At 36.8% G+C, this 72,089-nt stretch overlaps 2 protein-coding genes across 2 annotated transcripts; both read right to left on the minus strand.

Moving 5' to 3' along the window:
- Positions 1 to 3,704: 3,704 nt before the first annotated feature.
- On the minus strand, positions 3,705 to 9,758 carry LOC141634509 (uncharacterized). Its single transcript, XM_074446654.1, has 4 exons — positions 9,313 to 9,758; positions 5,123 to 5,178; positions 4,115 to 4,279; positions 3,705 to 4,035 (listed from the first exon to the last, which is right to left on the minus strand). The coding sequence occupies exons 1-4, from the start codon at positions 9,640 to 9,642 to the stop codon at positions 3,966 to 3,968; spliced, it is 621 nt and encodes a 206-aa protein (XP_074302755.1). The 5' UTR covers positions 9,643 to 9,758; the 3' UTR covers positions 3,705 to 3,965.
- A 21,493-nt stretch (positions 9,759 to 31,251) lies between these two features.
- Positions 31,252 to 31,878, minus strand: LOC141630271 (uncharacterized). Its single transcript, XM_074443116.1, has one exon. The coding sequence runs from the start codon at positions 31,876 to 31,878 to the stop codon at positions 31,252 to 31,254; it is 627 nt and encodes a 208-aa protein (XP_074299217.1).
- Between the last annotated feature and the right edge of the window lie 40,211 nt (positions 31,879 to 72,089).

Consider the following 72,089-nt stretch of genomic DNA (forward strand, 5'->3'; position numbering starts at 1 on the left):
TTACCTGATTTGGTTTGATTTTCCGTTTTTACCCTTTAAATCTATACTATTAAATAATTATTATATCCTTTTACGTCATTTCATCAAAATCAGTTACCTTTTCAGTTAGTTTGCCACACATTTTTTAATATAATCAGCTACCTTATCAGTTCCTAATTTTCAACTACCTTATCAGTTACCTTTTTAGATTTCAGTTAACTTTTCAGTTTTCAGCTACCTTTTCAGGTTTCAGTTACCTTTTCAGGTTTCAGTTACCTTTTCAGGTAATTTTACCAAACAGAGCCTTAATTGCTTACCTTTTTTTTATTCTTGTTAAAGTTATTTTAATTAAATATTGGCAAATAATTTTTTTAATTAATTAAAACAAATAAAATTTCCTATGTATGATAGTCTTACATAAGAAGTTTGTATAACATTTTATTAAGTAATTAACTTTTTATTTAAAAGAATTAAGGTATTTGAATTAATATATTTGTTTTACATAATATTTGTATAAGATGACAAGTACGAATAACGATAAAACGAATTTTGTTGATTTTGTATATCCGATATTGGTTTTACACAAACTGAATTGAATATATATGAAAGTTCGTATAATTGAAACTGCATATTGTATAATATACCTATATGGCAAAGTAAGGTCGATCAACATTTATCCTCAATTACTTATCCTAAAAAGAAAACAAATTGCATTTGAAAATAGTTCACGATTGTTATGGTAAAATCATTTACTCCGTATTACTACTTCACTTAACGAACTCCACTATGATAACTTCCCCACACTAGTTTTAAACCCGTGCATAATTGCACGGAATTGGATACCCAATAATTTGACGAAATGCATAAATTGGGCATAATTATAATTTAAAATAAGAATTAGTATATCTAAGATACCAATTAAAAAATGGACATTAAATGAATATAGTTATAGAACAATAATTCTTTAGTTTTGAAACCAATTAGGGAGTACAACTAATAATAATCATCCATATTTCAAATAATATATAATTTCAAAAACATAGATAACAAATATAACAATCAAAGTTATTATGAACTTATATGTTTCTTGGAAGTTATCGAAAAAAAATTACTTAAGAAATCAATATTCTAGGTTACAAATACAACAACATAATCGGTTGCTTTGAATATAGAAGGGAATGAAAATAGGCCGATTATATTTTCTAACACTTAAAAATAAGGCGCATACATTAAGAATAGGTCAAGAAATATAACTACCAATCTTCATAAACTCGTCTTAGTATATGACCCAATAACAGGTGATGGATCCAAAATCTATATAAAACCATACTAAAACTAAACTCTCTACTCTCTCCGTTTACACCCCACCCCGAAATACCGAACCCGCCTCCGTAAACCTAAATGATCTACCTCATACTCTCTAAAATTGTACAAACTAAAAACATAACTCAGTGGTCTCATTCTTTTAAACCCTACTAATTTCTAAGGATTCTCTCTACTTTTTCTTCATTTTAAACTTTTCTCTTATATCAGTCTCTCCCTCTCCTTATACACTATAAATTATTCAATTAATCAATTCCACAAAACTAAATTCGAAAACACGCTCCTGTTCTTTATTTTGAAAAAAATGGAAGGTGGCTACATTTGATGATTTTTCTAAAGAATGTATTGATTTTTTTTTCTATGGAATCTATACCGTCTCTTATTTCATTTAATTTTCAAAGAAAAAATCAGATTAATGATTATTTTTGTTGATTTTTCGAACGACTATATCGTTTAATTTCACCAAATTAAAAAATATTTTTGATTATTTAATTATTTTGTTTTTCGATTTGTTTAAATTTATATGGCTACTATTTTAAGTTCACTAATTTCCTTTAATTTTCTCTGCAATTTGGTTATATATGAATTTTTTTCCTTTTAAATTTGTGCCGAAATTATTATGTCTAAACAATTTGTTTTTTTTTTTTGTGATCTTCATATTATAAGATAAAAATTTAATTAATTAATCAAGGAATTAAATTAAATCAAAGATCATGGAATCATTCATGTAAGCATAGTAGAATGTAAGATATTTAATTAATGAAAGTAGGAGACATATTAATCACTTAATAAAAGAATGAGAGAGTGTAATTAATTACTTACCAAGTAAGTGGGGAAGTGGGGGACCCCACCTAAATTAAAGTTTTTTTTTAATTTATAAAAATCCAAGGACCAATAAGAAAGCTTGAAATGCTTCAGCTTTTATAGATAGGGGATTCCATTACTCAAAATAATTTAATGAACCCTAACTTAAATGTTTATTGTTGTATACATTCCATTACCCGAAATTACTTGATAATAACAAACCCGAAAATGACCCCCAAATTGACTCGACCCAACTCAAATTCTGATTAATCAAAAAATGACCCCACCCGATTGACCTGTTTGCCAGAGTTTGATAAGAAGGGAGGAAAGAGATGTATTCCGTACATATATGACAATCATAAAATAAAATGAGAGAAATCAATTTAAAAGTGCCAATTTCCTATTGTATAAAACGGATGTATACGGTTTAATATTAACATGGGTCAAATCTTATCCCACTTTTATATGTTAAGACATTTTTTTTTGTTTTCTTACTTGTCTTAAATTTGAGACGAATACACCAATCTTATATGATAATTTAAGATTTAAAAGTAGATGCTTGTAACATTTTTACTTCCCATATACTCCTATTGACCTCTTTATATATGTAACTTAACGGAAGGTAGTGAAAGTTAACGGACAATTCAATTGAGGTCCTCAAAGCTTCTTTTTCAAATGTGTCCTTAAAAGCTTCATAACTACATATCTTGGATCCTCAGAGCATCCTCAACCATGAGGAATGGACTCCTCAACAAATCAAGGAAGAACATAATTGAGGAATAAAAGTGGTCCAATCATGAATTTACTTCAGCGAATTGTTGAAGAAGAAAGCACGCAGCGGAAAAGCAAGGATGAAAGCACGCAGCGTGGAGTATTATTTTAATCAAGAAAGCATCGCAATTGTATATTTTTTCCACAATTCAATGTTTCCAACATGGGCGACCCACTTTTGTGGAGTATTATTTTAATGATTTTTTTATTTGTGGGGTATGTTAAAGTAAGAGAGATAAATGATGAAAGATATTGATGAAGAATAAGTGTTAAATTATTGTTGGAGGAGTGTTTTTGTTATAAGTTGAAAAGTTGAGGAATAACGAGGTGGATGAGTAAGAAGTGATTAGAGAGAGTGAGATGAGGAGAAGAAAAAATCATGGTTGGAGATAGTCTCATTGTTTACTTTACTCGCAACTAATTTTGGAGGGTGGAATTGTGGACCCTCCAAATTCAATGACCAAAATTTCTGAATAATAATACTCCCTCTGTTCCGGTCATTTGTTGTTCTTTTCTATATTGGCGTGTCTCAGTCATTTATTGTCCTTTCTATTTTAAGAATGAATTTGATATGGTGAATGTATTTGGCATGTTTGATTATTTGTTGTCTAAGTCTGCAATAGCTGTTGGTATGGCGGATGTGTTTGGCATGATTGATTATTTTAATACAATTTACCCTTTAGCAAAAAAAAAGAATGAATTTAATAAGCAATTTGATCTCACACTCAATTTGTTACACTTATCACTTAGTAATTGGTTTATTCCTCCTTTCTTGGTATTTGTGCCAAAACCAAAGGACAACAATTAATCAATACGGAGGGAGTAATTATCATAAATCAAGGCACCTGAGTACAAACTAACATTAATTTCTGAATACATACAAAGGGAGACCACTATTACGACCAAGTACTACTGCTCCATCGAGTATTTAGTGTACTAATTAATTAACCCACTGCAAACGATAAGTTATTTAGTTAAAACAATTATCATCAATGCTAATTTATTTAGAACTTACCCTTGACAATTCACAAATAATCTACGATAATCGTGGCGAACAACATGTCAGCATATTGTGTAGCTCGTTGATTTTATGGCGTTATTTGAACCCACTCGTATCGACCTTCTAATGACACATCCTTAACTACGTCAAAATTGTACCTGAAAACAACACCAATCCGTCAGATTAATTAATGAAAGACTAACTAATAAAATAAAAATCATAATATGTGAAGCTTACTTGTCAGAGAAGCGTTTTTGGAGGTTTTTTTCAGCAGAGGAGAAAAACTCGTCGATTTCAGACTCAAACGGCATCATCAATCGATTAATATGGACTCTTGATTTCCTCTCCGAATGATTTAAACTGTCGATTTCTGCTTCTTCAATCTTCTCCATCTCAACACTCCTACAAATTTCCGGGATAAATCAAATCAATTCAAATAATATTATTATTAAGACAGACAAAATGCAGAAATTATGAAGGGAGAAGAATTAGGAATCCGTTTCTAAAATGGGCGATTTTCACTAATTATTTAACGAATAGGTCTATTCCCAAAATAATTGTCGAAAATGGGTCCACGTAGGCTTGGAATTTTCGAAGCTATGGTCAAGGGTCAAATCGCCACGGCGCTTGGCAACTTACTTCGAAGACATATTTCCGCGACTCCCCTCCCCTTCCCAGTTTCATAGCCCCAAATCAGGAAAAAAAAAATTTAGGCCAAGTAGCCAGCCCCTATGGCTACTTTAGGCCAAATCGCCAGCCCCCATGGCTACTTGAATCTGAGACATACTCAGCTATTTCGTCAAAATTGGCCCAACCACTGCCCATTCAAGTCGTCAAGGTGCATGACGACTTTAGGCCAAGTCGCCAGCCCCATGGCGATTTTAAGCTCAATTATCATAACAGCAAATTTTAGGTTTGGTTGCAATTTGGGTATGGTCGCCAACCGAGATGGCGACTTAAATACAAACCTAGGTTCGGGTATGACGTGGACCCATTTTGGGTAATTAATTTCAAAGTCGACCCATTTCGTTAAATAAAGAGTCAAAATCGCCCATTTTAACAAAAAAGAATTAGTGATGTTTCAACATCACATAAAACGATTTGAATTTCGAATTTCCGGTACAATTTCTCGAATTAAATAAATGAGTTAGTTAAAAACGTTAAGATTTGGATAATTAATTGCATCAATTAATCACATTAGCAAAAACAATACTGTAATTAATCGGAGTAAATTTTTGAAATTACCTGGATATTAAAATACAGCCGACAAATTTCGACGACGCTTCACTTTTACTCTCAACCTGCTCACATTCAAACAATAAAAATTACTAAATTAATACATTAACTAGTTTTCTTGCCCGTGCGTTGCACGGATATTAAAATAATGTGTGATAAATTTCACAATAAAATGGAATATAGGCATATTGTACATCGTTCATGTCTAAGATTTTATGTATGCCGTATGACCAACAAATAATTACCGTTAACATAATATTGACATAAGAATAAAAGAATGTTTGGTTAATAAAATATTTTTTTTAGGAAAATAAAACCAATATAAGTTTATATATATGATACTTGGACTGATAGTTTTTAGAATTTGTTCATTAATACCATAGTCAACTCAATGATGCAACAAATATCATTCTTTCGAATAACAACCATAATTTAATCATTGCTAGATCAAATTGTAATTACGTAAAATCATTTAGAGCTAGTTAGAATGTTATATCTCCCGGTGAAACTATAGAAGTAAATTTGAATGTGAACCAAATTCTAACACAATACTACATGGCTAGGGTTTGTTTATGAACCCCCCCCCCCCCCCCCCAATGCTCTCTATAGCAATAATCTTGGCCCCCATCTTCTCATTTGAAACAAAATCTTTCACGCAAACCTCTATTTTTATTCCATATTTACACACATGATCTAAAACAATCTCATCCCTTGAAAGATCGATCCTTGTCTCCGGAATTTATCTCAAATTTATCCAACTAAGTGAAAAACTAAACCCCTACTTCTAGAAAAATCCACCATTCAATGGAAACTAACCCTTACTCTCGACAATGTTTTTTTTAGGAAGATAAAACCAATATGAAGTTTATATATATGATTCTTAGGACTCAGAGTTTTTAGATTTTATTCATTGATACCTGTTCGTTTTTCAATTGGTCAAAGAAAACAATAATATCTACTTTGCATAATCAACTCAATGATGCAAAAAATCTCCTTCTTTAGATTAACAACCATAATTTAATCATTGTTGGGTCAAATGGTAGTTATGTAAAAATATTTAGAGGTAGTTAAATGTTATATCTCCTGGTCAAACTATAGACTTACCTTTGAATGTGAACTAAATTCCAACGCAATACTACATGGCTGGGTCTGTTTATGACACCCCTCTTTAACAATAGTCTTGCCCCTCATCTTTTCATTTGAAACAAAATCCTTTACACAGACCCCTATTTTTATTCCCTATTCACACACATGATCTAAAACAATCTCAACCCTTCAAAGATCGATCCTTGTCTTCGAAACTTCTCTCAAATTTATCCAAGCAAGTGAAAAACTAAACCCCTACTTCTAGAAAAATCCACAATCCAATGGAAACTAACCCTTGCTCTCGACAATGTTGTTAGAATTAAAATTTTACTTTAATTTGGATTGATTGAGTCAAGATTAAGTTTATCAGTATGATCTTTTGAAGTTTATTGTTATTATTCATGGTACTTATATGTTTAATGCAAGCGATATTTTGCGGATAAATAACCTTATTTATTATCACTATCCTCGTTAAACTCATCACCCTCCACAAGTGCACCCTCCCTCCACCCCACTAATTTACCCGTAAAATAAAATATCGGTCACTGTGATTACTTCTTACTACTTGAAATAACCTCCAATCCACTACCACTATCACTACCTTTCTGCCACGTTTTACATCTAACAAGTCATAAATCACATTCACCTCCACGAAACATCAATCTTTACTCCAAATGATATGTATCCTCGTCTCCACAGTTTCTTATTTCATTTTGCATAAATAAATGTTACCACCTCCATCTTATTTTTATTGTTCTTTTTTCTTCACAGTTTCTTATTTCATTTTGCATAAATAAATGCCCACTACTTAATCCCTTCGGTTCACACATAAAACGGTCTAAAATGCAAAACTTTCATCTCTCTCATGAAAAATCCATTTAACTAACAGAAAACTAACCGCTACTTTCTAAACTTCATCATTTTTACATCCCGTAAAGATCAAGTTGAACATGACAAAAAAATGCAGAAACTTAGGTTTTCTTTGATAACGACAGATTGAACATTTTTTTTTAGCATTTTGAGAGTTTTTACACTATTTAAATAACAAATGTGCTATTTTGAGTGTTGATCATCGACATATTAAAATAGTAGATTGCGGTGTAATTTCCTGTTTTACATTATGACCTTCAATTAGTATATTATAAGAAAATAAAAATTGAGTCTTCTTTATCTCTGAGGAAATTAAAGATCAACCTTTATCTTTATCATATTTATAATTAATATTCTTCACTTAAAATATATAAATTTAAGCAAGTTCAAATAAGTTAGCTAAAAGTTATAAATCACAAATTGTGTATAATCATTTTTTTAATTAATATGAAATAAATGTCGTAAACTTCATGAGAATATTAATGCGGTAGAGAACTATAGAAGAGTTGGCAAGTACATGACTCCCTTTTAGGTTTAAATTTTTTCATTTATTTTTATATTTTTGCCTAAAGGTGGTTAAAGCATCGTATTATGCATGACGAATATGTCTCACCCTTCTCCAATTCGTATCTCTCCCTAAATTATAGTGATAATGTGCCCAATTTACACAAAATAAAATTTTATAGCATCAACAATAAGTAGTTTGCTCCATATAATTGAATAATACCGTTTTTTTATGCATGTAAATTTTTCAAAAGAAAAGCTTGAGAGAGACGGTTTTCACTATGTTAGGGAAAGACTACTCTTACCCTTTTATGTGTTTATCATGACTTTTTTTAATGTTGATCGTTGCTTGAATTGAATTTTAACCTTATACATATTTCTATAATAAGTGTATCTAATTTACCTTCAAGCCTCATTAAAATCTATTTTATTACTCTTGGTACCATTTTTACTTTTAATTGTAAAACAATCGCACAATAAAGTTTTTCAAAACATTTACTAATTTGTCATAATATGATATTTCGATTCGCATATTAGCAAGCAACTTTCTTTATCTTTTAATACTCCTTGAAAAATAGATATCAAACTTTGTACTTATCAATAATTTGTGAATATCTTATTTAAATTTTGATTAATATGCTTTTATATAATGACAAATGAATGATAAATAATATAATAATAAATTATCAATAGAAGTTGAAGTGTATTGTGAGGGAGATAACTTTAAAATTAGTAGGAGAAATACATATGACATTTGAAGAATAAACTTCGTATTATGTATAATTAAATATGACAATAGCAATAACAAAAGACGTAAGGGGCATATTTCAGCGTTCATTTTACTCTTACATGAGTATATTCCATGTAGTACGTATTATGCATGCACATCTGTCACAACTCAGTTCGTCCTAGGGTCTTTTAGCCTCATAATACCTCATTTTATCATCGGAAGTTGTTATAAAATTGGATATTATAAATATATCAAAGGTTTTTTTCCTTCTAATTTAATAAAAAGTGAAAAAATACTAATGAATAATTTTTTAATATAAATAAATTGTAGATAATTAATTTATTTCCTATTTCTAATAATAAAATTGTAAAATAATTAATTAATTCTCATTTCTAAGAGGAAAATCATATTCCTAATTATAATAGAAAAAATTTAAATAATTGTTATCTCCTAATTCTAGTAGTATAATTAGGAAAAAAAAGCCTTAATGAATTGGTAATTTATTTCCTATTTCTATTAGGAAAATAGTAAAATAATTAATTAATTCTCATTTCTAATAGAAAAATTATATTCCTAATTATAATAGAAAAATTGTAATAATTATCTCTTTATTCTAATACTAATAGTAGAATTAGGAAAAAAAAGCCTTTCCTAATTCTAATAGTATAATTACGAAAAAAAAGCCTTAATAAATTGGTAATTTATTTTCTATTTCTAATAGGAAAATGATAATATAATTAATTAATTCTCATTTCTAATAGAAAATTATATTCCTAATTATAATAGAAAAATTGTAAATAATTAATTGATTAAAACAAAAGGAAAAAACAACAGTTTTTGTTGTAGCGAAGTAGAACGGCATCCATTAATAGAGATGAAGACAACGCCACAGTAACTAACAGAAATAAATTCATAAAAATATTTTTCATTCACTTTTGTCCTCGGAAATATTAATGGAAGTATTAATTTCAGAAATTCCGTAAAATAAACAAATTTCATAAGAATTTACCTTATCTTTTCCTGCAATTTCACTCGAACTCGTCGTCGCCGTAATATTGCTTGAAGAACATGGAGCAGGTGGAAATTCCGAACTAATCACAATAACTTCACCCCCAGTACTCGGAGAAATTTGATTGATAGTGTTCTCAAACGACGTCGTTTCAGTCCGACAGGTTGCAAAACTACTACGACGTTGACGACGACTTCTTAGAGCGTAGACATTACAAGACGACCTCTTTGAAGCTAGAGTAATTTTCATTCTTTTTGCCACGGCTCGAGTTCGAATCTTCATATCAACAGCCTCTTCATTTTCCGCGCATTTTGTCACATACCTTCCCATCCTAATAATAATAATAATAATAATTACTGAATTTTAATAATAATTAATTACTGAATTAAATTTGAAAAATAATTTTGCATAAATTGTTTGAAATTATTGCTGCGTTTTTGGTTTGGGAGATAGAGAAAAAATGGGATTCCGTATCGACGGTGAAGAAGAGGAAAGTGGTAGAGATAATAAAGTGCGAAATCTGTGGTCCAAACGGCGTTTCAGTAACGGTGGGGGGAGGGGGTAACTTCTGACGGCGCCGTTATCTGGTAATGGGATGTGCTACTGTGCTCTAGCGTAGTCTTATTTTTGGGGTTAAGCTTTTATATTAAAGAAAACTAAGAGGGTGTTTGGTTCACGCGTGGGTATGGGTTTGGAATCGGGAATCATACTTGGGTGGTATCGGGTTGGAACTTGATCACCTCATACCTTGTGTTTGGTTCAATTTTGGGGGTATGGGGTTAGAAATTAATCAAAGCTAAAAACTCTTCAAAATACAATATTTTTAATAATAATTTTTATACTATTAAATCATGTAGAGAAAATTTAATCAAATAAATATATAAAATGATTTTTTTACAATTGTTATTATCACTTTTTAATATTTGTAATTTGATACCATGGGTATCAATCTCATACCCACCCCCTCCCAGGTATGAAAACCCATACCTCGTGGGTTTGAGGTATGGGTATCAAACCTTCAATTTTGTCAACCAAACACATGGTATGGGTTTGGTTCATTCCAAACCCATACCTCATACCTATATTGGGTGAACCAAACACCCCCTAATGGTTAATCAAAATTTTAGCTAATAAGATTGCGACATGTGTTGTTAATCAGTGTGTGATTTTTTTCGAGGGGAAAACCCGAAAGTTAACTAAATTAACGATAAATTTAAAAATGCAACATTGTTTGCAATCGGCGGCAAAACCTCTGATCACACAAATCTACCCACACCTCTAGGTGACGGATGAGCTAACGCATGCGCCACAGAATTGTTAACTCTACTAGTATGCGACCAAATAATAGAAATGAACGAATTACGTAAAATAAAAATGTCATCCAAAACCAACGAACAGATGCTCCTTCCTTTAGCCTTCGACTTCAAAGCTTCAATAACAGTCAAGTAGCCACTTACAACAACGATCCTAGTATGTTCGTTCCGCAAACCCTCCTTTACCCCTTCCAGAACAGCAACAGTCTCCGCCACATGGGGCTCCCATGTCTACTCATGCACAATCGTCATCCCCCAAACCACTTTAGCCGTCCCATCACGGCACACCACTCCCAGCCCCACACCCTCTCCTTCCTTGACTCCCGCATCCACATTGACCTTCACGTAATCCCTCAAAGGCGTAATCCATCCCCCACTCCCGCCAGCCCATTCCCTTCGCACCTCTTCCTTCTCGCGAACAAAGCCCCCTCCGTCTATCTCCTCCACAATATCAGAAGCTCGCCTAATGACACGCCACGGTTCCACTGGCATAGCCGCAAAGATGACCTTGTTCCTATGCTCCCATAAAACCCAACACCCCACCATAAACTTCCCATGTTCCCGCAGCTTGAACTCCCTCCAACATGTTTCAATCCACCTCCGCACATCCCCACCTCCACGCCAGTCACGTTTTCCAACTCGAGCCCCTCCCAAACCCGTCGTGCAAGCCAACAGTCTCTAAACAAATGAAGACTTGATTCAAGAGAGGAATTACATAAAGAGCAAAAAGAAAACTCACCTCGAACTCGAGTAGCAATGTTCGCTCTTTTTCGGCAAAGCTTTGCTGCACAGTTGCCAAAAGAAAAGCTTCACACTGGGCCAAACCAGGACTTTCTAGAGCCTATTCCATAGCCAACGTTCCCTACCCCAATCCGACATCCCACCCAACTCCATCACATCTCCCTCCCTAGCCAGCAGGCAATAAGCCAACTTCACGGTATAAACTCCATCCCTCTCCATACTCCAATACCATTCATCACTAGGATGATTCGAGCTCACTCGAATATTGCTTATGCGTTCCTTTTCGAAAGGTAGAAACAAGGTAGTAAGAAGCGTGTCATTCCACCCACCATCATTCTCCAACAGGTCGGCCACCAACATATCAGCATGCCCCTGAACTCGCGGTGTGCCTGGAAACCAAGCATCATGCCAAACTCTTGTGGATAAACCATCCTTAATTCGCCTTCTCAAACCATATCCAAGAACCCTCATAGTCTCGAGAATACCCCTCCAAGTATAACTTGGGTTATCACCCAAAGTAGCTGACATAAATTCACCATTAGGATAATACTTGGAGCGCATAACTCGGGCTCACAAACTCCCCGTTTCCATCACAAGTCGCCACGCTTGCTTTCCGAGAAGAGCAAGGTTAAAAAGTCGAAAATCCCTAAAGCCCATCCCCCATTCGTTTTGGCTGACACAATTTTCTCCAAGCCACCCAACTTATTCCTCTCTTCTCGACCTCATGACTCCACCAAAAGAGAGAAACCATCGACCTAAGCTCATCATAAAAATTCGCCGGAATCTTAAACATACTCATAACATAGGTAGGGAGTGAATTGGCAAACGCCTTTAACAGAACCTCCTTACTTGCCCTAGACAAAATCTTCCCGTGCCAGCCATCCAACCGTTTGCTGAGCTTATCTCGAATAATATCCATCAGCTCTTTTTTAGATCGACCCACCACCGTAGGTAGACCCAAGTATCGTGCTTGCTCCTCAATCTCAACAACACCCAACCTAGTAGCCAGATTACTTCGTTTCACAATAGGCACCCCTTTGCTAAACGACATAATAGTTTTGTCAAGATTCACTAATTGGCCCGAAGCAGTTTCGTACATTCGCAAAATATTAATAATAACATTCACTTCTTCTACTGTGGTTTTAGCAAAAAAAATATGTTATCATCCACAAAAAGCAGATGAGAAATCGGAGGAGCTCCATTCGAAACCCTTATCCCAGGTAAAGAATTCGTCTCAACCGGCCTTCTTAAGAGATGAGATAAAATTTTCGCACAAAGAATAAACAAGTAAAGAGATAAAGGATCACCTTGACGCAAACCCTGAGTCAGTCTGAAGGTCTGAGACAGATTCCCATTAATTAAGACTAAGAAAGACATTGTAGAAACGCAATCCATAAGTCTGTCAATCCATGCTCTGTCAAAACCCATCGTCGTAACTCGTAAGGACCCGGTCCAAAAAAGACCATTTGACCCTATCGTAAGCCTTAGCCATATCCATCTTAGGGGCCATGTATCCCTTCGTATTTCTCGAATTTTTCATAAAAAGGAAAATTTCAAAAGCATTTTAAACATTATCCGAGATGGCCCTTCCCGAGGTAAAAGCGCCCTGGTTATCCGACACAATCTCACTAAGGAACTGCTTCAGATGATTAGCAAAAACTTTCACGCCAGCGTATATGCCACATTACACAAACTAATGGGTCTAAAATCACGAATTTTATCCAGGTTTTTTTTTTCGGAATCAACACAATATTCGTTTTATTGAGCTCCCGTGGTGACTTTTCTCCTCATAAAATAGCAAGAATCGTATAAACCGCCTTCGAACCGATATCCTTCCAATCAGTCTGATAAAATAAACCACTCATACCATCCAGTCCCGGAGCCTTCAGAGGATGCATTTGATTCAGCGCTTCTACCACCTCGTCCTCACTGTATTCCTGCCTCAAAATGTTGTTCATTGCCCCTATTACTCGCACTCCATACCCTGCAAAACCTCATCAAAATCTCTTGAATTCGAAGAAGTAAAGAGGTGCTAAAAATAGTCATTAGCCACGCTTGACACGGCTTCATCCTCAACTCTAGTAACACCATTATCATTAATGAGTTTAACAATAAAATTCTTCTTTTTTTGCTCACCAGCCCGAATATGAAAGAAATTCGTGTTTCGGTACCTATCTTTGAGCCATAGAGCCCTAGGCCGTTGCTGCCAATATTGCTCTTCTTGTCACCTCAAATCAGAAATTTCAGCAACTAATTTCCCCCTCCTACTCACACTAACATCAGACCGATCACCCTCATTCAACCTCGCTAACTGTTTCCTCTTCTTCTCTATATCCCTCCCAATATTATTAATACTAGTCTTCTTCCAGCCTCGCAACTCCTTAGCACACTCATCTAATACCGCCACTAGGCTCCTTCTCCCTCTATCAATATTATAACCTCCCCATACACCAAGGTGCCTTACCAAGACCACACTAGCATGTCAAGGTGCTACCATTTCGGTTGCCCGAGGTAAAGTATATCAAATAGACCATCCAATAATGTTTAAAAGATAACAAACTGTTTATCAAAGTACAACTCAAAGTTTAGCCAAAACTGTTTACAACCAAAGCAACCAAAAAGGAACTAATGTAAATATGTCAGCGGAAGCTAGCTAAGCGATCGGTGATGACTCGACCCCCTTCAAACCTGCAAGCTATCCACAGCCATACCTGCTCAATCAACTGCTCACCATCCCTGAATAAATCACCACAGTTTTGAAAACAATAATGGGGTCAGTCAACTGCATAACCAAGACACTACGCCAATTAAGCATTCGAACAACGGTTAAATATGGCCAATATCGTTTTTAATAAAAAAAAACGGACCCGTTATAAAACCTACCGTTGTTAAATATCGACAACGGTTTTTAAAACACGGAACCATTGTTAAAAGTATGACAAAAGACAACGGTTATGCAAGAACCGTTGTAAAAACTTTGACAAAAGACAACAGTTCTTGCATAACCGTCGTTAAAAGTGTTCTAGCTACGAAAATGCTATTTTTTCGTTCAGTAGCATTTCAGCATCTGAATATACACATAATGCCTTCACTAACAGAAAATTCTACACAAAAGTTATAAAAACATTCATTCCTGCATCTAAACATTAGTGTAATTTTTACATAATCTCAATTCTCCATACGCAGGTCTCTATGCACATGTTTTCACATAACATCTTATTGATTAAAATGGTACATTATTACATACCTATCTAGTTTTGTACTCCCTCCACAAACCTATTTTTACCCCATTTGTTTTATTGCGGTCTCCAAGACGACACTTTGACCGTGTTTTTCGAAGTCTATATGTTAATTTTTTTCTTGAATTTTTTTTCGTGAAAGATGTCATAAAAATAAGTGTAAATGTTTTTGTTTTATTTATAGTCTAATAATTTTTATTGTCCAACTTATTTACGGTCAAAGTTCGGAAATTTTGACCTCCCAAAAGCAAATGGGGTGAAAATAGGTTTGTGGAGGGAGTATTTCATTATCATATAAATACTTACTCCGATCCTTCACATTATTAAAAGTCTTTCTGTGGACGTAGGCCACCTGCACGCCAATCCGTGGACATGCAACAGTCGGAAAGCCACGCTCGGTGACGTAGAAATGCTTTCTACCGGATCGCTTTATATCGGTCGGTTTCGTCTCGGTGAAGTCTCAAAACGATTGCTAGAGATGTTCGGAGTTGCCACTAAGTAATTATGGGATGCCTGCAAACCATTCGAATCAACTTTCTACCTCGGTCAAACGAAGCAAAAAGCGGTGCTTGATATAGGTACTAAAGATAAGGAATCGTCCCTCTTTAGCATCCCATCGCTAGAATGACTCTCGTTTGCCCTGGATAAGGTCGTCCACTATCTAAAGTTTCTAAGTAAGAGGTAAAGGTACGTATTGGGAAGCTCTTTAATCGAACACCAAATCCCGCCCGCGGTAGCAGCCTCTACTGATCGATCTTGGTTAGTTAAGTGCAAAATTTGATAAAACGGGTTAAATGCATGAATGCACATCCACAAGTTTAAACCTAATAAGTGAGATTTGCTATGTCGGTTGTTTATCCAAGTATCAAGTAATTGATATCGACTTGGATTTAATGTTGATAGAAATTAAACATCCATTTATCAAGTTAGGTTTATGGTGCTTAACATGATCCATTTGTCTTAAAAAAGTGTTTTAGAATGCAAAGTGTAAAATGCAAACTCATCAATATGATCCATCCTGTATTCGGGTTAACTGAAGTCAGGATCGTCCTCGATGAGTGCCGAAAGTGGGACAGGAGTATTGCCAGGCAACCATTGAGGCGCGAGCCTGCTGGCGATGCAAGGAGGTCTGCCCAGGTTTGAAAACTGGAATTCGGAGAGCTTGTTTAGGTGCGAGCTAGGTGATGACCCAAAGGGGTGTCTCCTGGTTGTTGAAAATGTTTGTGAAATCGTTTGTAAAAGGGTGTTAAAACCTGATTTTGTTGAAAAGGTCGTCAAGACCTTTTTTGTGCTAATATGAAGAACGTGACTCGGAATAATTATCATTGTCTTGATAATATTCGATGTCGGGTTCGGTTTTGCAAGCTTGACAAGAATAGTTTTGTAAATGAAAGGTGTAAAAATGCTTGATATGAACTAATTATATTAAGTTCATTGCTTTGTAATTAGTCAAAATTTATCATCGTACTCGGGTTAAACCGACATGGTATGTAGAACCAAGGATGATTACCCATGTATGACTAATGTGGTTTTTTGCAAATGTAACCAAATGAATAAGAGGGCTTTTAAAATACTTTTTAAAAATGTAATTAACCAAATATTATCACCGAGTCACGGGTTAGACCGTCATGACATGAAGAGCCAAGGGTGAATATAATTCATGGTTTAAAATGTTCATCATAAAAATGATTTGAAATATTTAAAATGGTAAAAACCGATTGTAAATAAGAAATGAAATAGAGGAAAGATGAACTCAAACACATTTGAGTTCTGACTAGGGATGCCTAAAGAGGCACGAGGTTGGTAGTGGTGACTACCAGCCTCTACCTCCAGTTAAAACTCGGTTTTGGCTCGATCAATCTGTATTGGATCATGTTATGTATGTTTTATCATGTTAAAGTCATGAAAACAGATAAAAAGAACATGGAAGAAGAGGATTAATTACACCTCATACTTACATGCTAGGTTGCTTGACGAGAAATCGACAAAGTGTAAAAACTCGTGAGTCGAAAAACTCAATTTAAAACCGTTTTTGTAAAATATAGAGCGTTGCTTTGATTTAGTGATGGTGTAGTTAGTCGAAGTGGCAAGTCAAGTGATTTAATGCACGATAACGGTACCAAACAATGTGTAAGGCTCGTATTTTTAATCGGTAGGTCGAAAATACGTGTCGGTTGTTGAGTAGAGAAGTCGAGGTCTAGAATGTTAATGGAGAAAAGAAGGGGCGGACTCTCGCGCACCTTCAAATGGTGGCATTTGAGGGGTATTTATAGAAGATTTGTGTGGTGTTGTGCGTTTTGGGCGACGTGGCTGTAATAGCTGCTTGAAGAGGCGCGAGCATGTCAGCGGGTCTTCGAGTTGTCTTGTCACTATCACGCATTTGAATTTGTGCGTGGTTTGTTCTATCCTAGGTTTTGTAGGATATGATTGTACTTGACCATTAAGTATACCGGGTATTCTTAGCATGGAAGCATTGTGTGAGGTTTGTTTTTTTGTGTTTGACTCGGTTTGACTTGTTGTTGGAGTCGGGATTTGAATTTTGAGTCGATTTTTGGTCCGGTGTCGGTTTTGACTCTAGTTAGTGTCATTGCGACCCCGTCATCGTGCATAACACTCCAGGTATTTTTGAAACGTTTTGAAAATATTTTTCTTTTCGAAATCGGTTTTTGAGTTTTCTGACGCGTAGTTATATAAACTGTCGATCAAACGTAGAGATTCCTAAGCATGTTGTAGTCCAATAATTATCGGGTGTTTGTTGGGGATTCAACAGATAGTGGGTATCTATAGAGCCTCCGCTTTGACTGAGGCTTGGACAGGATGAAAGTCAAATTACAACCCTTAGGTCAATCGAAGATTATAACTTGGAGACCGAAGCGAGGTCGAGGCGGCTCAAAAGGATTTGGGCCAAGGACCTGCCTTTGGGAAAGGTGACGTCGAGGTGATTCGAGGATTCGAGTAAAGGACATGTCGTCGGAAACAATTTAGAGTTTGTCGACTGCTAGTGCGGGTCGTTTAAGTCTGTTAGACTATGTATAAAGACTCGCCAACCATAGGAAGGAGTCATACCTGAGGCATCTTGGGATATATCCTTAAATTGCTTCTTGTTTGCGCGTAGAGGCTCGCCAGCCGGGTTGCGGGTGCGTTGATGCTCGCCGGCCAGGTTAATATTGCGTATAGGCTCGTCAGCCGGGTTAACATTGCGTAGAGGCTTGCTAGCCAGCGAAGGTCGAGTAATCGATCGCGGGAAATAGCTTGATTTATAGGGCTTATTTCAAGAGGTTGCTTGTTGTTAGTGGACTCCATGGGGAGGTCTCAGACATTTTGCTGGGCAATTTTGGTGCTTATAGGAGATATTTGTAGTGCTTGGAAGAGGTAGTCCTTTCGTAACTCGGGTCCGGCTCTTGTAGCTTTGAATTTTGTGCTGAAAATTCCGTCGTTTGAAATTTGTGATGATAGCGAATTTGAATTTTTGCCATTTGCGACTTGGAAAATTTATGATAATAGCGGGTTTAAATTTCGCTTTTTGCTATTTGTGAGGAAATAACGACTTTTAATTCCGTCATTTGAAATTTTTGTTGACAATAACGAGTTTTATTTTCGCTATTTCGCTATTTTTTGTTTGAAATAACGGTTTTTAATTCCATAATCCTGGAATTTTGTGAGAAATAGCGAGTTTGAAATTTCGCTATTTGCTATTTTTATTTGAAATAACGGTTTTTTATTCCGTCCTTTGAAATTTGTGCTGAGAATAGCGAGTTTGAATTTCGCTATTTGCTATTTTGTGTCAAAAATTTTTGTTGTGATAATAGCGAATTTTACTTTCGCTATTTGCTATTTGTGTTTGAAAATAACGGTTTTTAATTCCGTCATTTGAAATTTGTGGGATTTGTTAATTGTACGCGTGTTTGGGTCAAAGCCCAAAATTTCGCTGAAAATGCTAGGGTAACCTCAAAGAGGCGCGAGCCATCCTGCGACATAAGGAGGCTTCCATTTTTTCTTAAAAACAGTAGCGAAGTGAGGCAGCACCTCATTCGCCTTCGTCAACTTCGACAAAATCACAAAAGATCTCAAAATCGCCATTGTTGATCTTGTTTTCTTGCTTGGATTTGTGCTATATCAGTCATGTCATCTCAAGGTATGTAAATCCTCTTGATTCCACTTGAATTTGTTTGCCTTTTTGTTGATTTAATTGGGAAGAAACCCTAATTCGTTTGAAATTGATTTGGGCATTTTTGATTTGCCCATTTTCGAGTGGAATTGATGCTTGCTTTAGGTTAGAAACCTGTTTAGGAGTATAGGGGTGCTTTAAGTTTGCATTTTGGTCCCCGTTCCTGCTCCCTAAGTGCGAAAAACGCGAAAAAGGTGTAAAAACCATCTTATTTCGCGATGTTGTGCTTATTTGCTTGAGTCGTGTGCCCCACTAGGTTCCATTGTAGTCCGAGAAGGCCGTCTTTGCTATGTTAAACCTTTGTTGTGTCCTAGGGGCAAAATTTCATAGTTTGCCTTTGTCAGGCGGTCTTATGCTGACGAAATAAGCGCCTGTTTGGGCTCGAACTGAGCCATATTGCTTAGAATAGACCTTAACGGTAGTTTAGGTCGTCCTGGGCCGTGATCATGTCACGTTGCATTGTTGTGGCCGTAATTTGAATTTTTGACCTGTTTGTGCTCAATTTGGCGTAAAACTGTCTTATGAGCTTTGTAAAATGCCCGGTTGGGACAGGCGGATATTTTTGTTGTTGTTTATTTGCAGGCCTTGTGTTAGCCCGAGGGTGTTTGGTTGTTTTTGTGATTTTTTTTTGCTGTTGTTTTGACTCGTCTTTTGCTTGAAAAGAAGGGCGAGTCGGGTTTTTGTGAGTGTTTTTGTGAAATGTTTTGCTGGATGGGATTGGGCGGGCTTGCCCTTGCTGTTACTTGCTTTTGTTTTGTGTTTGCATGTGATTTTTGTTTTTGGGATTTTGTCTGTTTTCTGCCGTCGAAATGCCAAAATTTTTACCGACGTTGGTTTGTTTTGGGTTTCAGGAGAGTGTTCGAGGGCTGCTAGGCCCTGGACTCGGGAGGAGAAAGGTCCGGGCGGAAGAGGATCTAGGAGATCCATTTGGTCTAGCTACGAGTGAGGCTCGAGGGTAGGTCATTGAGTCCTAATAAGTGATATACGCTTGCAGATAGAGGGGCATCTGATGATTGGGGGTCAATATTGGGGCGACGTACTGTACTGTGACTCTCAATCATCACTAAATGCTAATGATTGGGGGTTAACCTCGGGGTGATGCACTGTGTCACGGCTCCTTATCATCGCGCCATCTGATAGGCTATCGCACACCTAACAAAGATAAATACCCTAGTAACAAATGAATGTAGTAATAGGGGTCGAACACAAGGAGACGGGAGTTGCTAAACAAGTGGTCATGGATTGAATTCTATCAAGGTCGGTAATCGTATGATTGTTTGGTTTAGTTGGTAAAATAATGTAAAAACAATAATGATAAAAGAGTTTAGGGGAATCGGGTCAGACATGCAAATTATGTAATTGCTCATGTCAAACTAGGAAGTTGATAACAACGATGATAGTTTAGGCTTAAAGACAACCCCCTCTCGGCCTTATTGTCAACCATAGAACATGTTCTAGCGAACTCTCGCTGTTACTAGATCGGTCTACTAAAACATGCTTAGTCTAATTCAATTTCGTGCCTCTCGACTTATAAAAGTGAATTAACAAATTTAATCTAGGATTGTGGCCAATAATCAATGACTAACAATACAATACAAGCATGTGATAGAAACTTTTAATCGATATTGTAGCATTCTAATTCAATATTTACAAGTACTATTTATGCATGGCTCCCTCATTCCCTAGACAAAATAAAATACACACACATATTGAAAACTAAACTAATAACATATGTATAATAAACATGATGATAATAGAATGAAATACGTACTAGAAATAGAATTACCTTAACAATGGAAATGGAACATGGAAATGAAGAACAAGATAGTAGATGGAAATAACTTGAAATGTAACTTGTATATTACTTGAAATGCTTAAATGAAATTGTTTTATAACATAAAGGAAATGCTTAAGGAAATGCTAAACTACATTTTATTCTGAAAACTAAGACTAAAGCATATGAAAAAGTGTATAGAAGTGTGTAAAAATGGTCGGACACAACACCCTTTATATAGGAATAAGGGGTGTAACGTAAACAATCCACGGAGAGGGAACCCCGATCAGGGACACCCCACCCCGATCGGGGTCTTGGGTTTCTTGGTCTTTGTCTTAATTCCGCCTTAACTTCTTGCTTTATGGTGATGCGGAAACCAAAGCTTGCATATTCACGAGTCCGTCTAAGGCATCTTAGGGATCATATGGTATTCAATGCATGCTCTTAACACGGGCTTTTACTTGGATTTAATTTCATTACTTGTACACCAACCAAAATTGGTTTCTTCATGCTCGGGATTTCCAATTTCTTCCCAAAACGCCCATATACTTCCCGAAACGCCCTTGAATGGTCAAGACTTGCTCTTATTAGCTTCGTGAACTTGGGTGATTGCTAATTTGACGGGAAAAAGCTACTAAAGGCTTCATTTCCTACAAAATGCACTGAATATGAGAAAAACACCTAGAACACGGAATTAGCTCACAAATACACTAATGGAAGTGCAACAATCAAATAAAACCGAGCTAACATAAGGAGTTAAACTATATATAAAATGGACCTATCAAACTCCCCCAAGCTAAACCCTTTGCTTGTCCTCAAGAAAACACACAATATAATGTATGACAAGGACAAGGGTGCGAGCAACAATCATTTTATCCAAATGTAATTCCCATCAAGTAACTTTGAAGCACAATGAATCAAATCCCGAAACAACATGGGCATAGGGAAAAATGCAATACATGGATGAGATTTACCTGACGGCGTAGCGCAAAGCAATTCACATGGACATTTCAACTCTTGTATGATCTTATTGACATCGGACTCCTTACAGGATTCACTCACACTCATAATATGAACATGGCAATATATATGTGAATGACACTCTCCTATCTACGACTCAATAGAATGCGCCCGCAATCTAGTATGGTAGACACTCTCTTATCTACGACTCACACTCATTTTTCTCATGCTTCTTGCTTCCTTTCTTTTTCATTTTGCATCTCTTCTTTTTTCAAATCTTTTTTTTTTTCACTTTCTTTCAAATCAACATCCACCAAAATACGAGAATTGGCAATCTCGTAACAAAAATGATTACAATTGTGACAAATTCTAGCGAATTCCAAAGATAAGAGCACCCCAACACAAGTAGCAAGTCACTAGCTCAACAAAGGTAGGCAATGTTATATGTGGCTAGGAAAGGGGCAATTTTTAGGCAATATTTGTAAGTAAACAAGTAAATGGCTTCTAAATGCAATCATGATAGCAAAACTCATACAAAATGGAAAAAAAATCCATACTTGTACATATAGATGTAACACACACCAAGAGGAGAAACTACACACACCTAGATGAGACTAGATATAGATGCATCGGCCATTTGAGGCTCTACCTTACCAAATATGTAGCTTACCAATGTCAAGATCAACTGTACTTTTACCCACTATGTCAAGACATCCCCATGTAAGCAAAACCCGTCAATAAGCATGAATCATTAGCTTAAAAAGCTACAATGGGAAATGCAAGGAGGAATGGCATTATGCAAAGGACAAAAGGGTGGACACAACATGGAACTTTTTATGAGCTTTTTCAACTTTTCAATTTTTTTTTGATTTTTCAATATATGAAAGCAATAACAAAGACAAGGCACATAAAATCCCTCCCCCAAGCTAGAACAACACATTGTCCTCAATGTGTAAAATGGGTTTAAGCGCAAAAAACCGCATAGAAGGACAAATAAAACCAACAAGGGGAGATGGGGATGACACATGTGGAAATAAAGCAGGGAAAGAAAGCATACAACCGCGTAGAAGCTCCCCCAAGCTAGCTTGAAAACGGGGGCAATCTAATTCAAGTAGCAAAGTACCTGCAAAAGACAAGCTACTACAAAATAAAGCAAACTAAATGTCTTATTGTCTTAACTATTACATTAAAACCAAATTGAAATAGCAATTGTCCAAAAAAAAAAACTATACATTGTCTTAAAAACATAAATAAACACAGGTTTTCCTTAAGGATCATCCTTCGGTGCTTAAAAAGCATGTCAATGTTGGGAAATGTGTCCTCAACAATAGTGCGATCACATGATTTAATATCATTATTAAATCTCATACTAAGAATACGTGAGGGATGATTCTTTATACAGTCGACTGACCGTCATTAATCGGTAATGATTGGCTAACTAGAGTTTGACATTACTGTCGTGTGACGGTGGTGGTCAGTTGATCCCTTTAGGTCACACCTATAGGATGAGGCCCAAATAGATATTTAATTAATTGTATGCGTCTGTATTAATTAATTCCTTAATTATGGGAGTGCAATTTTGCGTCTTATTGTAATGTGATTAAATAAGATTAAATTTAGTTATTAAGTGTTAATTTACTAAATTAGTTGAGGTATTAATATAAGTTTGAGGTAGAGGTAATTAGTTATTTAAAGTTACAAGAAGTTGTAATTTTAACTAACTAGTAATTTTGGGACCCATTATATGTTGATATAATGGTAGTATACTACTCAAAAAGTGGAGTGTATATTATATTATTAATTGTAATATTTAAGTGTTAAATGATTACATTAATAATTAAATATGTAAGATTGTTAAACATAAGACTTATAAGCATTTGTGGGACAAATGACAAAAGGCAAAAATGGTCCATAAAAGGACCAATATTTCGGCCAAAATGAGATGAGCAAAGATGCTCTTTTGTCTTTTGTCTTATGTAGATGTTGGTTATTGTGTGATAGAGACCTTGCATACTAGCCTTTACATACTACATCTTACACCTAGGCTTCCTACACTCTACCTACACTAAACAATAGACTAAAAACAAAAGCACAAGATTCCCTACATCACTAGAGGCCACCGGTTTTGGCCTTGTATAAGAGAGCATTATTTGCTCAATTTTTCTGTTGTTGGTGCTAGTGTTGTTTTTCTCTCTATTTTTCCTCATAAGCCATTGCAACAAACTCTCAACAATACTAATACACATCATATATTACTTAAGATAGTAATACAAGATCATTAGTATTATTAAGGTAATATTTCTACTAAATATCTAGTTAATATTAGTAGAGATTTTTGGGATTAATCTTGGGTGCAATTTATTGGAGTGGCTTCTATACTTGGAGTCTTAGGAGGATCATCCATCAAATTTAGCTCAAGAACAAGTGAAGGAAGGTAACCTTACTTGTGCCCATATATTTTGAACCATACAACAATGTAAGGAACTCTGTTTTTCTTATAAATCTTTCATTTAGTTATGCATGCACTAGATCTAAAGAACAAATAATTAACAAGTTAATTAGTTCACTATTAGAGGAGTCTAATAATAGGTATATGAACCTAACAAGTGGTATCAGAGCATAAGGATGTTGCATGCATAATCGGTTATTGTTTTTCCGAGTTAAAAGGTTAACATATAAAACTAAAAATTTGTGATTTATAAGTATAAGCCACGAAATCACCATGCATGTTATATATTCTGGTCCTAAAGTGTTTTTAGGTCATTTTTATGATTCATGAAAATTTATTGCTCATTTTAAGAATTTTTGGTCATTTTATTACATTTTTATGACTAAAATGGGAATTAAAATGCTAAAAATAGTTAAATTTCGTTTCTGACCTTGGAAAATTTATATGACCTCACATGCATATTTTACAAGTTGTGTGTAAAAGGACGAGTCAATTTGATTAATTTTGCATGATTCATGATTTTTACGAGATAAAGATGGATTAAAAGAGGTAAAATGGTTAAAATTAGTTATATTTCGAATTAAGCCATGATATTTTAATATGATGTCACATGAAATATTTACATAGAGTATGTAAATTTTTAGATTTAAATATCTTCTTTAGCATGATTTATGGATTTTTGAGTAAAAATGGCATAAATAGTGACTCTTTTAGCAAAAATTAGCTAAAACGTATTGCATGGCTTGAGAAAATTATTTTAAGTTGAATTAATATTCCACTAATCATATCTAAAGTTGTAAAAATTATTGGTTTAATTTTCATATACTTTATACATTTTAGGCTAAATCATCAATTACTCCCTTTTATAGTACACTTTTTCAAAATTACTCCCTTTTATAAAAAAATTTAAAAATTACACCCAAAAAATTGCTGAAATTTTTAAATTGCTCCCAAATCCCTATTTTTGTACATTTAGGACGAAAATGCCCTTGATTCGCAGAATTGGGTCATTTTGTTTGCTTCATATCTGGAGTTTTACATAGACAAAAATTACGTTCTTTATACGGATAGAATCTTGAAGAAGTCTACTTTCCAATGGCGTTGGAATCAATAAGTTTTACCGTGTGAATTTTTCCCAACAAGCCTTCAAAGACTGATACGATTTTAAGACAGATTTGCGTCTTTCCACGAGAATTGCGATTCCCGACAAACTACAAATCACCCAGAAGTCTACCTTACCAATTCGGAAACTAGACTCAAAGGGCTACAACCATGTGAAAGGGCGTTTACATTAAATCAAAATAACACCATGGAAATGGCTCCTCAATATCGGACACGAACTGGAAAACAGGGAATTTCGGTCTTAAAATCGTATCAATCTTTGAAGGCTTGTTGGGCAAAATTCACACGGTAAAACTTATTGATTCCAACGCCATTGGAAAGTAGACTTCTTCAAGATTCTATCCGTATAAAGAACGTAATTTTTGTCTATGTAAAACTCCAGATATGAAGCAAACAAAATGACCCAATTTTGCGAATCAAGGGCATTTTCGTCCTAAATGTACAAAAATAGGGATTTGGGAGCAATTTAAAAATTTCAGCAATTTTTTGGGTGTAATTTTTAAATTTTTTTATAAAAGGGAGTAATTTTGAAAAAGTGTACTATAAAAGGGAGTAATTGATGATTTAGCCTACATTTTATGAGTTAAAACCGATAAAAATGCAACTATATTTTCTCAAAATTAATTCGAAAATTTTAATCATAATTTTTGACATTATGAGTATCATGGAATTATTCCAGAATGTTCAAAAAATTTAAAATTCAAAATTTGAAATTTTAAGAGCTAATTTGGATTTATTTCATATAAATTATGTTTTTAAGGTAAAAAATGAGCATAAAATTAAATCAAGTTGAATTATTGTCAAAAATTTAGTGATGACTGATTTTTGAGTCCTAAAATGTGTTAGTATAATTAACTTGAGCTTAGATGTGATTTAAGTGTTAATTAGTGATTTTAAAAGGTTATTATCACGCATTTCCATGAAACCGGGTTATATGTACGACATAAGTTAAATAGGGCGATTTGGCACATGATTTTGCCTGATAGGTACATATTATAATGCTGCATATTTCAATTGTTGAATGTCTTTTATTTATATAATTTTGAATTATGTAATTTTATCTTAGTATGGCCTTAGTTTAATCAATATTACCCGTAATGAAAGGGATATTGATTCGGTTGTAATTTAATGTGATCTCGAATCACTTTTATTTTATTTTTATTAGTTTTTCCATTTTACAAATGTATAATAGGAATAGCTTTGTATTTTTGTTATTATTTGTAATTATGGAGCATCTTCAAAGACGGTGTCATTCGGAAAGGTGATCCGACGAAGACGATGTCTTGGTAGGTGTGCCATTTGAAGATTCAAGGGACCAAAGAAGTGGTTTCCGAATATGTAATAGATTATTTGATTTTCTATTTTAGGAAGGCCATACTAGGAATTTTATTTATTGCTTTGCATTTCTTTTAATATGTTACATGCATTGCCAAATCGCCATAACAACACATGCATATCATATCGAGTCATCGACCGTGTCAATTATAATTATCGTAGTTCACCGCTTTAGTTCACTTAAAACGTGATAGATAATAAATTGACAAGACCTCTCACATATTAAAAATTGAGAAAAAGCCTTACCAAATAGTAGAAACCCATGAAGTACCAATTTCATAAGGGAGTTAATCCGGCTTCACCGTAATACAAACCTTGTTACGTTGGCGAAGTGGGGTAATAAAATGTTCTTACATCGAAATTTGGATTGAGCTCAACGGAAGTATTGTTGACCGTAGTCGCATGTGTTCCGGGCTAAAGATGAAAATTAGAGTAATTTTTATCGACCGAGAGTTCTAAAAGTAGAATCGATTAAAGAGTTAATCCACCGAGTTATATTAATAAGGGATGAATCGGCTCACCGTGCCCGAGTTGATATGAACTTGGATCTCGGAATCATTTATGTAGTTGGATGGAGGTCACTATATAAATGCAATACTTGTAATTAATTTACGAATATTATTAAAACGATGGATGTTAATTATTTCCTTCATTTCCGTTTTTGGTAGTTAATTATTCGCAATGAATTCATCTTATACTCCTACACCAATCACCTTAATTCATAGCTCCAATCATACGATGAAAAATGCTCCGATTATGACAATGATACGATTTGAGAATTACGCGTTGGCATTAGTGAGGATGGAAATCTTTGTCTTTTTACTAATTCTTCACCTCCCACTCACATACTCATGCCTACCTCTCAGGTAAGAGGATCATATGAGGGGAATCTCACAGATTCCAAGATATCCTTGTTTGATGAAACAAAGAGAAATATCAAATTAAGTGGGAGTTCTAGCAAGAGTGTCCTTGCAAATAAAAGGAGTATTGGTATTGATACAGGAAAAGCAAAGAAAGGTAAGAAACCCAAATCCGATTGTGAATTGGAAGTTGATAGTGAGACTACCACAAAACCAAGATGGGTATCCAATCCTACCATGAATATCATTATTTTAAATGTCATGGGCCAATGGAAGCAAATTTGCCCTGAGTATTTAGAAGATATCAAAGTTGGGCTTGTTACTCCAAGTGGGACTTGGAAATGTGGAAAAGCTAAACAAGAGTGATATGTATCTCCGACAATGAAATGGAGCTCGGGTAGCCGCCACTTCAAGAGAAACTTATGTACTTGTTTTTGCTAATAGCTTTAAGTTATAATTTACATAATTGTTATTATGTACCCACTTAGTCTAAAACATTATTTCCATTTCTATGTGGGACATGAAAGGATCTATATTTTGTCATCGAAGACAATTGTTGTATTTTATTGAAAATAGACATGGATGTGAGCCATGTCACTTATCTTTATGATACACAAGTTTTAGACAGTTCCAACTCATGTAAAGATATCTACATAATACGCACCAAAAGACTCATAACTGGTAATCCAAATGATTTGTACATTTGATTTTTCAATTAGGTTACGTAAATGAGAAACGCATTAAACGCTAGTGTCGACTAGTATTATTGGACCATTTGATTTTCAATCATATGGAATATGCGAATCTTGTCTCCTTTGCAATATAATTTGTACTTCCTTTAGTGGTAAAGGGACACAAGCAAGTGATTTGTTGAGACTAATACATGCCGATGTATGTGTTCTAATGAGCATCACCGCAAGGGGAATTTATGACTACTTCGTCACTTTTACCAATGATTCAAGTAGATAAGGGTATATTTACTTAATCAAATAAAAGGTGAAGCATTTGAGAAATTTGATAAATTTCTAAAATGACGTAGAGAACCAATTGAATAAAGTTCTAAACATCACGACTCAATCGTAATGGCAAAGATCTAAGTAATAAATTTGATTTATTAAAGATGGATTATGACCTAGAGTCACTACCCATAAGATCAAACTAATATGAGTTGGTTTGAGTTGTTGAACTCAATTTTGGGAAATTGCAATCCAATACGGACAAGTAATTCTAAACGGATGGTCAACCATGAGATACCTAGAATAGAGAGTCTATTAAACCAAATCACATGGATCAGGCTGCCATATTATATGTATCAAGCTGCCATGTTTGGGATGGCCTTTTGAAAGCTAATACATAGTCTAAATATAACTCCTAATACTCCGTTAAATATATATGTTTGTGTCTCACAAAACTATCTCTCAAGAAGATAGTTGTATTTCTGAGAGATAGAGTGGGAGAAAATTGTATCGGCACAAACATCTCTTATAGTTGAAATGTTACTTTGTGAAAGTAATAGAATTATAGAGTGAGAGTTGGTATTGAACTATTATCTATGAAGATAGTATAAGAGCATAGTTCAGTGGGAGTTTATCGCACATGTCTTATTGTTCAAAAATTACTTTGTGAAAGTGATAGTATCATGACCTTATTACATACGGGCCGAAGCATTACAATCCGAAAATTGTTACTCAAGAGTAGATTTACTTTAAGGCGCGGGTCTCCTCAAAAGTAAAAAGAGCTCCAGAGTACACAAATGCATATGATTTACATGAGGATGTTGATCAAGATAAATTGTGTTAGGAATTGCCGCATTTCATGATGAATGGCAAATAGAATTCGCTTTTCTAAAATGGGAATTTAGAGAAGGAAGTGTTTGAAACACAAAACCTTAGATGAAGATCTAAGAATCCTAACATATTATGCGTAGCTATCTTAAGTGATCACAAGATGGTCTTAAGCTAGCATTAAAGGATTATACTTTTCGTTCATGTGTTTATAGTGAATTGTTTCATTCATATGATTGAAGAATCATGATATACATGAAGTTAAGTGGGAGCTAGAATTGTTTCTCCATGTCATATATGTTGATAACATATTACTTATTGAGAATAATATACCAATGATCTCTTCTGGTAAGAGTAATTGGGAGACATGGAAAGGGATGCAAAGTATTCTAGATTTTGAATCTATGTGAGAGAATATTGGCATAGAGTTGAGAGTCTTATGAGGATAAGATATTTCACATCTTTTGTACAACAACAAAGTTGAATGGCTTATTCATGATGATGAAAGTGGAATTACTATGATGGAATCATAGTCGTTCACTGAACCCATTAAGTTGTTGATTATATGAAATCGAATGCTAATGTTTCCGCCATTAGAATGATCATGTATGCCAACAGACACACATGCCATGGTGTGACATATGCTGAGAGCATAATAAGTCAATAAAAGGGATAATTCTCATGATATGGCTAGTGAAAGCCTTAAAGAGTATTCTTGAGATTCTTGAGAAGAATTAAGGATTCGTTCAAATGTTTGGATGACAAACTAAGTTAAGTGTTGAAAGGTTACACAAACTTTAGTTTCCAAACCAAAAGGGATTTGTTGAAATCCTAGGATGTCTTGTTAACAAAGGAGTAAGAGACTAAGAAAGGTGTTTTAGTTTCGCACATTGCAAATTTCACAAAAGGAATCTAAGTAAATTGTGATAAAATAGTCAATGTATGGATTAAGGGTGAATCCCTCAATAAATGACTTTATCACAAGTTATGCGATAACAGTGGGAGCATCTTTCAAGTTAAAGAGACCAAGTCTAGTAAGGAGTCTAGACATTTACTTAGATAAATTCATGTCATTAGAAATGACATTGAATGGAAGGAAATAGCAATTAATAAAGTAGAATATATGGATATCGGGTATATCTATTTTCAAAGCTTTTATTGCAATTTAACTAGTGTTAATAATGCACTAATGATTATAGAATATGAAGTAGTAATAGTGTATTGACTATTCATATGTGATAATCACATTTATCGTTTGAGTTTTATTAAACTCACCCGTTATCTTGTTGTATCTGAATGGGTTGTAGAGACAAATTGAACCCCATTAAAGTGAACTGGATTGGCATGGTATTCGCCCCTAGTTACTTATATGAGGTGACGTCTCCAAGTGACTAGAGTGTGATGCGATTGATGGCAAGTTCAAGTGCCATAGAGTCATATGGGATGACTAGTCGATCACATAGGCAGACTGTATGGGACAATCGTCGGCGATGACCGCTTATAGAGTTCTGGTAATTCATAAAGCCTGGTCGTGGCAAGAACTACTATAGTATTCTTATGAGTCAATTCTTTTGACTAGAGACTATTCGCCCAAGTTGGCACAACTTCTGATTAACTTTGATTTATACTCTACGATTTCGTAAATGAGGTCAAACTGGGTATATTTTGGGTTATGATGGACTGTGGTCGAATGAAGGGAATAAGGCGATAGGAATTGTCCACCCCTTGTCAGGGTTGTTTGAAATCTCAAGGCCACTCGAGGAGTAGTTAACTGGAAATGTGTGGCCACGCTCGGAAGGTATCTCTGATAGATAATTCCGGTCAGACAGTTAATCTCCAGATCGAGAAAACCACTCAAGATATGATCAAATGTAAGTACGACCTGCAAGACACCTTGCATTGAGTGGGAGATTGTAATAGGACAAGAGAATTGGTGACGCACACTTGTCGAGGACAAGTGGGAGATTGTTGGGAAATGTGTCCTCAACAATAGTGCGATCACATGATTTAATATCATTATTAAATCTCATACTAAGAATACGTGAGGGATGATTTTTTTTTTGGTAAAATGTGAGCTTTTCATTAATAACCAATAAAATGGAGTCATTACAATGCATTTCAACAAACTATTTCTTGGTACACCTATACCAGCACAAACTATTTAAGCATACATGCCAATTTGAATGAGCCAAATTCACAAAGATGCCCAACCACGAGAGGGGAGCAGCTGCTGTATCCTTGCTCTAATAATTCTCTGAACATCAGTACAAACTAGTTCAGGCCTAGTTAGTACCCCTTCCAATCTGCAACAATTCCTTTCCATCCAAATATAGTACCAACACGCCATCTTGGCCATATGACAGACATGCCTCTGCAAAACTGAACCAGTTTGAGGACCAACCAGTCCAATCTGCAACCAACACTCCACACCTTTCAGGATTCTGCTGCTGTACTCACACAGTCCAAACAGATGAGCATGAGTCTCCACATCCCGTTCACATATAACACATTGTTTAGTCTCTGCCACTCCTATAGAAAACAGCTTCTCCCTTGTATTCAAAGCTCCATGATGAATAAGCCATCCAATAAATGAATGTTTGGGCACACACCATGTATCCCACACTGCCTGATACCACTGCACAGGGGGGTGCTGTCCCTGCAACCAACTGTAACCTGAACGAATAGAATAACCTTTAGGATCACCAATCCAACAGTTATTCAAGTATCCATTCTGCATAATATCTTTAACCTTACAAATGTTCCTCCAATTCCAATTAGAATCAAGAGGAGGTTGATAGGTACTCCAATCAGCACCTTTCATATAAACATGGTCCACCTACGTGAGGGATGATTCTTTATACAGTCGACTGACCGTCATTAATCGGTAATGATTGGCTAACTAGAGTTTGACATTACTGTCGTGTGACGGTGGTGGTCAGTTGATCCCTTTAGGTCACACCTATAGGATGAGGCCCAAATAGATATTTAATTAATTGTATGCGATACAGATTAATTAATTCCTTAATTATGGTAGTGCAATTTTGCGTCTTATTGTAATGTGATTAAATAAGATTAAATTTAGTTATTAAGTGTTAATTTACTAAATTAGTTGAGGTATTAATATAAGTTTTGAGGTAGAGGTAATTAGTTATTTAAAGTTACAAGAAGTTGTAATTTTAACTAACTAGTAATTTTGGGACCCATTATATGTTGATATAATGGTAGTATACTACTCAAAAAGTGGAGTGTATATTATATTATTAATTGTAATATTTAAGTGTTAAATGATTACATTAATAATTAAATATGTAAGATTGTTAAACATAAGACTTATAAGCATTTGTGGGACAAATGACAAAAGGCAAAAATGGTCCATAAAAGGACCAATATTTCGGCCAAAATGAGATGAGCAAAGATGTTCTTTTGTCTTATGTAGATGTTGGTTATTGTGTGATAGAGACCTTGCATACTAGCCTTTACATACTACATCTTACACCTAGGCTTCCTACACTCTACCTACACTAAACAATAGACTAAAAACAAAAGCACAAGATTCCCTACATCACTAGAGGCCACCGGTTTTGGCCTTGTATAAGAGAGCATTATTTGCTCAATTTTTCTGTTGTTGGTGCTAGTGTTGTTTTTCTCTCTATTTTTCCTCATAAGCCATTGCAACAAACTCTCAACAATACTAATACACATCATATATTACTTAAGATAGTAATACAAGATCATTAGTATTATTAAGGTAATATTTCTACTAAATATCTAGTTAATATTAGTAGAGATTTTTGGGATTAATCTTGGGTGCAATTTATTGGAGTGGCTTCTATACTTGGAGTCTTAGGAGGATCATCCATCACATTTAGCTCAAGAACAAGTGAAGGAAAGTGACCTTACTTGTGCCCATATATTTCAAACCATACAACAATGTAAGGAACATTGTTTTTCTTATAAATCTTTCATTTAGTTATGCATGCACTAAATCTAAAGAACAAATAATTAACAAGTTAATTAGTTCACTATTAGAGGAGTCTAATAATAGGTATATGAACCTAACAGTCAAAGCCCTTAGCAGTTTATCATATACCTTCGCATGAGCAATACAAAAGCATATGTAAGCAATTGATAAGATTAAGGCATGATAGAACAAAAGGTAAGAAATAAGATATCTTATCAAAGCGCATATGAGAGACTTCAAAAAGAACCACCATTCTCGGCAGCAAGAGATCGAGCATCATGCTTAAGACCATAAAATAAACCGTTAGTGCACAAATTATAATCATGAATGGTCTCAAATTGGTGATATGAAAACTCAAGGTGGTATGACTCATCAAAAATGGAGGGTTCATCCCATTTAACCTCTAAATTAGAATTACTTAGTCCTCCATCAACCTCAAAAGGGTTAACTTCATCCTCCACGAAAGGATTCTCGAAGGTTTCAAATGACTTGGGCAAAACCTCATCCTTTTCATTACAAACGGGCCCAACATTATCCATGGTGAGTGTGTCATTTACTACAAGGTCATTTTATTCAACATGAGTCCTAAATTTTCAATTGGAATGACACTATGGGGAATTTCAATAGAGAAAGTCGGACCATCGTCATCGTCATGCAATAATTCAAAGTTATTAGGGGGAAAAGACTCATATTGCGAGGGCGGGAGAGCATAAGGAGAGGTAATAAGCTCACATTGTCTCGCTTCCTTTTAAGAAAGTTGTTCCAAACGAGCCTGAAACACTTTGATATCCTCTTGTATGTGCCATAAATTAAATTGGCGCACTAACTCCCGACATTCGGAAGCCATGAAATTCAAGAAATTCCAAAGTTCTGCCCCAATCATGTAGTAGACACTCCCATTACTAAAGTTCAGAGCCAATTCACGGGTCTCAAAATCCATGCCGTCAAGCACGATATGCCCCAAGTAATCCCCATCAAGGATGTGTCTAAGGGAGATGAGACCATTGCAAAAGTAGTAGTACCGGTCAAGATAGTAATGAAAAGGCTCATCTTTGAGTTGTGGAAATAGGAATACATCATTCATTATGAAAGGCCAAGGTGAGATAGCTTCACTACCTGAAAAAGGCACTAAAACTACAAGGTAACCGTGAGAACGCTCCCAAGGAACAAGTGTTCCCCGGGACAAAATAAAACGAGATAAAATTCAACAACTAAATAGCAAACAAAACCGCGCTCCCCGGCAACGGCGCCAAAATTTTATAGGCTATCGCAGACCTAACAAAGAAAAATACCATAGTAACAAATGAATGTAGTAATAGGGGTCGAACACAAGGAGACGGGAGTTGCTAAACAAGTTGTCATGGAGTGAATTATATCAAGGTCGGTAATCGTATGATTGTTTGGTTAGTTGGTAAAACAATGTAAAAATAAAAATGATAAAAGAGTCTAGGGGAATCGGGTCACACATGGAAATTATGTAAATTCTCATGTCAAACTAGGAATTTGATAATAACGATGATACTTTACGCTTAAAGACAACCACCTCTCGGCCTTATTGTCAACCATAGAACGGGTTTTAGCAAGCTCTAGCTATTAATAGATCGGTCTACTAAAACATGCTTGGTCTAATTCAATTTTGTGCCTCTCGACTAATAAAAGTGAATTAACAAATTTAATCTAGGATTGTGGCCAATAATCAAAGACTAACAATTAAATACAAGCATGTGACAGAAACCTTTAGTCGATATTGTAGCATCTTAATTAAATATTTACAAGTACTATTTATGCATGGCTCCCCTAATCTCTAGATAAAATTAACTACACACACATATTGAAAACTAAACTAATAACATATGATATAATAAACATGATGATAATAGAAAGAAATAAGTACTAGAAATAGAATTACCTTAACAATGGAAATGGAACATGGAAATGAAGAACAAGATAGTAAATGGAAATAACTTGAAATGTAACTTGTATATAACTTGAAATCCTTAAATGAAATTGTTTATAACATAAAGGAAATGCTTAAGAAAATGCTAAACTACATTTTATTCTGAAAACTAAGACTAAAGCATATGAAAAAGTGTATGGAAATGTGTAAAAATGGTCGGACACAAAACCATTTCTATAGGAATAAGGGGTGTAACGTAAACAATCCAAGGAGAGGCAACCCCGATCGGGGACACCCTACCCCGATCGGGGTCGTGGGTTTCTTGGTCTTCGTCTTAATTCTACCTTAACTTCTTGCTCTATGGTGATGCGGAATCCAATGCTTGCATATTCACGAGTCCGTCTAAGGCATCTTAGGGATCATATGACATCCCATGCATTCTCTTAACTTGGGATTTTACTTGGATTTAATTTCTTTACTTGTACACCAATCAAAGTTGGTTTCTTCATGCTCGGGATTTCCAATTTCTTCTTGAAACGCCCTTATACTTCCCGAAACGCCCTTGCATGGTCAAGACTTGCTCTTATTTGCCTCGTGAACTTAGGTGATTGCTATTTTGACGAGAAAAAGCTACCAAAGGCTTTATTTTCTACAAAATGCAATGAATACGAGCAAAACCCCTAGAACATAGAATTACCTTACAAATACACTAATAGAAGTGCAATAATCAAATAAAACCGAGCTAACATAGGGAGTTAACCTATATATAAAATGAACCTATCACCGTCCAAAGTCTGCTAGACACTTTCTTTCTTTTTGTCTTGGAGTAGGAAGGCGGGGTTATCGTCATGGTAACCTCCTCTGCTTCCGCCGTTACTCTTTTTATTTTCATGTTGTTCCCTTTCTTTTCTGGTTGGAGGGACGGGGAATGCTTAGTTCAGTAGGTGGCGGATAGAAAATTGTTTTAGGCCAGTGTTTGTACGATAAGTATTTGTATCAGACCCTGTTTGTATGCCAGTTGTGTTAAATAAGTGTCTGTATTAGACTATGTTTGTCTGCTCAGTAGTTTGTATCAAATATGTGTTGATGTATTTTGCGTGAGGCGGTTTTGTATATATGGCCTTTTGTGTGTTTTGTAGTTTTTTTTGCTTGGCTTTTTATGTTGTGTTGCGGAGAAGTGCGGCGATGGACGGCTCCTAATGCTTTGGTATTTGTACCTGCAATGTTAGTGTAGAAAACGAGCAACAGGAAACACATACGCGTACATGTAAACATGCAAAGTATTTGATGAAGAAAAAATAACCATGATGACTCGAAGTTAGGATTGAAATTGCTTGTTTGAAAATGAATTTTGAAAATTCCGCAACAAGACGTCACGCTTGGATTTATCAAATGGAATTGTTTTGAAATTATTCGAGAGGAAAAAAAAATCAATTCGAGTTTGAATTAAATTAACTTGCATCGAATTTTGCAAAATTGATTTTCAACATAAAAATTGAAACTCAAACCGCCATGACTGAATTTCAAAAGGATTTTTGTGAGTGTGTTGATTTTGAATTTCGCGAGATCAAGACTTTTATTTGCAAGAGCGATTTGAGAAAATTGACGTCATGTATCAACTTTGCGGAAAGGCGAAGTTTTTTTTTCAGAATTTTCGACTGACTGAAAACGATCCATCACGGATCGGGGCGACTAGCCCTTCCCCCCTTAAAAAAGAAGAGAAAAACCCGCATGTTTAAAGCTGAGTCATGAAAACAATGTCGAATTTCGTAAGACGTGAACCCAAGGAAATGTGAGTGTGAGAAAAAACAAAAATTTTCGGGCAAGCCTAAAGAGGCACGGGCTCTAAGACAAGAAAAAAAAGGTGTCAGGAAGAAACACAACTAGACAAGGCCAAGGCATGGTGTGGATTCTTAGAATCAGCCCAAAGAGGCGCGAGCAGGCTTGCGATGCAAGGGACTTCTCCCTTTTTTGAGAAAAAAGGCGCTGATTGTTTTGTATAAATAGGGAGGTTTGTGCTTCATTGTTTCATCATCCGAAACACAAAAAACATCTCTATGAAAACCTTCTATTCTTTTTCCACAAAATAATTCATGGATACTTTCGAAGATAGGTTGCGACATTGGTGTCAGGATTTATCACCTCCCGAGAAGTATCAACTTATTGTAATGGGAGCTGGTCAGTTGTTGGTGCTTCGCCAAGTGAAGTTGCAATCTTCATTCCTTGATGCATGCTCTCGTTTTTGGGATGCGGAACATCATGTTTTTGTCTTCATGAAAGACGAAATTTTCCTTCGTACTGAAGAGGTGGGTGCTATTGGAGGGTGGCCGAGTTGTACTCCGGTGTTTCCTCCTACTTGGTTGTGCTACAAGGAGAAGTTTCGTTCTATGCTAGGCTTATCGACGCGCCAAGTGAACTTCCTTTTGCTCCTCATGGTGTTGATATCTTGTCTCTTATCAACATCTTTTCAAATCGCTTGGATGCCAATATTTCGGAGGTGGCTAGGAGAAGGGCTCTTGCCTTTTGCCTAGGGCATGTTTACCTCTTGTTGATGCTTTGAAGAATGAAGCGCCAAGGTGGTATGGTAGCATGACCCTCACTCATGTTGTCGAGCAAATGGAGCATGTGTGGGATCCATCTTGGCTAGTGCTCGGTGAGATTGTCCAAGCTTAGGACAAGAAGGGTTCATGTGGAGAAGTCCTTTCGTTTGCATCCCCTAGGGTCCTCCAAGTATGGCTTATGGAGAGGCTAAGGTATGTTGAGCCCCCGGTTGATGCTTCTTCTTACTCTTTTCGTCATCTTACCATGAGGAAGAAGTTGTATGCGGATAGCTTTGCATGCACCGAGGCCTGTTGGACCTCGAAATTGATGGAGGAGGGCGGTCCTCACATCCGTTGGGTGGTGCCTTGGTGGCGCTTGAGGTCCTTTACGGGGTTGCCCGCTAAGGCCACTTCTTCTCGCTCTTTGATGGTTGTGACCTTAAAGGTTGCTTCCTTCATCTATCCGGAAAGGGTCATGACGCAAATGGGCCATCAAGAAAAGGTGCCCGCTCAAGATAGTCTCGTCCAAGAGAGTGTATTCCGAAAGTCCGAGATTGTGGATGCTTTCGAGAGGTGGTGGGCTACTCGGCCAATTTGGGAGGTACGAAACCCCGCGTTAATGACATGGGTGACTTCCGCATGGATGAAATCGTCGACTTGAAGGATAGAGAGGCGGCTAAGGCAAATTGCGCCTACTTTGATGACTTTGGCGATAATGTGAGCCCGGATGTGATGAGGCCACCGAAGAAGAGGAGCTCGAGTCCCAAGGAGGCGGTGAGCCGCGTGTGGGCTCGGCTTGGGCCGAGCATAGGGTCGTTTAAGAGCCCGAGTGCCATTGCCGTTGTGGATCCGTCGAGGATCCGTTCCGAGGAGGAAGCCCATGCTAGGCGGGCTAGCAAGAAGAAAAAGAGGAAGATGCATCCCGTAGGCAAAGGCAAGGGTAGAATGGAAGAGTAAAGACCTTCATTACCCGCTTTATTATTATGTCGTATTAGCACTTGTGTGCGTTTTTATTATGTTGTATTAGTTATGCATTGTGTGTTTGTGTGTTAGTTTTATTATGTATAATGTCTTAGTCGACACCCTAGCTTGGCAAGTCGTGGACTTGTTTAGCTTTATTATTGTCAAGGCTGTAATCCTTCCTATTATTAATTAAATAAGGGGATTACTTGTGCTAAGAAATGTTGTGAACATTTGTTGTTTCTCCATCCATCTTGTAAAGGTACTTCGGTTTGAATTATCCTAAACATTGCATATGTGAAGGGGATTTTTGTGGGAAGGGAGAAAGGCCTTTTTTCTTTTTGTTTTTTCGTTGTGGGGAAAGGGGATGCTTATTTTTAAGTTAGTATGGGTTGTTTTTTTTGTGTGAGGATGGTTGTATCCTTCTTGTGTAAGAAAGGATTGACTATGTATTCACCTGATGAGGTGAAATCAAACCATGCTCGTTGTTCAAGTGTTTTGTTTGAGTTGGGGTGTGCATTTTTTGTTTGGGTGTTGTGGTTGTATTCTTCTTACGTAAGATGGGACTGCCTACGTATTCACCTGAGAGGTGAAATCAAACCATGCTCGTAGTTCAAGTGTTTTGATTGCTTGTGCAAATGGATGGTGCCTTTGACAGATCAACGGCTGTTGGAAACATGGCAAGGTGCCGTAAATTAGACTCGATTAAACACGCAATTTCAAATCAGAACTTTTGAGGAATTGACTTGAAAGGGGGCTTGCGATCACTAGTTGCGAAACTGGGAAAGGTCCTTGTTTGTTGGTGCTAAGGTTCAAGGGTAGTATTTCTTGAGTTGGTCTAGGTTAGTTGGGTTTGGGGAGTCTTCCCCGTCTAGGTCACTCAATCTCATTGCACCCCCCGAAAGGATTTTCTTGACCAGGTATGGCCCGACCCAATCACTACACCAAATCTGGGAATCAATAAGGAGCGTATCACAACGGTTTAATCCATTTAATAACGACACTTAGATTACCGTTTTCTAAATATTGGCGGAAACCTAGACCGCGCTAATAGGAATAACGGTTTCCCTCGAAAACCGTTGTTATTATAATGTGACAACGGCTGCTTAACAAACCGTTGTCAAAGACGTTTGACGGTTTCCAAAAACTCGTTATAGAATCACTCTTATCAACAGTTGTTAGAAAACCGTTACCAGTTTAAGAAAACGACATTTCGAAAAACCACTACTAAATTAACACCAGCAACGATTGTGGTACCTGTTGTTATGTTATAGCTACGGGTTTTTTGTAACAGTTTATTATTTTCTATTATGAAATAATGGTTTTTCAATTCAACCGTTGTCAGTATTTGATTAGATTTTTCAGTTTGACTACTGCATTCAAAACTTTATCAGAACTTTAATAAATATTCAATTTGACCAAAATAATTCTATAAATATGTCTTCATAATGTTTTAGGTCAAATTCTAAATTATCAAACATTTACTCTTTAATTTCTCTCTAAATTTCTCTCTAAAAAAATATGGCTGGTGTATTGGAGCTACAATCACATTCTCATTACGCACAGCCTTTTACTTGCATTCTCCATAATCTCCCGGTTCATTATGATGTGAATGGAAAGGGTTTAAACCCTAATTTTGGGCGGTTGACGCAAATGCTTCATGACTCCGGTTTCACCGCGGTTAAAAAGTATACCCTGTGTCAACAAACAAGCAAGGTTTTGTAGGCTTCGCTTTTATCATGTTTGACGAAGCAAACTGCCATGATAGTTTTCGTCAGACAAGAAAATTAGGGGCTATATTTGCGGGGGGAAGATGCGGGGAAAGAGGACTTCTATTCGGATGATAAACAACAAGGCCCTTATCTACGGGTAGCGACCCATCTTGATCATCATCTGCTTAAACATTATAGGAAGCATCACATTCTTGCCACTATGCCTATGTCATGGGAGAAAGAGGCCATTACACCTACGCTTCCCGGTGATAATGAAGGGCAGATTTACGACTTGCTCTGTACCGAAATTCATGATGATAATCTTAATAATTCATTAGATTCTAATAATTAAGTCTTTAATTATTATCTGGCATTATAAGTTGTATTTGGATTATGGTGGTGGTTTGAATTAAAGTTTAATTATTTATGTTTTTTTGTTACGTTTTTTTGTTACCCCGTCCTCTGGAATTCATAGACAATATCACCAGAAAAATATCTAACTTTTATTATAATGACTTAGGTTTTTAGGATTACATTAAAATATCAATCTAAAGATATTTATCGCGTAAAACAAGCTTTGACAAACGTGAAAAAGCAAATGTGTAGTGTGGAGTTAAATGAAGGGAGTATGTTTTTTTGATGTGGCTCATATTTACGCATATTTAGTCCCCTAACTAAGCCTCATTTTGCATACTAATATAGCATTTCATAGCCATTTTATTCGTCATTTGCTTCCTATTTACTTTCCTATTGCATTTTATATGACTTGTAGGAAATGAGATAATGAGACAGAATTCCTGTCTCTCGTGCATATTCGGAAGTTTGTTGACGATCTTGGATGGACTAGTATGAAGAGGAGGCAAGAATGATGACCAAAGATGTAGGAATAAAGAGTATATAGAAGGATCATAAGCCTAAAAGCAAGGAAAAAGGGTTCTGCAGCTCAACCCGATCGAGTCAAGATAAAGTAGCCTGAGTTAGAGCTCAACCTGCTCGGGTCGTTTTCAACCCGATTGAGTTGAAGCCCAGGACGCGCGTTTTTCACACAGGACGAGCAGATTGTTTTACAGGAAGCTTTTCCTTGCAAAGGGAATCGTGCGTGGCCTTGAGGGACTTGCAAGGCTTTATTCGACACTTAAGCTTGTTATTTCCTAATCTACCCTTGTTTAACCTAATGATGTACCACTATATATACTCCACTTGTAAAAATCCAGAGAGGAAGCTTCCTTAGATTTTATTAAGCTCTCATTAGGAGTAGATTAGAATAGATTACTCTTTAATCTTTCCACAAATTACACATTAATCTTTCCTCAATAATTTCTCATACAATCTTAGATTTAGCTTGGTACTTGAATAATTCTTGGGTTTGTATTGGGGAATTGACAATTGTCCACCATTAATCAAAGGGTTTCTTCTATTGTTCTTCCATTTTCTTTGTTCAATTCAAGTTGTTTACATTTGGATATCTTGGGTATGTATTTGAAGATTAAGTGACAAGTCTTCATCTTTATTCAAAGATTCTTCTTTATTTATGTTCATCTTTACGCTCCAAGTTGGTAACACTCTTAATCCCTCTTATTTACTATTTAATCTCTTGTTTATTTTCTTGCTTAATCATCATGTTCACTTGTGTTGTGATGTTTGACACCATTGATAGCATAATAATCATGATGAGTAGTGAGTAGTTTCTTAGCTAGGATTAGTGGGGATTAGGGAACTATAACATCGGGTAGATTCATACTTAATCTAATATGTTCTCATGAGATTGCTTGCTAGTTGTAAGTGTTAACCTATGCACATGTTATGCTTGATGAAATGCTAGACTATGAAACCTTGCATTTTTTACCCATCTCTTATCTATTCAACAAGACTTGGAAGACATAAACTAACTCGAGTCTTGTTAGACCATGCATAGAAGTGAATAGGAAGAAAGTAAGTCGACTTGTAGGTGTTGTACACTCTAGACGACTTGGCTCCGGGACCCAAATCTTCCTATGAATCGTAAGACATAAACTAACTAGATTCCACTACAACAATAATTGCTTGCATCTATGTAAACATGTTTATATGATCACCACCATGAATCCCCTATGAACCCATGACATCCTAGTGCTTTTAATCATTTTTGTTCTATTGCTTGTTTACCTTCCATTACTTAGATTATAATCATTAACTCATTTTAATTGTGACAACCCTAAGTGCAACTACAATTAGATTGAACAATTTGAGTACTCCCGTCCTTTGGGTTCGACCCCAACTTGCTACCTATGCTAGTAGTTTGGTATAAATGTGTTTGAGAGCGGACAACAATACGCTCATCAAAATGGCGCCGTTGCCGGGGACGGTGTTGTGTATTTGAATCAATGTTTGGTCTAGTTTTAGTTGTGCTTATTCTTCTTGAGTTTTATTGTACTTGTTCTATTTAATATGCTCAACATGTCTACATTCACTTTTTGGCAATATGAAAATGAGTCATTTGATAAATATATTGCAAGATTTGAAGATTATATGACTCATGCTTGGCATCATGGTTTTACACTTTCAAATTATGAAGCATGTTGTGTTGTTTATAATGTCATGAACCTTAAAACCCGTAACTTGGCATTTCACTTGGTGGTGGTAGGATATGTGAGATGAGTTGTGAGGAATTTTGGGAATTTGTTGAGTTCATGACCATCCATTATCTTAAGCAAATTGTACATGACATCTTTGAAAGTGCCAAGGAAGGTATGGAAGAGATAAAAACCACATTTCAAAAATTCATTGAGGAAAACTATGATGAAAATGAGATTTGTGAGAATGACATCTTCCTATAACCTTGAGCCAACCTACTATGTTCACAAATTTGCCCCTCCTTGGGAAGATGGAGTGAAGGATGAAGAGAGTGATGATGATGAGGAGTACATTCTTGATTGTGAAACCAATGCTTGGATGCCGTCATCCTACTTTTCTTGTGTAACAATGAACCCAACTTCCATGGAACTTGATGATTATGGGCAAAGTGAGAGTGACATGGATGAGAGCTTGAGTGAAAACTCACCCTTTGAGGATGACATGTTAGAGGGAGACAATTGTGTTGAGCTTGGTGAGCCTTGCTACGACAACCCCTTTGATACTGGTCCTTGTTGGGATGAAGAATATGAGGACATTTGGGAACCCCAAATAGACACCCTTAAAATCACCTTAGATGATAATGGGAGTACTTGCATTGAATGTGGTGATTTTGACTATTTGGAGGACGAGTTGATTGAATTGCCAACCAACTACCCATTTTATGTTCCTACCATCCATCACATCTCTTATGATTTTTGTCATAGTATTCTTGACATGCTTGTTCAGTCTATTACTTGGGCATGATTTCATTGCATAATCTTGTGTTGCTATCCATGCCTATTCGTGTCCCACTCCTAAGAATTTGACCGACTTCTACGTGCTTTGAGTGCTAGTGATATTTTGGCATGAATTTATTAATCGACAATCTTTGGTTTGATGGAGTTCCTCAATAACCATTAACTTGTTTATATGAATTTAGTGTAATTTTGCATTCATTCATTCATTTAATAAATTGCATGAGAGATGAAAGGGAGAGATCTCATATTTTAATTTAGCTTTTTGAAGGAAATGAATGAAAATGAGAAGATGGAAAATGTAAAGAAATGAAGAAAATGGAGAATTTGGGCTTGTGAACATCTTTGTTATCATTAAAAAGGTGCTGGGTCGAAATTGCTTGAAATCCGTGGGTCCCGACAATAACTCGTGCGAGTTGAGAACAAAGCAAAGAAGGATTTTTTCCCTGCCCAAGAATCTGGGCGATTTTCTGAGAAAACGGGCGTCCCAGACCTCAACCCGCGCAAGTCCAAAATAACCCGAGCGAGTCAGTAGCCAACTCGAGCGAGTCCAGAACAACCCGAGCGGGTTCAGCCTAAAGTTGCAGAAATTTTTCAGGAATTGGGCAGATTATTCTTAACCCGCCCGTGTTCAGCCGAGAACCCGTGTATACTTTTCTTTTCAGTCCGTGACATTGCTCTACACTCCAATCTCACCTACCATCTTAATATTCTACCTTCAAGCTCAACCCCAACTCATAAAAATCACTCAAATGTCCATCAAATCCAACCAAATCACCATCAAATTACTCTAAAAATCATTCTAATCCATTTCTACACAATAAAAACCAACTTTCCAACTTTCTACATACTCAAAATCACCCATTTGCGTCACTTTAAAATTTGGAGGTTCCAAAATCCGTGAGCTCCATCTTGTGTTTCGGGTTTGAATTTTGCCTTCTAGCTTCAATACAATGCTTCTAGTGTTCTAATAAGGCATTCTCAAGGTTTATTGGTTCTTATTTGTGAAGATTTGAAGTATTCTTGAGTAGTGATACATGGTGGATTTTAAGACTACAACAATGAGTTTTGGGGGGCAAGAGTAAGACTACTACTACTAAGGAATCAAAAAGGAAAAAAGGAAGTAATTCTAATGCTCCACCGGAGTTCCAAAGGCAAGAAGAGGAGCTAGTACCGGAAATAGAGCAACTTGATGATTTCCCGGAGGTAGTATTCATTAAAAATGAGCATAGAAGACGATTTGTGAAACTACTAGGTAAGGAATTTGAGCCTAATCGTTTCATTTGTCGTATAATTTTGGATAAACTTGGTATTGAAGGACAAACTGAGTCTTTCTTTAGAGGAATGGGTCTTGAGACATTGTTTAATATGCATAAGGAGACATATCTTAGCCTCACCTTGGAATTCTTGTGTAGTCTCAAAGTTTTTGAAGGAGAAAGATATGGGGTGTCTTTGGAATTTAGGTTGTGTAATGAGACCCACCAAATACATTTGGGTACCTTTGGTGAAATTTTTGGACTTTTGATACCCGAGACCAACCTTAAGAAACCCGTGGAGTTCACGGAGTCACACTTGTGGAGAGCGATCACCGGGTTGGAAATAAATGGTTTTAGGAGGTGTCATGCTTTCTACATTCATCATCCGGTTATTAGAGTGTGGCATCAATTTATTACGGGGACTATCAATGGTAGGAGTGATACGGGAAGTATGAGTCAACTTGACATGACTTTTCTTGAGTCATATTTGAATGTCCAAGGTTTGCCAAAGTACAACTTTAATCCCGCACTTGAATTACTTGTCTGGTTTCGAAATCTAGCAAGGGGTACGATAAAGTCAAAGGGAATTGTGATGGGTGGTCTTGTGACTAGGATAGCCTATGTATTATGTCCGGGGTTTAATGATGATGAGAGTTATGTAGCTCTACCCGGAGACACTTTGATTGATGAGAAGACTATCTTTAGGCATCACAAATGGTGCAAGTATAATGATTCGGGAAGCATTGATTGGTATACCAAGGGAAGCACTACATTCACCCTTCCTTGTTGGGACTTTCCTCCTACCGAGCCTAGGTCGAGCTACCTTGCACCTATGCCGAGCTACCTCCTCCCCAGAGGATTGTGGCTCCACCACCTGGGAGACGTGAGGAGGCACCTTCTACTCCTTCCCACGCACCATCACCATCCTAAGGTCCAAGCCTTGGATTTCCACCGTTCCTTCATGGTGTTCGGCCCTCTTATGCGGAGATACCTCCATACACCCATGTCTACCGACCCTACACTCCTCCTCCTCCTCCTCCCAATACCCCGCCATCGGCCATGGATATCTTGATGGGTATGATGAGAAACATGGATTTTAGGATCCACCAAGGGCAAGAAGACAACTATTTGGCCCTTTACCCCCAATACTACCATATGGCTCAACAAGGATTTATTAATCCTAACGGTCCTAGGCCTTCTTGGGTGCAACCCCATCTTATGTTTCCAAACCAAGGCATGAATGAAAATGATCAAAGAGAATAATGAGAAGACGAGAGTGAAGATGATGATGGCCTCGATGATGGAGGCTTTGATTGAGATCGTGATTGTAAGACCCTTTATTTCCCTATCTCTCATGCATAGTTGCATTGTAATATATCTCATATGATTAGATTATTTTGCATTGTAATATATCTCACATGATTCATGTAGTTAGTTCCATATAGACTTGAGTTCATGCAAAGTCACTAATGACCCAACCTCATTTCTTCTACACTAGAAATAGTGCTTAAATCGGTTTGGGGAGGTTTGATCATAGGTAACCATAGCTTAATAGAGAACATTCATCATTTAGTGTAGTCTAGATTGCATTCGTTTCTTATATATGTCATATAGAATTACATTTAGTTAGAGCGTGCATTCATGCATTTGCATTTGTACTTCAATCCAAAAATCCAAAAACATGTTTTTCATTTTTATTCCTACTCCTACATGTACATTGAGGACAATGTCCAAAATAAAGTGGAGGATGGGAATTTATATTCCAAAACTTATAAAAAAAATTGAAAATTTTTGAAAAATCCCAAAAATATGTTTTTTAATTTCATAAAAACAAAATCCATAAAAATTTGAAAATTTCAAAAACCAAAAACATGTTCTTTAATTTAGTAGTGTAGAATTGTATATACTTGTGTTTTTTGTCCTCTTCTCACATAGATACGACACTTCATTTGAGGCATTAGCAAGGGAATATGAAGACCGCTTGGTATGATTGCTATAATCGCTATTTCCCTTCCATTTCTTTTCATTATTCATATAAGGAGGATGGGCTTACATGTCAAGGAGGATGTGGTGTATTTTGTTGTTGCGGTTTGTGTATCTATGTGTTGTTAGGAGTTGCATTTTGATTACATGGCATTATAGTTGATAGAAGCATATGCATTAGAGTTGTATATATGTTAGTTGCATCATGGCATATTGTTTCATGGTTAGAAAGTTTTATGAAAATGCCTATTTGGGAAGCTTGACAGGTGTATATAAGGCCCTTGTAGATAATTTTTCTCCTTGAGACTTTGTTTGCTAGAATACCCTCAAGATACCCTAGGATGTGTCATACTAGTATCTTTTGACCCATGGACTAAGGCCTAGTCAAGAGTACCTTGTGGTGTGATAACTCCTTGGCTACCGTTTATTTCAAGGTGACCTTTGATGCCAGGCAACCGTTCTTTTATCCTTGACGATCCTATCTTTGTTGCATGGTGGAAAGGGGACGACCCTTCTTCTTGTCTAGGCAAGAGGCAGAATTCCGTGATCCTATAGTATTTCTAACACCATAAGGACTCTACTCTTGACAAAAGCATTTAGCGATTGTGGACAAAAGTACCCTAGTTTAACACAACTTGGAGGTGATTTGTTGGTATCCTTTTAGACTTAGTAACTTGGAGAACCAATATCTATGATGGAGTGTGTGCCCTTGAATTGCTTCCCTTGTAGGTGATTTCCACCACTTAGATGAGGAAAGTGGCTATTCTTTTCTAGATGCATCCATTACTTGTTTTGTGTGCTTAATGCTTGGATGTATTGCCATTTTGGCAAGCCCCACCTTGCCGTGCAAAAAGGAATCTTGCCTCATAGATGTTTTGTTGTGAGTTGAAGGGGCGGAGTGAAACCCGCTAAATGTCTCACATCGGTTAAATTATTATTAGGATAGTTTAAATAAAGGTCTAGTTCTAGTCACCTCTTTACTCGGGACGAGTAAAGGTTCGGTTTGGGGTTGTTTGATGTGGCTCATATTTACGCACATTTAGTTCCCTAACTAAGCCTCATTTTGCATACTAATATAGCATTTTATAGCCATTTTATTTGTCATTTGCTTCATATTTGCTTTCCTATTGCATATTATATATCTTGTAGGAAAGGAGATAATGAGACGGAATTCCCGTTTCTCGCGCATATTCGAAAGCTTGTTGACGATCTTGGATGGACTAGTATGAAGAGGAGGCAAGAATGATGACCAAGGATTTAGGAATAAAGAGTATATAGAAAGATCATAAGCCTAAAAGCAAGGAAAAAGGGTTCTGCAGCTCAACCCGCTCGAGTCAAGATTAAGTAGCCCGAGTTATAGCTCAACCCGGTCGGGTCATTTTCAACCCGCTCGAGTTGAAGCTCAGGACGCCCGTTTTTCACTCGGGACGAGCGGATTGTTTTACAAGAAGCTTTTCTTTGCAAAGGGAATCGTGCGTGGCCTTGAGGGACTTGCAAGCTAGGATGTGCTTGGCCTTGAGGGACTTGCAAGGCTCTATTCGACACTTAAGCTTGTTATTTCCTAATCTACACTTGCTTAACCTAATGATGTACCACTATATATACTCCATTTGTAATAATCAAGAGAGGAAGCTTCCTTAGATTAGATTAAGCTCTCATTAGGAGTAGATTAGAATATATTACTCTTTAATCTTTACACAAATTACACATTAATCTTTCCTCAATAATTTCTCATACAATCTTAGATTTAGCTTGGTACTTGAATAATTCTTGGGTTTGTATTGGGGAATTGACAACTCTCCACCATTAATCAAAGGGTTTCTTCTATTTTTCTTCCATTTCCTTTGTTCAATTCAAGTTGTTTACATTTGGATCTCTTAGGTATGTATTTGAAGATTAAGTGACAAGTCTTCATCTTTATTTATGTTCATCTTTACTCTCCAAGTTGGTAACACTCTTAATCCCTCTTATTTACTTGTTAATCTCTTGTTTATTTTCTTGCTTAATCATCATGTTCACTTGTGTTGTGATGTTTGACACCATTGCTAGCATAATAATCATGATGAGTAGTGAGTAGTCTCTTAGCTAGGATTAGTGGGGGATTAGGGAACTATAACATGGGGGTAGATTCATACTTAATCTAATATGTTCTCATGAGATTGCTTGCTTGTTGTAAGTGTTAACCTATGCACATGTTATGCTTGATGAAATCCTAGACTATAACCTTGCATTTTTTACCCATATCTTATCTATTCAACAAGACTTGTAAGACATAAACTAACTAGAGTCTTTTTATACCATGCATAGAAGTGAATAGGAAGAAAGTAAGTTGACTTGTAGGTGTTGTACAGTCTAGACGACTCGGCTACGGGACCCAAATCTTCCTATGAATCGTAAGACATAAACTAACTCTATTCTACTACACTAATAATTGCTTGCATCTATGTAAACATGTTTGTATGATCACCACCATGAATACCCTATGTGTAACATTCCATTTTGATGGTTGATCTTGTTTGGTGGATTGTCTTGGTAATTGAGGATGTTAGTGAGCGTTATGAACTAAGATAGAGTTGGCAACATTTAGGTTGTGGGTACCCAATAGTATTAGAGAGTTAGTATTGGGAGGCTATGCTATAGTCGAGACGATATCGTGAGCCATGTTGTGGAAGGAAGAGTGGTTGGTGGAGTTAGTGTTAGGTGTCCATGTTTTATAGGTTGGGTTGGAACTTCAGGGACGAAATTCTTTTTAAGAGGGGAAGACTGTAATACTACGGATTTTCATAAGCTAGGTACTCGACCGAGTAGAGCCTACTCGGCCGAGTAGTGCTAATTATGTATTCTGTTTTGGTTCTGTCGAGGAATACTCGGCCGAGTATGATGAATACTCGACCGAGTAGAGGATACTCGGCCGAGTATACTCTTTACTCGACCGAGTATCCGGTCTGGCGAGTAATATTTCAGCGGTTTGATGCGGGAGTGTTTAGGGTTATTTAATATTAAGAATCAGTTTCTAAACGTCATTTCAACCCTAATCATTTTACGATTTCTCTAATCACTCCCTAATCATTCCCTAATCCTCCATTGTGTGTGTGCAATCGTCTTAGTTCTTGTATTCAATCCCTCATTCTACTGTTGGTAAGTCCTTGTTCTCCATGTCATTCATGTTCTTCTAAGGTTTGTCTTTATTCATGAATTGGGGGAAATGGGGTTTTACAGTTAGTGATTAGAATTATATGATTGTTGTTGTAGGTGACGATGTGGTAATTGTTATGCATTTGTATGGTTGATTGCAGCGTAAGCGGAGTGCGAAAAAGGTAGGGTTTCCCTACTAAATTACTGTTAATTGATTTAAGACTGTGCTAGTGTTGTAATTGTTGTTATCTGCTGATCATCGGAGTATGGGTGTTGTGATGGCGGTGATGATGTGGTTGTGTTGTGACAGTTGTGGTGTTGTGACAGCTGTGATGCTGTGTGTGCGATTATGGCGGAGTCACTTGCGGGAGTGGCTTCACACCCTAGTTCGCCCTCCGTGGAACCTGTCACGAGAGGGGATGTGCACATTAAGGGACAGGGATTGTTAGTCGCTCGTTGATGAGCTAGACTAGGTGGGGATGGGCTGCGGTCACCCACTGGCGGCGAGGATTACCTGTTGCGATGGGTAATCTGGCAGGGCTACACACTTCGGTGTGTAGTCGGTTACTGTGTGAGATCGGGAGACCGGGGATGGAGGATGATCAGCCGGTTACATTGTTTGTTTGTCTTATCTTGATTGAACGGTACTGATCCCGTTGTTGTTTTTTTTGTAAAACCCGCGGTGATCTATTCGGGGATGGTGAGCAGATTATGACAGGTAATGCAGATGTTTAGCGACGGGACAGTCATTGGGAGTCATCACTCGAGTCTAGCGTCCGCCGTCAAGAGACTTAGCTTGCATTCTTCGTAGCTGTTAGACCTTTCACAGTTATACTTTGGTTTAGTGTTGGAAACTTGTAATCACTAACTCTTTATACTTTAATAAAGGTTGTTTGGAATTGGTAACTTTGATATACTAACCTCGGGAAACCGAGATGGTAACAGCCTTTCATGCTAAGGTAGTCCTTGGTAAGGTACCTTGGTATGAGGGGGTGTTACACTATGAACTCATGACATCCTAGTACTTTTAATCATTTTTGTTCTATTACTTGTTTACCTTCCATTGCTTCTATTAGAATAGAATTATCAAACCATTTCAATTGTGACAACCCTAAGTGCAACTACAATTAGATTGAACAATTTGAGTACTCCCGTCCTTTGGGTTCGACCCCGACTTGCTTGCTATGCTATTAGTTGGGTATATATATGTTTGAGAGCGGACATCGACACGCTCATCATTTTTGTTACCCCTTCCTCTGGAATTCAAAGACAATATCACCATATATGTCTCTTTCACCTTCAGCCCAATCCACAGAGTAGTTTTCCCATTCCAACGGCGCTGTACCCTGCTCGGCACTGCGACCTTGGCGGTACAGAATCGGAAGTAGCAGGAGACGGTCAGATTCATTCGCAACCCATAAATATGGGCCTACCCGCTGATCATCGTGATCAAACCAGAGTCTCGAAGAGTCATTGTTATAGAATGCCCGCTCAAGTTTGCGAGCCTGATAAAAGCATTCCCGCTCCTCACCCCCCGCCTGATGAGGGTGCACCGCCCGAAGCCATCATGCGCATCATTGTCCGGGTAGATATTTTGAACCAAATTCAATACGGCTAACCGAATCAAACCTATTAATCAGTCAAGGCTATACGAGAGTATAGCCTTGTATAGCCTTTCCATGCCCGTCCCCTTTATACGGGAGATTGTGAATGATTCATGTAAAGGGTTTAGCGTACATAATTCTACTTGGGGGTCCTGCAAGAGGTTCATATGATGCTTCATCATCATCATTATCATCATCATCGGATGAATAATATGAACCACTATAAGTTGATGAACTTGACGACATAATCGATGTGGAAAATTAATGGAGGACTAGCTTTTTTTTTTTGAAAGAGGGAAAATTATAATTCTACTTATAATGAGTTTGGGTTGTATTGGAAACGGTATAATAAGATTATAAGAATTGGAACCGGTATAATAAGATAAGAATTGGAAACTTAACAAGTTAAGAATTGGAAAGTGGAAACGGTACAAGTTAAATAAGAATCGGTTAACTCTACCGTGTTAAACATATAAACTTATAACGACTATCCAAAAAACCGTTGTCCAATGAGTAAGAACACAACGGTTATCAAAAAACCGTTATCCAATTAAAAAAAAAAACGGTTATCAAAAAACCGTTGTTCAATGAGTAAAAACACAACGGTTGCATGCCCTGTAATTTTTGTGATTTGACTAATGCATGCCTTGTAATTTTTACTTTTTGTTTGACCATATCTATAACACAAAATGATAACGGTTCTTTGTTAAGTCGTTATCATATTATATATATCAACAACGGTTGGACAAAACCCGTTTTAAAATAAATTGTTTAATTATTTGTGATTTTCCAGTGTTTGTGATTTGACTAATGCATACCCTGTAATTTTTACTTTTTCTGATTCAAAGTTGCAGTATTGATTGGTTGACCTTATGTATAACACAAAATGATAACGGTTCTTTGTTAAGCCGTTATCATATTACATAAATCAACAACGGTTATTTTAAAGCCGTTGTCATATTACACCAATAAACAACGATTTTTCTTATAAACGTTGTAAATACAGATCCACTGTAAAAACTGAAAAGTTTGTGGTTTTACCAATGTATGCCTTATTATTGGTTGTTTGACCATTATTCACCTCATGCATGCATGCACAATTAATACAAGTTTGAATGTAACGTATGGATGAAATTAATCTAATTAATTATAGCTTTATTATACTATAAATAGCATCACATTTGCAGTAACAATAAGAATCACTTTATTATTAATAACCTTCCTATTTCACTTTTTAAATAATATACATATACATATATATCATAATTAAAATGTCATCGTCTTCATCATCCGCAGTCGCATCTCCTCAGCAATCGGTAACCCGCTATATCAACCCGATTACGTGCATAATTCACAATCTCCCAGTCATACCCGATGCTGCTAGGAAGCCAGCTTCTAAGACCCTTACCTCATTGAGGGACATCCTTACTGAGAATGGGTTTTCAAATGTTAAGGCAATCCACCCGGCTTGGATTCTGGTCGTGGGTTTCTTGGATATGCTCTGATCGAGTTTCGAGGGGATGGTCTTGACAATTTTCGCCAAGCAAAACAACTCGCTGCAAGGTATGCATCACGTGACCATCAAAGGGGCAAAAGTGACTTTTATGCTGACGACCCTAAGGATCGTTATGTACACGTTGGGCCTTACTTATGGGTTACCTTTGCTGAGGATGCTCATCTGATGAGAAGGTTCATTTCATACAGTTTTATTAATGTACCAAAATCATGGGAAGACGAAGAAGTGCCTCATTTTGATCACCGTCTTGATGCCGAAGTAGTAAGCTTGATTTACAATCAAGTTTATCCTCAGTACCCACCTCCTAGTCAAACTCCTGTTAGGGTGTTTGATTAATTATTTAGCTAGGTGTTTGTTTTTGTGGTTTTTTATTTGTTTATCGTGTTTCCTTTTTTTTCCCCTTGTTGTACTGTTTTTTTTTGTTTTTTTTTGCCATTGTATGATATGCTCGTTTTAATATATAGTTCTACTCTTTACTACATACAAATGCTTATTAACATAGATTTTAAATAACTTGTGAACACACAAATGAATGAAATAATAATAATGATTTAGGTTACATTAGTTACCATAACATATAATATAATGACAACGGTTGTAACACCCGCAAATTTCTCATTTTGAAATTTATAATTCATTTAACCATTGTATTACTTTATTTTATATTTTTAAATTATTTAATTTAATTAATTTTATTTTAAATGTAAATTTTATTAAAGCTATAGTTTTAAAGCTTATTTTATATAAAATATATGTTCTAGTCAGATATTAAGAATAGGAGATAATAATAATAATATTTCCGTCTTTAGTTATAGACATAATTCCGCCTAGCAAAAGACCGTTACATTTCACTTTTGAACCTAGATTAATTCGGACCAACCAGATTTCGACAACACAACGCACTCACCTACTCTCTCACACTCTACATTTAAAGAATTCTTTTATTATTATTATTATTATTATTATTATTATTATTATTATTATTATTATTATTATTATTATTATTATTATTATTATTATTATTATTATTATTATTATTATTATTATTATTATTATTATTATTATTATTATTATTACTTTTTTTTTTATAAAACCACAAACTTTTATTAATCAAGCAAAAGTTTACAAGAAATTAGTGGGCAGCCGAGATACAATCTGGGCACCCACTCCCTTAGCGATAACAAAGCTAAGTCTAGTAAAAATGTAAGCGGCCGCGCGAGCCTCTGCATCCTAAGAAATAGAGAATTTCTGGATCCGCTTGAGCAAAGCCACAACATCCGTATCCAGCTCTCCCAACGAAGAGAAAGAGAAGGGTAGAAAACCATAACCAGCCGTCATGCACAAATCCCGGTACTTGGCACACTTTCGCTGAGCAACATCAACAACAACCCGACCCGGCTCAAAATCGGACAACCCAGTCTAAGACAAGGAGGAAGACCCCGTCAGATCGACACACACATCATGCCCCCTGTCCCAGGAATAAAGAAGCAAATCCGTCGGACGAAAGGAGCTACCATGTCCATCTACCAAACCGATATCAACCTCCCTACCAGCGGAGATCCCCGACCTGTAGCAGATGTCAAATAAGGTGTCGCGAACGAGGTTATGCCGATGCTTAACGCCCACAGAACCAGCACAGGACACAACATGATCACAGTAGATATCCCCGTCAAAAACTCGAGAACAAGTAGGACAACGTGATACCCAGGCGATTGCTAAGCACACTACGATAGGTCCTCCCATTCATAGTCTGCCCTAACCCAGAAATAGGAACCGCACGCAATCAATCAGAAGAGTGAGTTCCCTGCTGAGATTTCCACAATGCAACCTGACACGGAGTCAAAGATAAAATAGAGTCCGAAGGAGCGACAACCTTCGTGAAATATATATCTGCCAATTTCTTCATAAGTTTAGGGGCAGTGATTTCACTAGGATCACGCAGAAGATCAGAACCTGTAACCTCATTAAAATTACGCAGAGCATCATCAAAAGTAGGGCCAGTAGCAATGAAATGAGAAGGATGTAGGAGCTTAGCCTACAACTCAGCAGACTGTAAACGGGACGCCAGAAAAGCATAATGCATGACATCCCCAGCCGCATAAACCCCGAGCCCACCAAAATGAAAAGGAAAGGTGGCAAGTCGCCACTGCCAATCCCCAAAACCAAGTGCCGACACAGTGACAATACATTCCAAGCTAGAACGGAGAGCAAAATCAAAAGAAAGCCGGGCCGACTCAAAGACACGAGGAGAACAAGTACGCAGGGCGAAGTAAAGTTTAGAAATACCAGTACAGACCCGAAGTAGAAACAACTCACACTGTGGGTCATCGATCCTCGCAATAGAATCCATAAGCTCGATGGTTTTAGTCACTCTCCTCGCCACAAGTTCGCTGCTGAAAACAGGACACATACAGATAGGACCACCCAGAAGAGTAACACCGTGTAAAGGCCGAACAATAGGGGGGAGAAGACACCAGAAAGCCGACTCCTGGGATCCTCCGTAGGCCAAAAGACCTCGGTCTTACCAACATTAAGATGGAGACCAAACCGAGGACCATCTTCCATAATCAGATCCAAGACCTTCCCCACAACCAAAGTGTCCCCAACAATAGTGCCATCGTCTAAGTACCAAGCCTGCAAACTGAGGTCAAAGAAGTCCCTAATCTTGCACACTAACGGATGCAACACCAAAGCAAAAAGCAAAGGTCCTAACAGATCGCCCTGCTGAACCCCCCGACAAGACCATAAGCTATGCTCCCCATAATACAGCCGGGCAGGACTAGAGTAACAAAACTCCACCCATCGGGATATGACCGGGCAGTGACGGCGAACCTCCTGAAGCGTGGTCTGACGATCAACTAAGTTGAACGCATTCTGGAAGTCGACCAGCAACATAGAAAGACCCTCCATACCATCACGAGGCTCAACGAACTGATTCAAGGTATGTAGAATAGCCTCTCCTCCACCGGATACCCCGACCCCAAACTGAAGACCAGCAAAATAAACCGCTAAAGATGGACTAACCAAAAAAGCACCGACCTTAGAGACAAGGCGTCTCCAAACAGTCCTAACAGCAATAGGACGTATACCACCACCCGGTTTAACAAGTGGCGTGAGCGGAGCACTAGCTATGTACTCACCCAGAGCCGGCGGACACCGACCCTCAAGGAAAAGATTAACCACCCGGGTAATAGAGGTGGTCAAATCGTCAGAAATAGCCACAATAGCTTCACTCAAACAATCCATAATGTGCTGGGCACGAAAACCATCCCGTCCACATGAAGAGCCACGCGGGAAACTCCGAATCATATCCAACACAACAGCCGGAGAAGCAACGAGAGATTGATGATCAACAGGCAAAGGGGGCAAGGAGGGAGATGGGGCGACAGGGTGCTTATCCTGCAGAGCCACAAGGGTGGCGTCAGATTAAGGGGCAATACCTGATGAAGAAAGCACCCGAACAACAGCAGTATAATGACCATCACAAATCTTTCTCCGGCACTGCCAAAGTTTAAGCTCGCTCAAATCAAGGTCCTCCTCCACATGAAAGGAAGGGGGAACCTCATCCAAAGTCGCTCGTACAAGCTGCAAACTACCACCAGGCACACCCCAAGCAAGAATAGCGCTAGCAATACTCTCCTCATGGCGCTACCGTCTAACAGCGGTCTTACACTCAAGATTACTCCTAGGGGAAAAGGTCTTAAGTATACAAAGAAGCAACACAAGAAAACGAATCCAGCAGGAGAGATCACCAGAAGAGCCCGCCACATCATCTAATGCCCCCTTTGAAACCCGAGCAAACCCAAGGCGACACTTATGAGGGATAGATTTCACAGTGCGTAAATCCAACGAGCAAACGATCAAGCAAGAAGATAGTCCAACCAAGTGGCTCAACCCCAAAATCAGACGAGATAACAAACAGAGACGGAACAGAAGGCCGAGGAATACCATAAATAAAAAAGAGGACATCGCCATCACCATAATTCGAAGGATCCACAACGGAATCATCCTCATTATGGCGACATTTAGTAGTAAATGTATGAGTGTTAAGACACTCCCCGCATAACCAGACCCCCATCCGCTGCAAAGTAATTTCAGCATTAGAAAAAACGTCAAACTACCAGAAAGAGTTTGACGCGTAAGTGCCATAGCTTCACCACGACAATGCCGATCCTTAAAGTGTCGTAGTAAGGAGGCTTTAACGAGGCCCTTACCACTACCATCACAAAACCCATGAGAGCCACGTGCATGGGGAAGAAAACCACGCAATATGCACTCCAAAAAAAAAAACACAAAACGACCGAACCCTAAGCAACCCCTACAAGCAGCGGCCACCACAGACTAAACCCGAACCACCACAGTCCAAGCAGACCGAGGAGAAGCAACGGGCAGAAGGCGACACCACAGCACCGGAGAAGACAATCGAGGTGGCACAAAAAGCAAAAGAGAAACAGAAAAGCCAAACTGACCGATGATGACAGCCCGTATCACCAGCAGCCACTCTGGCAACAACAACAACGAAAATAAACCCGAAACCAAAAGCAAACACCCACCACCGACGACGAACCCAACCTGAGAAGTGCCTCTGCCCGACAAAGGTAAAAGACAGCCCTAGAGAGACAGCCGATCCAAAAACCCCGATCAACACACAAAGGCAAACGTCTGGCAAGGCCACCGGCGTTCACAGACGCTGATGATAGGCAGGGACCACACGACATAGAGAGGGTAAACCGGAACCCTAAAAAAACCAACAAAAGGCAAAACAATAAAAGCGACCCTAACATGCGAAAACCCGAGCAACCAGTAGAAACAACACCACATACAGCCATGCATGACGGCGACGTGAAGTCTAATGCCGGCGTGATGTGGTGGTACCCCTGGTCGCAGCCGGTGACAGCAGCCCTAATGCAGCAATCATGGAATCGCACGATCTCCTTCTCTCCCTCTCCTCTCACTCTAAATTTATTATTATTATTATTATTATTATTATTATTATTATTATTATTATTATTATTATTATTATTATTATTATTATTATTATTATTATTATTATTATTATTATTATTAATATTATTAATATTATTAATATTATTATTATTATTATTATTATTATTATTATTATTATTATTATTATTATTATTATTATTATTATTATTATTATTATTATTATTATTATTATTATTATTATTATTATTATTACTACTATTATTATTACTACTACTATTATTACTACTACTATTACTATTTATTATTACTATTATTATTACTATTGTTATTACTATTATTATTATTATTATTATTATTATTATTATTATTATTATTATTATTATTATTATTATTATTATTATTATTATTATTATTATTATTATTATTATTATTATTATTATTATTATTATTATTATTATTATTATTCTCCCGTCCCCTCACTCCACCACACACCCTTCTTTCTTCGTTTTCGTTTGACCTGCAACAACAACAACAATATATAGAGCTATAAACTCCATTTCCGTCGACCTTTAACCCGAGATTCCTCCTTCATTTCTCAACCAAATTCTATAATTCTTGCACCAATCTCCTCCTTACTTCCTCCTTCATCTTTCTAGGTAAGAAAGACGTAGTCTTGTGGAGTTTTCGTCTCGACCCGTCTTATGGGTGTGACAGTTTTAAGCTACTTTTGGGTGTAATTTTGGCTGCTAGGTGAAGGCATTAGGGATCCGGAAGGAAACTCATACATAGTAGACCATTCCCTCGAATATTGAAGAAGTTATAAGGTAACGGTGTGTAGATACCTCGTTTCTGCACCTCCCGCCAAACACCCAGTGATGATTGGGCCGCATGTTTAGCATATGTCGCGATTTTATGACGTTTCATAAATCGGTTAATAAAGGTAACTCATACACTTGTGTCTACCTCATGGTTGTCATCTAGGTGTCATTACGGTCGTTTTGGTTATAATTAGAGTACATTTGGAGTCCGGGTCAAAAACCGTCTTCATTTCCTAAAACCATCAAATCCCGAGTCAAAAGCAATGTGCTTGTCTACCTAAGGCTAGGATGTCATAAAATGTTATGAATACATCTCATTTCGAGTCCCATGTCACTTCTTTGGGATAAACTTTTAGTTTACATTACAAAATGTGCATTTCATTTAGCTAAAATGACAACCCGACCTTTAGGCCCATTTTACGAGGTGATAACGACTTTTTTGGGTCTGGCCTATTTCACAAAAAGTTCTAGATCATTATTTTAGCTTTTTAACGCCACCAAAATCACCTTAATCTGAGTCTTGTAGAGAAAGTTATGCCTAAAATACGACAGGCTGTCAAACGCGTTTTCTACGCGCAGAAGAATCCTACCCGAGAAAGGACGCAGCATATGCTGCGCCTCTTTGAAGGATCGCAGCTCCTGCTGCGCCTTTTCTCAAGGTTTTCTTTTTGTCCAAGTTTCCGTGTTTTAACCTAAGTCGGTTGTTTCCGGATCTTTCCTTCCGTATCCCACTCTTACCATAATTCCTCCGTGTGATTAGTATAAATAGAGACCTTCGGTCTCCATATTTTTCACGCGAGTGTCCGCCCTTCGCTTCTCCCTTTGCATTCTAAGACCGCGCTCTTTGCTTATTGATGTCTACGTGCTTGAACTTTCGACCACGTAAGCTCGGATCCTTCTGAGTACCAGTCTCGTTTGCATGACCGACCAATTTGACCACTACACAATCAATTAATCAATTAATCAATCTTTTAATTCCTTTTTCAAGGGCACTTTTATATTTGCATAGATCGAGTCGAGTTACCACAAAAAACCGGTTTAGTTAATTCTCGCGACGCTAACATGTAAGTCTGAGGGTGTAAAATCCCAATTTTATTTAATGTATTTTATTTAATGTATTTTATTTTATTGTAATTAATTAATTAATGTACGAGTTTATGTCATAAGCATGTTCAAACCGTCTTTAAAAACCATTCTTTTAAAACCATATTTACAAATTAGTTGAGATCTGACGTCGAGAAGAAACGCAGCAGCAGCTGCGCCTCTTCGAAGAGTCGCAGTACATGCTGTGCCTCTTCCTGAGGATGCCGCTGCTTCTGCTCTTCTTCTTCTTCCTCGATCTTCTGCAACTTTTTCTATTTTCTTGTTCTTTCGTTTCTCTTGTGATTTTCAGTATGTAATCATGTTCTAATCAATCCTTTTCAAATTATAACCTTTAATCCCGGATTAAATCCCTTATATTCAATATTTGCGGGTTTTCGTCACGAATTCGAACCCGGGTTTAAGAGGCTCGATTTGTTCATACCAAGTCCCTTGAATTTGTCTTTGATACATGTTTTAATTCTGTTTTCGTCTTTAATTCTTAATCTTTAATTTCCGCCTCTAATTTCAAGTTCGTATATAAACTCGTTTCCGACATTGTAAATAATATCTAACTTATAATAATTCGTTTCAATCCGTTTTCATCATCTTATGACGATATTAGTATGTATGTAATTTGTTAATCACTTCAACTCGAGTCTAATATCAATAATCGCCCTTAAATTCACCAACGAACATTAACAACCCGCGGGTCTGACTTTCACAGTCAGAATCCAACTGGAGAACAGACGCAGAAGTGATGCGCCTCTTCCGGAGGGACGCAGCAGATGATCTTTGCGCTGTTCTAAGTTAAGCCGCCTCACTCTTCTTCTCGTTTTGACGTAGGGTTTATAATTAGGATTTTAATTAACTATTATTCTTATTATCACCATAATTCGACATATTTTCCATATAATTCATATTTTTCATATTTTCTATTTTCTATTTTATTTCTTTATTCTTATTTTTCAATTTTCCTTATTTTCCAAAATTCCTTATTTTCCAAATTTCCTTGTTTTCCAAATTTCCTTATTTTCCAAATTTCCTTATTTTCTAATTTTCCTTATTTTTCAATTTCCTTATTTTTCCAATTTTCTAATTTTCCTTATTTCATTTATTCTTTTCTTTTATTTCTAAAACTCTTTTGAGCATGTTTATGACGTAAATCAGTTAAATCATTGTAATTTATTTCTTTATTTACTTATTGTATGATTTATTTACTTTGTTCTCACATGTAATTAATCTAAACCCTACTTCGACATTAATGAGTGCTAATTATTTGTTAAGTGACTTATTTTAATTCATATGCTAGGATTAAAACGTTGGATGTTGCATTGCATGCATATAATCGACAACATATCGAGTATGAATAACTTCCCTAATCATTAGTAGAGGCCGCTATCGAGACGGACGAGATTTGGTGTTCGATTAAAGAGCTTCCTAATACGTACCCTCACCCTTACTCCAGATCTCTGTGAACATCCGTGTTCATTGACATCCACGAGAGTCATTCTAGACATAGAATGCTAAGGGTAACGAGTTCTTAGTGTCTATGTCACTACTTTGTGTCTTGACATGACGCGAAGTATTCAAACGGTTCCAATTTCCCACAAAAATTGGTGGCGACTCCACAAATGCAAACGCTTGTTCCCAAGCGCCCCCCGTGTCCACAGTTTGGCGACTCCGCTGGGGAGTAATACACTTACTTGTTGCCAAGGGTGAAACTTGAACAAGGTTAGGGAATAGTTTATATGAGACAGTTGTCGGTTTTCATTACTCGACCTTCTTAGGTCGTTTTATTCGGCCTTCCTAGGCCCAACCCAACGCATTCGACCAATCGTCCCGTCTGGACGGTCCAAATTCTCCGGAGACGAGACAAGCAACTGGTGCGAAAGTGTGAAGGCCCCCATCCAAGTGATCAAACGGATTGGGGAAGTAGCATACAAGATCGACCGCCTTGCCTGGATGAAGTGCCACCCTGTCTTTCATGCGAGTTGCTTGAAGCCTTACCATCCAGATCCCACCTGCAATGCGAGCAAGCATGCTAACATCCGTTCAAACCAACTTCTAGCAACATCAGCCGACTGATCCAGCCCTGCATTTTTCAAGCGTTGCCGAGGACGGCAACAGATTAGGTGGGGGAGAGGGTAAGGAACCGAATTTTGGCCGCAATTCAGCCTCATGATCCTTGAAATTACGTGCGTAGTTCATTCATTTCGAACCCTTATATTTTTATTATGCACTTATATATTTTCGTTTCTGTTTTTATATTCTAGTAGTACTCCAAGATTACTTCTTGCGTGTCGAATCTTTGAGCTAGTTATTTAGTTTAAGATACGTTTTTTGGAGTTTAGAAAACGCATCGCTATTATACACAATCAATGTTTCATGCTACCAGACATCTAATATCAAATTTGCCTCAATGGGAGGTACTAGTCAATCAATCTGCTTCCCACCAAAGACTTTCTTATTTACTCTTTGCTTGCATTCTTATGAACTGTTGCCTTCATTCTTACTAACGAGCATGTGTGTGTGTCTACTGTTGATGATCGAGACTAGGATCCCGATACATACAAACCTAGACCGATTACGAATGCACTAGTGGACATCCCTCACTAGTGCTTAACGCTCTCGCTTGCACTCTTGTCGCGAAATTGGATAAAGATGCGCGCTACGTTCGGCTCAAAGTATGGGACCATGACACTTAGCTAACATCGCTTGATTCTGACATTAAATGTTCCTAATTCAAAACCCGCCACTACTGTTAGGTAAGTTGAGGAAATATTTGCTACACAAGTTAATCTTCCTACTTGATCTGGTACCCGCCTACAAAAAAATGCGACAATAGGAAATTAATCCTACTTGTCACACTTTCCGAAACTCGTTCCATGAAAAGCTTCGCTGAGAGACATTGTCCACAAGATCCTTAAAAATACTTTTCTTTGAATATTAAAATTCAGTAGTAATATCAAGATATTTACCAATTCCCTTGTGATGCTTGATTCGCAGCGTTTTAAGGCACATTCTAGCTTTTAATAACTTAGTGCTCAGACTAAATAGAATACCATATTTTCCTTCATTGATAACCTGACCCGAGTTTTTACCATGTTTTTATCATGAAGAAAGAAAATGTAATCATCGGCAAAAATAGATTTATCATAGGAACCAAACTCCTACTGAGTTCAATACCCTTTAAAAAAATACCTCATGTTGAGCTCTCGACATGTTACAAGACAGAACCACCATAACTAAGATGAACAGATGATCACCTTAACGAAGCCCACATTTTGGACGAAATTATTGCAGAGGCGATCGACTAAAGAGCACTTCATAAGAGACCGTATTAACACAGTTCATGATAAGCTTGATGATTCGCTTAGGAAAACTGAAACCACTTAAAGTAGCTTGCAAGAAACCCCATTTAATATGATCATACGCCTTCATGTGAGAGCAAAATATTATCACTAATTTGTCTTCCAGGTATGAATGCCTTTTGAAAATTGCCCACTAAGTAACCCATTACTTTGTATAACCTATTAGTGATACATTTCATAATAATTCTCATATAACGTTGCACAAATTAACAGGGGGGTAAACATTATGAGGAGTCTATTGATCGAATACGAAGGGGGGAGGGGAGGGGGGGGGGGGGGGGGGGGGGTGGGGGGTGAATTGAGTATTAAAAACGATGACCGCTTTTTCGAAATATATGATGTAAAATTAATTATTTGATTTTATTGATTAAAATCAACTAATTAATTATACTAATAAGCGCAAAATCGAAATAACAAAAATAAAGAGAGAGAGACAAAGAGAGACACACAGGATTTTGAAGTGGTTCAGTTTCACAAGTCGAAACCTACGTCCACTATTCTCGATTAATAATTTTTAGTACCTTTCTACGGATTACAAAAATTATCAATCCACTCGTATAATCAACTATATGATTATAACTCAGATTGAGTATCGCTAAATACTCTAGGTTGCTCTTACGTTAATAAGAAAAGTACAACGATAAATACTAATCTCACGTTATGCGAGTGAGTATAATATCTTTGTGTACTTAGTATCCTATAATGATTTTTCTTCGAGTGATTGACAAAATTGATGCGCAACTTTTGTATAAGCAAATTGTAAAATAAGAATTAAAGCTCAAAGAATTTTGCTTAAAATATTTTTCTCTCTAAAAGTGTAGATGTGTGTCACTTTTTAAATTGTTGAATGAAGAGAGGTATTTATAGTTGTAGAGAATTAGGGTTTAGGAGTGTTCTGGAATGTATAAAACCCTAAATGACTTGACGAACAAGTAGGAGGCAAGGAGGTGGAGTTTCGGCCTCCTAGGGTTTCGGCCACTAGGGTTCGGCCGGCCCATTCGGTCCAATCGGCCTCCATAGGCCACAACAAATCGAGATAGAATTCAGTTAAAACCCTAGGTTGCATGACGACATAAATATCGTGTTACAAACCAGTAGTTTATTCAACTTAAATTCTTATTAATTAATTCCGATTAAATAAATACTCTCTTAATTTTATAAATCATTAAAAATATATTTTCCAAAAATTAACGCATCATTTTTGTCTAGCAATGAAGTTATGGCTATGAGGTCATAACTTTACTAACCTTTAAATCAAAAAAAGTAAAACCATTACCGGATGACGACCTATTCTATCTAATCTTCAGTAGATCTTCAGTAAACGAATCGTCTCTTCACAAGTCTCTCATCTTGAGTCTCGTGGTTGTTATTTGGTCTTGATCTTGAACTTTACGATCAAATGTCTTTGAAGTAAAACCTCCTTGGTCCAATACTTCAAGCTTGCGTCATTGTACGTAATTGTTCCTTTCTAAATTAAGACTTAAGCACACAATTACACGCATATGTTTATAATATTAAGTCCACATACAAATCATTACTGTCATTATCAAAACAATTAATTAGGACTAAAGGTCCAACAAATTCCCCCTTTTTGATGATGACAAGTCTCCTATGATTTGTGTCTAAGTCGAGTTCCCCCTCAACATAATACTTCCCAAATTATAGAACAGTTGAGCGCAGAAACTAATAATCTTTTCAAAGTTATAACTATAGAACGCCTTGAGAGAATTAACTTGAGACGGTCGCAAATCATAAAAACAATTCCCCTTCTTGGCATCATTGAAAAGATGAGAACAAACATAAAACAACTAGAATAATATATTATGAGACAAGAATTAATCATGAAAAATATATTATATTAAACGCAATCTAGTTCTTAATTAGCATAATAATATTATAAACCTGCAATCACATAAGGAATAAAATGCGGAATTGAAAAAGCTAATATCCATAAGAATGGACTTTTATTGTGAGCAAAGGAATTAAAAAGATAAGGCTAAATTTGGAAATTTGGATGGGTTAGGGCGAGATGTTCACGGGTAGTGGGGGCTCGGTGGTCGTGACCTAGGAGGGGTCCGAAATTCCAACTCCTCGAGTCACGCGTGACAATGGTCTAGGAGTGCAGCTTGAGCAGTCAATCGAGTATCGAAGTTACCAATCCTCAAAGTCATAGCTTTAACTGCTTCATATATCGTATGCATCTCAGACCTCATCTCCTTTCCAGATTGTAATAGCTCATCACCAAACTTAACCAAACTATCCAAACCTTCCCTCATAAGAGTAGACTCGGAGTGTGTTCGCACGGCGGCCTTAAGAGCACTGTCGATTTTTGTGTCAAACCGTGTCAACACGGTGTTTAGACGCGCCGAGCTAATACTACTTGGTCCACTAGAATCAACTCTCCTTTCCTTTTTAATAAGATCAAACAACTCACTTAATTTCTTGTCTTGCTCATTAATCCTTCCAAGAATAGAAGTAAAATTAGATTCTATCTTAGAATCCAACATCTCAAGACTCATATTGCTTTTTCCTCCTTTTTCTCCTTTTTTCTCCTTTTGTGTCAAAACATAATTCCGGGCCACTAATAACGAGCTTCATATAAGATAAGTAAAGATCGCTCATCTCGTCATTTGTTATTACTCCATAACTATGCTTCCCAATAACTCCTTTCTTCTCTAAAATTCGTGAGATCCAGTTCCCATAAGGCAAACTTAAAGTAAAAGCTAAATCATCCATCTTAGCCGTTACACTAGCTTGTATAATTTTATGAAACACAAGCATAGGTAGACTAACCTTTTCTCCTTCAAGCCAAGCCTTCATAATAATCATCTCATGAACCCCGAATTTATCTCTACCTTCTTTTCGAGGAACAATGGTAGTCCAAAGAAAGTTCAAAAATAACCTCAAAGTTGGCGACAATTTAGTTGTTAAAATAGTCTCAGACGAAGTCGCGTCTTGTTTGAAATACCGTTTCACTATTAACCTGTCATCAGGTGACATACTTCCCCATTCTAAGCTTGGATTAATTTCGATTCCTCCTCAAGGAACTCGAGCCAAGTCGCAGAAATCACCAGCTGAGACACGTATAGATGTCTCATTAACCACAGCAAGTAAATTTCCTTCCTTAAATTGAACAGTAGCATAAAATTGATATACCTCAATAGGAAAGACAGGACCACTTACAGCAACAATATTTTCCCATCTTTGATCTTTGAGAAAATTCCTGAAGAACCCAAGTGCTTTATATTGCTTTAACCAATCAATCGAATATACTCGTCCTGCGTGAATGCGATATTGAGCAACTTGATTGATATTCCTTCGTCTTACTTGAGTTAATCGAAGATTATTCAGTCCATTGTTAGTGTAATCATCCATATGCTGTGCGTAAAGAACACGTGAAGAACCATCTTGAAGTATATAGCTCTCAGTTTTCGAGCTTACCTCAGTTTCCGAAATCAATTTTCCCTTACCCATAATCAATTTTCGTCTTTTTGTGAGGTTGTCGGGTAGGTCGACGGTGGACCGTGGGGAGCGAGGAGTTTCGGGCGACGTGACGGAGCGGGTGGTTCTCGGGGGTGATTGGGTTTCCTTGTTTCTAACAACAACATGTTTCTTGGATTGAAAACGGGTTGTAGGTGGATTTGCCATTATTAATCTTGAAGGTTTTTGAAAAAGTATTAGGGATGAAGATGATTAAATGGATGAGAATTATGGAGAGATTAAAAGGGTTTAAATAGCATAAGAAATTTGTGTTTTGGTAACAATAGAATTCGTAAAGATAGAAAATAATACCAATTTCCTTATTTTTTTTTCGGTGCCTTCCTTTCCTTTTTTTTTTCGCACTTTCCCTTTTTTTTTCGTGCCTTTTTTTTTCGTGCTTTTCCTTTTTTTTCCCGCACTTTCTCTCTTTTTTTTTTTCGTGCTTTCTTATTTTTTTTTCGGCACTTTCCTTTTTTCTTTCGTTTTTGGTATTATGTCCTATTTCTTATATGATAAGAATAAGATTAGAATCCTCTAGTTTGTGTTTAGGCAGGATTGTAAGAGGTGGTTACAAGATATGACAAGGATAGAGATTTGTGTAGGAATATAATAAGATAGAAATATCTTTATTATATTTAGGCATTTTATTGTAGATTTTGTCGAATTTTTGTAAGAATATGAGTGATCATACAGAATATAAAATATTACTATACACATAAGCAAGATATAACACGTAAAATAAACATTATTTAACATAATTAAACTTGCAACAAAAATATACGGACACAATCGTACAATCTCATCTTCCTAACCAATCATTCAGGTTCCAAGACATAATTATGACGGATTTAATTATCACTAATTAAACCAATCTCTAGTCTCAACAACTCAAAGCGTTTTCTAGCTAACGGCTTAGTCAAGTTATCAGCCCATTGCCTTTCGGTACTACAAAATTCAAGTGAAATGTTGCCTTTCTCTACATGATCTCGTAGAAAATGGTGTCAAATATCTATATGTTTGGTCCTCGAGTGCTGAGCAAGGTTCTTAGAAATTACTATAACACTCGTATTGTCACACATAATTGGCATACGACCTACATTTATACCATAATCACATAGTTGTTGCCTTAACCAAAGTAATTGAGAACATACCAGTCCAGCAGATACATACTCGGCTTCAGTAGTAGACATTGCAACTGAATTTTGTTTCTTTGATCCCCATGTGATAATACAAGGTCCAACAAACGTAGCAAACCCAGAAGTGCTTTTCCTATCTAAAGAGCATCCTGCATAATCTGCATCTTAATACCCTACTAGATCGAAATTACACTCAAGTGGATACCATAAGTACAAATTTGATGTACCAATTAAATATCTCAAGATACGTTTAACTGCAATCATATGTGACTCTTTAGGATACGATTGATATCGCGCACAAACACATACACTATACATTATATCAGGACGACTTGCGTTAAATATAAAAGTGAACCAATCATACCTCGATATGTAGTCTCATTGACACACTTACCATGTTCATCTATAGTTATCTTCTTTTCAGGTACCATAGGTGTATCGTAAGATTTTGCATTTTCCATACCGAATTTTCGAATCAGTTCCTTAATATATTTCTGTTGGTGAATCTTTATACCATCCTTTGTTTGTTGAATTTGTAAACCTAGAAAGTACTTCAATTCTCCCATCATGCTCATTTCAAACTCAGAAGTCATTAGATCTGAAAAATACTTGCACAATTTTTCATTAGTAGAACCGAATATAATATCGTCTACATAAATTTGCACAACAAGTAAATTAGAACCCTCGGATTTTAGGAGCAAGGTTTTATCGACAGATCCTCTTATAAAATTATTTTGTAATAGAAACTTGGATAATCTGTCAAACCATGCCCTTGGAGCTTGTTTCAAACCATATAAAGCTTTGTCTAATTTATAAAAGTGGTTTTGAAACTTGCTATCTAAAAATCCGGGAGGTTGTTTCAAGTCTTGCTACGGGTGCAAAGGTCTCGCCATAATCGATTCCTTCTTGTTGATTGTAGCCTTGGACAACTAGTTGTGCCTTGTTTCTTGTAATAAGTCATGTATTGTCCAATTTATTTCTGAACACCCATCTTGTACCAATAACAGTTCGATCACTAGGTCGTGGCACTAAGTGCCATACCATATTGTGTTCGAATTGTTGAAGCTTATCTTGCATAGCAGTTATCCAATCAGGTTCAGCAAGAGCTTCTTTAATATTGGTAGGTTCAATGGTTGATAGAAACGAAAACAACGAGCAGAAATTATTCAAGGACCTTCTAGTTTTAATGCCTTGTTCTAGATCCCCTAAGATTTTGTCCAAAGGGTGGGAGCTTTGATGTTTCCATTTTTTGAGAACTCTAGGCTCATTATCATTTGATGAAGTTGCACCATCTACAGACGTGGAATCATGATTTGTTTCCCCTGAGTTGGACTCGGGATTTTCTTCAGAAGTATCACTAACTTCATTAGAAATTTCATGATTTGGATCGGAAGTTACAACATCATTAGGTATAACTTCAAGATCTTTTTCCTTATCTAAGGAAGGGTCAATAGTATCATTAACTACGGACTCATCACTTCTCTTAGGATCGTTTGCAGAATTATCTAGTTCATCATTGATACCTTGTATATCTTCATCTTCATTTAAGGGCTCATTTCTTGCTAAAAAGAAATCGGGCTCATCTGGATCCTCTTCTTCCTGTTCAACTTTATCAAACACATTATCTTCGTCAAAGCGAACATGAACACTTTGTTCTATGCGCAAGGTTCTTTTATTGAACACTTTGTAAGCTTTACTATGATCCGAATATCCCAGAAAAACAGCTTCGTCACTTCGGGGGTCAAATTTTCCTAAATTGTCTTTTCCATTATCATGAACAAAGCATTTGCTCCCGAAGCAACGGATATGTGATATATTGGGTTTTCTCCCTCTTAAAAGTTCATAGGGAGTCTTTTTCAAAATAGGTCGGATCATAGCTCTATTATGCACATAGCATGCGGTACTAACAGCTTCTGCCCAAAAACTTCTAGGGAGGCCACTACACAAAAGTATAGTGCGAGCCATATCCTCTAGGGTTCGATTCATACGTTCCACGACACCATTTTGTTATGGGGTACGTGGTGCAGAGAAGTTATGCCCCACACCATTTTCCCTACAAAATTCTATAAACAATTGATTATCAAATTCCGTGCCGTGATCCGTGCGTATCGAAATAAGCTTTTTGTCATATTTATTTTGGGCAAGCTTCATTAATACCACAAATTCATCGAAAGTTTCATCTTTAGAGGAAAGAAAGATTGGCCAGACATACCTTGAGTAATCGTCGACTAGAACAAATATATACTTTGATCCACCACGGCTTCTAACTTTCATAGATCCACATAAATCCATGTGTACCATCTCAAGTGGTCGTTTAGTGCTAACTACTCTTTTAGGTTTAAATGAGGATCTAACATGTTTGCAGTGGGCACATGAGTCACACATTGTTTCTTGCTCGAATTTAATTGAGGGCAAGCCTTCAACTAAATCCATGGACTTAGGTTTCTTTAAAATAGTTGGACTAATGTGTGCAAACCTCTTGTGCCACAAGCAAGACTCATCTGAGGTTGCTTTCATACACGAGAAGGAATTTGTATTGACAACATTTAAGTCAATCATATACACATTCCTCATACGGTGACCCTCAAGTAAAACATTACTAGTACCTTCAATTATGATACGACAAACATCGGCATGAAAAACAACTCTATTTCCTTTGTCACATAATTGAGAAATACTAAGTAAGTTATGTTTAAGACCACTTACCAGATATACTTTATCGATTGAAAGGGAGGTTGAAATTCTATTTTTTCCTACTCTAATAATCCTACCCTTCTTGTTATCTCCAAAGGTAACTTTGCCACCGAAGAAGGGCTCTAGTGAAAGAAAAAGATTTCTGTCTCCTGTCATGTGTCTCGAGCATCCACTGTCGAGATACCATATATTATTTTCTTTCACTACTACCTGCAAATGAATCAAATACAACTTTTAGGTACCCAAGCTAAGTTGGGTCCTTTATGGTTAGTGACTCTATATATTTGATCCTTTCTAACCCATACTTGTCTTATTGTTCTTTTGGCTTTAACATTGGGTTGTCTTGGTCTTTGTCTAACAATCGGAACATAAGGTACTCTAGGTTTTGTTCTAACAAAAGTAGCTATAGGTCTAGTACCTTCATGAGACGCTCTAGGTTTAGAGTTATGAACTTTAGGCTTGAATGTATGCTTTCAATTCTCATTTATTTTGTTTGATTTTGAAGGAACATCTGAGTAATCAAAAGCCATATCATAAGTCCATCTAAACTCATTATTGCGTTCTTCGTTGTCGTTAGATTCATCTATAGTTGAGACATCATTGAACTATGAAATCACAAGTCTTAACATTTTCGACATTCTTTTGCTTATCCGAAGCAAGTTTGACACAATTGACTTGAATATGTCCAGTAGAGCCACAGTAATTGCAAATCAAGTATTCTGGAAGATTAACATATTTTCTTTTTATGAAATCGTTATCAGAAGGATTAGATTTGCATTTATCATGGTCTCTACGGCTATAGCATTCATGACCAAGTCCCATCTTCATGTTATTATCAGATTGTTCAGTAAGAAAGTTTAAAACTTTTGTGCTTCCTTCCCATTTATCATGAACTTTTCGTGCATGTAAGAGTAATTCTTTCAAGGACTCAATTTCTTTTTCACATTTCGAATGATCAACACTTGAATCCTTGGAAGAGTTACCTTTCTCAAAGTCTTCACGAAATTTATCAAAACGTTCATTCAAGACACGTTTCTCATTTTCATGTTGTTCCTTAAGTCCATACATACTATCACTAGCTTCTTTCAATTGCTTAGAGAGAAATATAATTTCTCTCTTGTGTTCGGAAACCACACTATCTTTGCCATTAAGTTCATATTTTAAAATCTAATTGACTTTCTTCAGCTCAGAAGATATAGCATCACTAGCTGTAACATTAGCTTGAAGATGCTTAATGTTGAGTTTGAGCTCTGAAGTTATGGCATCACTAGCCTTAACTTTTGATTCAAGAGCGTTTTTCTCAGCATTTGTCATGTCTGAAGTTATAGCTGGGGTAGCCATAACTTTAGATTTGAGCTTTTTGGCTTTGGCTTTTAGAAGTTGGTTTTCCTCAGCAATATCTAGAATTTGTTCCTTAAGGTCTTTTAACTCTAAACTTTGTTCATGACAATGATCAAGGGATTGTTCAAAATACTTAATTAAATTATTCTTAGAAAGTTTCTTAACTTGCTTTTTGAGTTCAAGAAAACTTACCTCTTCATCCTCTCGAATCAATCAATTTCCGACAAGACACATCTCAGCATTTGAAGCAT

The sequence above is a fragment of the Silene latifolia genome, chromosome Y (assembly GCF_048544455.1).
Source record: "Silene latifolia isolate original U9 population chromosome Y, ASM4854445v1, whole genome shotgun sequence".
NCBI classification, from domain to species: Eukaryota; Viridiplantae; Streptophyta; class Magnoliopsida; order Caryophyllales; family Caryophyllaceae; genus Silene; species Silene latifolia.

What these genes read in the sequence shown, in the direction of transcription:
- LOC141630271 (XM_074443116.1), bottom strand. Translation starts at nt 31,878, where the DNA reads ATGAAAGGTGCTGATTGGAGTACCTATCAACCTCCTCTTGATTCTAAT.
- LOC141634509 (XM_074446654.1), bottom strand. Translation starts at nt 9,642, where the DNA reads ATGGGAAGGTATGTGACAAAATGCGCGGAAAATGAAGAGGCTGTTGAT. An exon ending in GGCTGTATTTTAATATCCAG is followed by an intron (nt 4,280 to 5,122) that starts GTAATTTCAAAA and finishes GGAAATTTGTAG; the next exon opens with GAGTGTTGAGATGGAGAAGA. An exon ending in CAAAAACGCTTCTCTGACAA is followed by an intron (nt 4,036 to 4,114) that starts GTAAGCTTCACA and finishes TGTTGTTTTCAG; the next exon opens with GTACAATTTTGACGTAGTTA.